General features: G+C 33.3%; 4 protein-coding genes and 1 pseudogene across 5 annotated transcripts; 2 read left to right on the top strand and 3 right to left on the bottom strand.

Annotated features, from left to right (window-relative positions):
• Positions 1-14,597: 14,597 nt before the first annotated feature.
• LOC110651572 (non-specific lipid-transfer protein) lies at positions 14,598-14,952 on the bottom strand. Its single transcript, XM_021806942.2, has one exon. The coding sequence runs from the start codon at positions 14,940-14,942 to the stop codon at positions 14,598-14,600; it is 345 nt and encodes a 114-aa protein (XP_021662634.1). The 5' UTR covers positions 14,943-14,952.
• A 5,606-nt stretch (positions 14,953-20,558) lies between these two features.
• Positions 20,559-21,391, top strand: LOC131181633 (uncharacterized). The gene is made up of 3 exons (XM_058150496.1): positions 20,559-20,799; positions 21,131-21,256; positions 21,318-21,391. The coding sequence occupies exons 1-3, from the start codon at positions 20,559-20,561 to the stop codon at positions 21,389-21,391; spliced, it is 441 nt and encodes a 146-aa protein (XP_058006479.1).
• A 20,154-nt stretch (positions 21,392-41,545) lies between these two features.
• LOC110653215 (non-specific lipid-transfer protein-like) lies at positions 41,546-42,033 on the bottom strand. Its single transcript, XM_058150495.1, has 2 exons — positions 41,675-42,033; positions 41,546-41,573 (listed from the first exon to the last, which is right to left on the bottom strand). Exons 1-2 carry the CDS (start codon positions 42,031-42,033, stop codon positions 41,546-41,548), a joined length of 387 nt encoding a protein of 128 aa, XP_058006478.1.
• Positions 42,034-55,050: 13,017 nt separating this feature from the next.
• Positions 55,051-59,159, top strand: LOC110651059 (uncharacterized). Of its 2 annotated transcripts, none has more exons than XM_058149929.1 (8): positions 55,051-55,241; positions 55,390-55,492; positions 56,293-56,378; positions 56,877-56,989; positions 57,292-57,357; positions 57,874-57,983; positions 58,124-58,189; positions 58,392-59,159. In XM_058149929.1, the coding sequence occupies exons 1-8, from the start codon at positions 55,147-55,149 to the stop codon at positions 58,806-58,808; spliced, it is 1,056 nt and encodes a 351-aa protein (XP_058005912.1). In that variant the 5' UTR covers positions 55,051-55,146; the 3' UTR covers positions 58,809-59,159. The 2 variants fall into 2 exon arrangements, with proteins under 2 accessions (XP_058005912.1, XP_058005911.1); XM_058149928.1 differs by having other exon boundaries at positions 55,053-55,241; positions 55,336-55,492.
• A 1,418-nt stretch (positions 59,160-60,577) lies between these two features.
• On the bottom strand, positions 60,578-61,569 carry LOC110651063 (ylmG homolog protein 1-2, chloroplastic-like; annotated as a pseudogene).
• Between the last annotated feature and the right edge of the window lie 10,520 nt (positions 61,570-72,089).

Genomic DNA, 72,089 nt, shown 5'->3' with positions numbered 1-72,089 from the left:
ATGACATTGGACAAGAAATCTATGCTTTCACTCACAACTGTTATCTCTTCATTCGCAGCAGTTTTCAAAGAAATTCTTCTCAATTTATAATTTACTATTTCTTGATGACGTGACAACCAGTTCATTCCCAAAATCATGTCAAACTCATGGAAGGATAGTTCAATTAGGTTTGCTGAGAACTCTTTCCCTTGAATCCTCAATGGGCAACCTTTATATATCTTATTCACTGCCACACTGTGGCCTAGTGGATTAGTGATCAGAATGTCTTGGTCACTCTCCTCTACTTGTATCCCCCTTTTTACTGGTAGCTTGATGCAAATATATGAATGGGTGGATCTTGGATCCACCAATGCATGTAAAAATGTGTTGTAGAGGAGGAACGTACCCCTGATGACGTCTAGAGCATCTTGCTACTCCTGAACCCTTATGGCATAGGCTTTAGCTGGTACTCTGGCCTCTGCTCTCTCCACTGACTCTGATATAGGCCTCTGTGAAGTACTGGCTACCTTAGCCTTACCGGCCTTCTACCCCTTAGAGCTGCAGGGGTAGGTCTGTCAACTGATACCGAAGCAGATGTGGTAGTTCTCCTTGGGCAATCTCTAATCTGGTGCTCTGTATACCCACACTGAAAGTAACCCCCAGTTACTCGCTAACATTCCCCCTTGTGCCACCTTTGGCAGTGTAGACAAGCAGCAGAGATTGCTGGGGCTGGTCCCCTGAACACCGTCCCTGGAGAGCTGCCCACTGAAGGTGTGGACTAGCCTCTCCTTGGTGTGAACTGAGATCTGGGCCTCGGGAACTGACCCTGACTTTGTTGCTGACTTGAGCTCTGAGCAGGTGGACCTCTGAACTTCTTACTGGGAGTAGAGGATACACTAGATTAACCTGGATCCCTCTTCTGCTGTCTATCTCTTCTTCTCTGCTCATTTATTCTGACTTTTTCAACTTTTAATGTAGCTTCAACCAACTTTGAAAAATCGGTAATCCCCAAAACTGTAATCATTATCTTGATGTTTTCATTCAGCCCTTCTTCAAATCTCCTACACCTCTCAGCCTCGTTAGGGACTATCTCCCTTCCATAACGGCTCAGTCTGACGAATTCCCTCTCATACTTCGCTACGGATAACTATCTCTGTCGCAGATTTATAAATTCTCTTGTTCTTTCTTCTAAGTATACACTGCCCACATACTTCTTTCTGAACTCTGTGAGGAAGAAGTCTCAGGTTATTTGCTCTGGCTGCACCTCACTGGATACGGTGTCCCACCACTGGTACGCATCATCTTGGAGCAGGGACACAACACCCTCCAGGTTCTGATCTAGGGCGCAGTGAAGTTGTTTTAGGACCCTTCCTGTTCTGTCCAACCAGTTTTCAACTGCTACTGAGTCATCTTCTCTCTTACCTAGGAAATCCACAGCTCTAAACTTTCTGAGCTTCTCTAGATGAGATTTCTGCTGTGAAGGTGGTGGTGGTGGCATAGTCCCTGCCATATGTTTGAAAAATTCGGCCATTTGCTGAAACATGGCATGTGGAGGTTGTCAAGGTGCCTCTGGTGCTGATGGAGTAGGTTCCCCCCAGCATCCAACCTCAGTCATAGATGGAGCATGACTCTTTACCTCTTTCTCAACTGCTCTCTAAGAAGCAGGATCCATATCCTAACCAAAATAAGAAAAACAAACAGAGCTGCATTAGTGTCATCTCAACTCTTATAAATGCAATGCATGATATGGACTCTATCTAGACCCAGAAATGCCTAAACCATGCTCTGATACCACTAAATGTAACACCCCTCACCCGTCTATAATGTAGCCGAGCAAGGCATGTCACATGGAGTGCCAAAGCACCTTATCCTATCTTATCATATTTTTATTATACTCATTTTATTTATTTAAATAGCTTTTATATAAAACTCATACCATTTATGTCCTTTATTTTAAATTTTGATAAATTTGAGTTTTCGCAAATTTTATAGAAAATCCGACAGAGTGCCGACTATAATTTGGAAAAACAATTCTTCTGAACCTGTTAAAAACAATTCCAATATAATACTCAATTTCTCAAACTCAATTTATCTCAACACATTCTCAAAATTTCTCATCATTCTCAACATTTTAATATAACCTCACAATTCCATTCATATTATAATCAATCTCAACTTCATGGAGAAATACTCAAATTTTAATAATTAACAAAGATTTGCAAAATATTTAAATTAATATAAAATTTCATAAGTTTACAATATACATGATAATAGTGAAAGTCTAAGTTCAAAATACAAAACAAAATCCTAATGTCCTACCAAGTGTACTGCAGATGAGAGGTAACTCTGGACTCTATGCAGATCTGACTAATCACCTGGTCTAAGGTCTGCTAGGCTCCCCAGCTATATCTCCAATACCTACGCATGGTAGAAGCGACGCGCTAAGCAATACTGCTTAGTGGTGTCAATATAAAATAAAAATAATTAAATATACAGAATTCATGTTATAATTATGAGCAGACTGAGATTTTAGGTAATTATTAATATTATTAACAATTTGGTGCTTTTTATTAAAACTCAATTTAGTTACCCGAGTAACCTATGCAACTGACTGGACTGGATAATCGGGTAAACTGGCACTGGGTATCAAGTACCTCGGACCATCAAACCATAGGTCACAAAGTGTCTCTAGGTGTGCAATAGAATAGCTAATAAGCCGTAGTAATCATCGGGCATAAGATCAAGTATATCAAGTGTAACACCCCTAAGTTCGGTAGTGCGTTCTACTGTTCCGGTGACCAGTGCTGTTCGGACAGCTAGAATGCCTAGAACTACACTTCGTTATGTGTGAGGAGACATAAAATAATGAAATACAAGAAAAGAAAATACAAGAAAAATAAAGGAAAAATAATAGCAAAGAAATGTAACCAAGTTAAGCAAGCCGAGAACCTTAGCGATGGGTGACCGCACCGGGAAGTCACGGCGTGGGCCGTTGACTAATACTGACATGAGGAACCCTGGAAAATATTTTTAGGACTTAAAGAGACATCAATTGAAGTATAAATATCATTAGAAATATCAAAGAAAAATTAAATAATTAATACAAAGAAAAGTGAGAAATCGAAAAACAGACAAAACCCGGTGTTACCAAAAAATCGGGAATGCAACCCGAATAGGGGCATTATGGTCATTTGACATCCCGAATTGTCTTTTGAACTAAATGTCCATTAAAAATAAATAATATTACACTTAGAAAATAAAATGAAAAATTAGTTTAGTGGTATCTAATGCAAATAACCAAAAGTGGAGTGAAAGTGTGTAATTAGCACATTTAACATATTATATGATTTAAATTTGGTGAGTGGACCACTAGGGATTTAATTAAGGACTAAAGGGGCAGGTGTACACCCATTATACAATCTACCATTTCATCTTCAAGCTTGGGAATTTACCATGGCCGAATGAATTTCTCCAAAAACCTCCATGGCCGCAAATTGAAAAAGCTCCATTAACCTCCTTCATTTTACTTCCAATCACCTAGATTTCTTCATTAAAGATTGTCTACACATCATAAGGAAGAGTTTGATACCAAAATCAAGAAGTTTAATCAAGGTTTAGCAAGTTCCAACCATAGGTAAGTTTACATTTTTTGAATATTGTTTTGTTAAACTTTGTGTACATGTTATGGGTGTTGGATTTGTGAAGAAAATTTTCAAGTTTGAGAAGTTATTGATATGTTCATTTTGGACAGCCATGGAGTTATGTATTTAAGGAAATATTTATACATCTATTTGATGAGAAATGATGTTGATTAGGGTGATTTAATATCCTAGTAAATTATTCCATATGTATATGGTGATTTTGCACTTGGAATGGAAATTGATGAATTGTAGGACACTTTGGTATTGAGGAACATTTTCGGCAGCCTTGGGACTCTTGGATAAATGTATGTGTTCATGAAGTTATTGGCAGAATATTGACATTAAGGATTGATGGATATGTATATAGATTGATTGTGTAAAATGTATGTAAGAATGAGTAATGTTTAGGTGTATATGTGATTGTACTTAGACTTTGTAAATTTGAGTTTTAATTGGTGTATTAAGGATAATTGTAATCTGCCCAAAGTGATATTAAAGTGAAGTGGAATATGGTTTTGGTAATGTACCAAAACAGAATTGGTAAGGAAAGTGAACATATAGTAAGGTAAGGGTGTAATTGATGTATGTTTAAGCAATGTGATTAAGACAGTATGCATTTTAGCCTATAACTTTAAATGTGTAACCTCAATTGGTATGAGACCAATTGGAGGTGAAACTAGGCACAAAATGTGCCAACTTTCATTGAGAAAGCATACCAAAATTCTGCTTGCAAGGTGGCATGAAAAATGACCAATTCGGATTAAGTGCAATTGAAACTTAAAAACTGACCAATTAGGCAGCAGTTAGTGTTTAGGCCATAACTCACTCAAAACAGGTCCAATTAACCTGAAATTTTACCATGAATAGTTAAGACCCATACCTACAAGTCTTATTAAGACACCAAAGCCCAGAAATGACCATAAGTATGTCAAACAGCTTGCACAAGTTCGGGTCCAAAAACTGGCCGAACCAAAGTTGACCAAAATTGACCAAAAATGACCAAATTTGATGCCATTTGACCAGCAATAGTAAAATGACCATAACTTGGTCTACATAACTCGGATTAACCTAAAATTTTGCCCCGCGTTCCATAAGACAAAGATCTACAAGTTTGTAGTTTTGACTGAAACCCGAAAACCGAGGAAACTAGGTCGTCCGACTAGGTCAAACTAGTATCCCGGAATCCAGCAAGTTGCATTAAAATGCACTAAACAAGGAAATGAGTTTGGCAAAACGTACTAACCCTAAAACCCTATCGAATGTGACATATTAATGACACTAAAACCTAATTTACCTAAAACGCATCGAGGGTCGGTATATTAGGTGATTGAGCAAATAATAGCCTTCAGTGAATTACTTATCGAACATTATCGTTAGAGACAATTTATTTTAGTATTGAAACACTTCAAATTGTGTTTCTCAGTTAGCAAGGACTCAGGAAAAGGGAAGGAAACACTGAGTCCAGACCAGGAGACAGTCATCAGAGGTTTGTGCACAACTTGTTTTTAACTGATTTTATTTTGAATATTTCATATGATTAAATTACATATTTTTTCTTATGTATTATGTTTAACAAGCATTGGATTTAATTCAATGATTATTAAAAATTGTTATAGTATGTATGAATTTAGCTTTGTGAAATGGTATTTCCACAAGTATTAAGCATTGTTATGGATTGAATAAATTATTTTTTGGAAAATTGTGATAGAACATGTTTTGAATTGTGATGGTAATTTTCATGGAAAATGCAAATTTATGATTTGAATTGTGATGAGCATAAAAATTATTGGATATTGGAATTGACTTTGAATCGAATTATATTGTGATTTATGCTCACTAAAAGGATTGTGATATTGTTTTATATCTCACTATAGATACTTGACTAGGTTATTACCCGTCTCTCTCATTTGTTGAGAAGACAATGGAGTTAGTTGTGTTTTGATTACCATGGTACGTGCACAGGCTTAGATTTTCCTCTGATTTGAGGTTAGATCTAAGTTTATTTTATCGTTATGGCCCTTGCGGAAGATTCATTATTGTGATGGTACTGTGCACGATGATTCGACCTCCCCGACCATAGGGAGTTAGAATCTGATTCGACCTCCCCGACCATAGGGAGTTAGAATCACATCGAAGATGGCCCTATCGGATTAGTCTTGTATAGTTAGTGAGATAAAGAATGATTTTTGAGATACAACATAGTTTTGAGATAAAGATTGATTTTTGAGATACATAATGATTTTTGAGATACAGAATGGCTTTTGAATGGTAAAGAATTGTGATTTCAATTATGGTTTATGTATAATTGATTTTTTTGGAATTACTTAAATGGTTAGTCATGATTTGATAAATTGAATTTTGTGATCAAAGTCATTTATACAAATGATTTACATTATTGGCAATGAATATTTTGAGTTTTGGAATTTGATGAGTATTCAGATTCCCAAATTATTTACTGTAAATTTTATCAATGTATATTGTACTATGTTTTAAATTATAGTTGTGCACCACTGAGTTCACCACTCAGCGATAGCTTTGTATGCTGTCGCAGGTAAGAAGAGCATAGAGCAGTGAGTAAGTTTCTTTGAAGACACTTTCAGATCAGCTCCAGGTATATTATGGGTATACCCATGTACATAGGTCTGAGGTATGCATGTAATAATATGTATGTAAATTATTTGAGCAGTTGTATAAAAACTCTTGTAAAACATTTTGGTATGTAATTAAATGTAAATTATTGTAAATATAAATTTAAGATTTCATTTACTTGAATAGTTTTGTAATATAAATTTTGAGTCTTATAATTGTACATTGAAGTTGTAAAGTGAATTATGAGTTATTTTGACTTGTAAAATTTGTATTATATTTCTTTTATCTCATCCTTTGAAAATACTGAAAAATTGTTGTGGATTGAGTTGAGAAAAATATTGTGTTGAATTTTGTTGGAGTTGAGATTTGGAAAAATATTGAAGTGCTTTTTACAGGTTTTCTGAAGAACTGTTTTATCCAAAATACAGATGGCACTCTGCCAAAATTTTTACAGAAATTCCAAATAAGTCAAATGTGTTAGTTCTATCACTTCAGTTCACAAAAGTTTTTAACACCTATAAATAGTGCTCACCACTGTGAAAGAAGTAAGAAAAGTTTTTAAAATCCCTTGTAGTGTATTTAATGGGTTATCAGTAGACGGAGTTGATAATTCATTAGGTATACTACGGGATCATGTCATGCCTTACAGAGGGGTAGGGTGTGACATCAAGTGTATCGAAATAGCCAAAAGCCATAATGTCACAAAATGGCCATAAAAGCCATAAATTACAGAATGGCATAATGTCATATGCAATACTGCTATCAAAACCCTATTGGCATGCCAACCTATCCAAACCAATCATACTAGGCATTCTATAGCATATTACAAAGTTAATTATGTGATTCTTTACATTTGATATTGTGTAGTTACTATTCATTTCACTAGTCAACCAAAATGTTGACTATTTCATAAACACTAGGTATGTTAGTTCTAATAACACCAATATACCACATTTTGAGTTCTACTACTTAGCTTTCTAGAACTATATGGCACATCTCAATTGAAGTTTTCTAGTGAGAGATATCATAAAAAGACTATGCTGGAGTCAATAATCACCTATGCAAATGCATTAACTTAACCTAGTCAATTGACCTATTTTTCTTAATTTTTGAGTTTTGGTCAAAATACCAATATTGTAGGTCTATGTCTTATTGAAATTTTGGCATTAATTTCATATCATTTGGAGTCCTGTGGACCAAGTTATGGTCTTTTTACCAAAGCTGGTCAGGTTACATATGTCCAGCAATTCTGGGCTGTTTTGATTCTGGACAGATTTGGTACCCCCACTTGGGAAAACAATTTCATTTGGTTAATGACATTTCTGGGCTTTGTGTTCTTCACAAAAGTTGTAGCCCTATGTCTAAGCTTTCCAATGGTATAAATTTTAAGTCATTTGGACTTGTTTAGAGTGAGATATAACCAAATGAAGGAATATTGTTCATTTGGTAAAATTTTCTGGGTTCTCATTTGGTAATCCGGATTAGAGCAACATATTGGTCACTTTTTGGACAAAATTTTAGCATGATTTCTATATGAAAATTTGTGCTTTTTAGGTCTAGTTTTATCTCTAATTAGCCTCATATCAATTGGGGTCACACAATTTCACTTATAGCTCAAAACATACACTGCCCTCAACAAATACTCAACCTGCACAAAAGAATACTTCCAATTTTCATTCCTCCATCTCCCAAACTATAAATTACATACATGGCACTTCTAATTATCATCAATCAAATCTCAATTTGATCAAATTCCAACAATTTATACATGTCTCCAATAATCAATTCAAAACCCTAATTCAAATGGTCAAGGTCAACATTACATATTCCATAAATTTTCTAATATGAAAATTCATTCCTCAACATATAACTACTTAATCAACCTCACTAGTCATCATTTATATGTAAAAATAAATCAAACTCTTATGCTTTTTATGGCTGCCAAATTCAAGGCTCACTATTCCTTCATCATTTTCTTCAATTTTCTTAGTATATCAACTAAATTTAACTTTAATTCAAGAATTAACAAAGAAAGGTGGGAAGATTAAGCACTAACCTTGATTCAAGAATTTTTCAACCTTGTAAAACTTCAAAATTTTCACTTCCTTTTGCTGCCTATATACTTTCCAAAGTGTGGAGACAAAGTTTAATGAAAGAATTAATGAAAATCATGGTGAAAATGAAGGTGATTGAAGCTTGCATGAGGAGCATCCATGGAGGATTTTGGGAGAATTGAATTCAGCCATTGTGATGAAGTGAGGAAGAGGACGACATGAAGTGGTAGGATTTGTCATCTTATGCCCATTTTATATCCCCACTAACTTGGTTAATTTGTTTTAATAATCAAGGTTTTGATATTTCGATTAATACCCCCCATATTTACTTTAATTACATTACAAATGTTATTTCTTTTTTTATAGGATTTTCAAAATTTTAATATCACTTATTTTAATGGACATTTAGGTCAAAAGTCAACTCTATGTGTCAAATGACCAAAATGCCCCTCTTCGAGTTATAGTCCCACTTTTTCGGTAATACCAATTAAATCCCTAATCCGTCGGTTCCTTAAATTTTTATTTTTCTCTTTGTTATTTTTAATGTCATTTGTATCTCAGTAGACCTTTAATAATGTCCCGAAAATTATTTCTCGGGGTTCCTCACAGGTCTGGGATTGTCAACTGTCTACGCAGTGACTTCCCAGTGTAGTAACCCCTCGCTAGAACTGCAACTCATTTAACCTTAATGTATTTTATTTCTAAAATTTTTCTTAATTTTTCTGGTTATTATTTGGGCTATTTATGACTCCTTACTCTAGTCTAAATATAGTTCTAGAAATTCTGGCTGTCCAGATAGACATTAATCATCGAAACAGTAGAATGTACGGACTAGCTAAAGCGAGGGTGTTACAAAGGTACTGGTGGAACGGCATGAAAAGAGATATAACTGACTTTGTGTCCAAGTGCTTAACATGTCAAAAGGTAAAGTTTGAACATCAGAGGCCATCAGCGAAGTTGTATGAGATTTCTATTCCAAAGTGAAAATGGGAAATAATTACTATGGACTTCATGACTGAGTTACCTCGTGCCACACGGGGATATGATTCTATTTGGGTGATAGTGGATTGTCTAACCAAGTTGGCTCACTTCCACTTATTCAGTAGCCCAATATGTAAGGGTGTACATTTGTGAAATAGCCAGATTGCATAGAGTTCCTGCTTCCATGATATCTGAGAAGGGTCCCTAGTTCAATTCTCAATTTTGGAGGAAACTCCAGGAGGCACTTGGCACACAATTAAACTTTAGTACAGCCTTCTACCCTCAGACAGATGGGCAATCTAAGAGAATAATTCAGACATTGGAGGATATGCTTCGTATGTGTATCCTGGATTTTGGAAGACAGTGAGATGATCAGCTACCATTAGTGGAGTTTACTTACAATAATAGCTACCATTCCAGCATTGGAATGGCACCTTACAAGACACTATATGATAAGAAGTGTAGGTCTTCTCTGTGTTGAATAGAAGTTGGAGAAGTAAGGGTACATGATGTAGACCTGGTGTGGTACACTTCAGAGATGGTCCCTTTGATCAAGAAACATTTAAAAATAGTCTTTAATAGGTAGAAGAGCTATGCCGATCCTAGGCAAAAGGCTATAGAGTTTATAGTGGGTGACTATGTATTCCTGAAGGTCTCCCCTATAAAGGGAGTCATAAGGTTTGGAAAGAAAGGTAAACTGGCACCCCGATACATAAGGCCTTTTGAGATCATGGACAGAGTAGGAGCAATTGCCTACCGGCTAGAGTTATCACTAAGCCTTTCTCATGTCCATCCAGTGTTCCACATCTCCATGCTTAGGAAGTACATTCTTGATCCTTCTCATGTGCTACAGCCAGATATGGTGGAGTTGAATGAGGACTTGACCTTCGAGGAGTAACTTGTTGCCATAATAGACTATCAAATAAGACAGTTTTGATCAAAGCAGATCCCTATAGTTAAGGTTCTGTGGAGGAGCCAGTCAGTAGAAGAATGCACATGGAAGTCAAAACAGGATATGCGCAGCAAGTACCGGTATTTATTTAATATGTAATCCTACACTTTTATTCTACTTTGTATAAAATTCAAGAATAAATTTTCTGCAATGGAGAAAAAACGTAACACCTCAAATTTTTAAATAATTATTTTATATGAAAATTATAATATTTTATTGTATTAAATATTATGAAAATTTATTTAAAATTTTCTAAATTTTTAAAATCGGGTTTGATTTTCCTAAGACAATAAATTTTATTTATTTTTAAAAATTAATTTAAAGACCACGTGGCAAATAAAAAATTATATTTGGACTCCATAGATTTTTTTTTTATTTTTCTATAATTTTTTCGAAATTTTTGAGCCTCATTTTAGGTTCCAGGACAGAGTAAAAATTTAATTTTTGATATCCTGAATCAAACTAGCTGAATCGAACCGGATTAAATCGAATCGATCGAATCAGATCAACATTCTTTTTCTTTCCTTCCCTCTCCCCTGTGCACGACCTCTCCTCTTTTCCTCTCTATTTTCTCTCTCCTCCCCACCACGGGCCACCACCTCCCCTCCCTCCCCCACTTGCGAACACACCACCAGGACACCTGCTTGCCGTCGACCGCTGCTTAGATAGCTAGAAAATTGAGCTTGAAACTCCCTCACACGCAGCGTGTGGTTCTTCGACTTTTCGGCCAAAATCCGGCCAATCCAGTTACTAATTGGATTGGGTCCAGTCTCAATTACCTTCTATACTTCAAGAGCTTTCCAAAGACATCAAGAACGCAAATTTTCGTCAAGCGATTTATCCGAATCGAGCTTGGGAAGTTTTAGCTCATTTCGACTTTTAGGCTAAATTTCTTTTAAATTGGGAACCCCACGAAGATTCCGAGAGTACCGGTATGCTCCACTCGGTGAGAGATTTGCGTTGATATAAATTTTAAAATTTTTCAACACCGAAAATTCGGAAGATTCTACGGACTTCGCAATATTTTTTCGAGCCTTAAATTAGCTTATTTGATGTCATAAAAATTATATTCTAACTCCTAATATTGTGGGCTTTACGTAGCTACCTTCGTTCATGAAAATTTCACTGGCGATCAGATCTGCAATTTTAGGCCGGACAGACGAGTTGCCAAAGCTGTTTTAGAAATGGGTTAAAATTATAGTCCCGCTCACTATTTTCAGATGTCCCAGACGCGTTTCAAGTATTAGAATCAACGTAGGCAAACCCGAACTCTAAGTTCCCTTATTTATATAGTGCTGATTTAGAATAAAAATTCATAAAATATTCGTGGGTAGTTAGAAAATTACAATTCTTTTTGCAATAGTTTTATAGCATTATTAAGGACTGCGGAGCAAAATTTTAAAATTTTTAGAGCTAGCATGAATGATTTTTGCAGAATGCAAGTTTTAGGGGCTATAACTAAATTTTTTAATTTTGTAGTTTGGAGGGCCCAGGAGAGGCCATATGATGTTGATGAGACATAGATATGGGACTTATGATTTTAGAAGTGTGATTTGAACCACTTTGCATGATGTGTAGGTCCTAAGTATAAGAAAATTCTGTCAAATTTTCAGCATAAATTAGGATATTTTTTTATTTTCTAAGTTCTTATTTTATATTAGAACTGACAAATTCATTAATATAATTATTAAGGTGAGCAGGGACAGCCTCCACTCAGCTACCCTAATAGTCTCCGGTGTACTATAAGTAGATATTGATTTTATTTATAATTTCAATATTATTATACATCAAGATATGCTCTTGCATTAACTTATAATTATATATATATATATATAGTTATTATAGGCACACTTTGTGTTGCATTATTACTTGATGAAATTGATGTGGGTGTCACCTTTGAGTAATTTAAAACTGTGTGCGTGTATCGACGTGTGTTAGGTGTGGTACTAAATATGAGCAGGACAGGCAAATCGGCTTGAGCTAGTCTCACTTGGGGCCCAGTCCTTTTTGTGATAAGTTGGGGTGAGTATGACTTTAAGTTGATCTTGTTGACCCTCGCATTTGGATTATTAAGAAAAAGTCTGGCTCGAGTTGATCTCGCTAGCAGAGGTTGAAATTAAGAGAGTTGTAGGGGATCAGCTCCCATATATATATATATATATATATATTTGATTGATGTGACAAACGGGTGTGTGAGTGATCCAAATTATTATTTGCGCGAATATTGCCTGAATTTGATTGACTTTGATGATGTGTATTGCATTTCATCCTTAGATATGCATTACCCCTATATAATTATAGAATTTGTATTTAAAATCAATAGCTTACTCTATAAGTCGAACGCTCACTTCTATTCACCTTATTTTTTCAGGCTACAGGAGGATCCCTTTTTTAGTATAACCTGTATTCTTTATCACAGGTTCAGTCAAAGAAGTTCTAGTGTATTCTTCTTTTTCTTTATCTTTATTCTAGAACTCTGCATATATTAATAGTGTAATATTTATTTGGGTTTGAAATAACTAAACCTTGGGGTTGTAATAATAATATATATGTGATTGTGTATGGGTATTTGAGATGGACTGTTTTATGAATGAGGGAACTAAGCTCCCGTTTGATTGATTAAGGATAGTAAGGGTGAGCTGAGCTCCCCAATTTGATATATTTTTTATTTATAGGTCGGGTGAGCTAAAAACTCCTAGTTGGATAGTTCAATTTATGGCCGAACTCTGTTTGGTTAGTTTCTTAAATTGGGGCTTAGCATATGGGCTTTATGGTTAGGCTATAATAGTTAGGCTTACTATAGGCTTTATGGGTCTTATGCTAACTCAAGTTCTAGCGCCGGTCGGGCTTATAATTTAGGTCGTGACAAAAGTCATAATTTTTTTTTTCATAAAACTTATTAAATTTCAATTTGATTTCATAAAATTCACTGTAACTAAATATTAAAAGTTTTTAGGTTAAATTGTTAACTATTTTACAAATAAAATTAGTTAACTAGTAGTTATTGATTGAGAGAAAATGAAGAAAAGAGAGGGATATGATGGCAATGGAGTAGATGGGTGCATTTTATGCATCTTATTTTTTTAAGAAACTAATAAAATAAGATAATTTTATTTATAAATAGTTAACACATCAGTAGGTTAAACTGAAAACTTTTAATTTTCTGATCATAGTGATTTTTATAAAATCAAATTGAATTTTAGTGAATTTTATGAAAAAAATTAAAATTTAATGACTTGTACGAAAATACTAATAAAGTTAAGTGACTGCATATAAAATTTACCTTACTATTACATACCCTTGAAGTGTGTTACAAATTAAAATTTAAGTATCTTATTATTGTATACTCTCCGTATAATTTACCCCCAAATACTTGGTACTACAGTAAAATAGTGTCCACACCCACAGTTTCAATAACCACATATCTAAAGATTCACATAATTATCATCTCTATTATTGTTTATGATTTTTTTTTTAATTTATTATAATATGCCATCATTTAAATATACACACTCTATACTTAATAAAAGTACTTAAATTTTTTCTTTTCATATCCAATTCCACTTGAAGTACAGCTTTGCCAATATATTATATTAAAAAAATATATTTATTATTAAAAAATTAGTCTTCATTAACCTTTAAAATTATAGAAAATGTAGAAATTTTAAAATTGAATCTTTTTAATTATCAATCGTGAGATATTTATGACAAAAATTGTTTAAGAAGAGAAATTTGCTTTCCATTGCATAATTTACTAATTTATTATTTGATTTATTAATCATCTTACGAATAAAAAAATAGACATGTTAACCAAATTAATGTAGCAACAGTTATATATCACTTCAAATTTACCTTAGCGTGCAAAGAATTTGAGCGATCATCTTTGGAATTATATTAACTGGACAAATAAGTCCATTAGTCATGTACTGTTGAAGTGCATTTTTTCTTTTTCCCTTTTTTTTTTAATTTGTTTATTGCAACAATTGGAGTATATATGATAGTGGAAAAATTACAGAAATTGCTTGATTGGAGTATCAAAAATTCTGGAAAGGAAACCCACAAATGATCTTATTGATATAACCATACATGCCTCATTTTTTTGTTACATATGTAGGAGGAGTTGAATTTGGATTTCCCAGATTCAACATATATGTAACTACCATTAGATTATACTCACCACTGTATACAATCATACATGCCTAGCATCATAGCTAATAATTTATTTAATTAATGCCTCTCTTTTATAATTTATTCTTCTGAGACATGCAACAGCATGGCCCTCTAGGCAGTTCCCAATATGGCTGGAATCCTGCACACCACAAAAGAATAGTTGAAATGGGAGAATTCAGCAAGAGAAAAAGGAAGAAATTAAATTCACGTAAAAAAAAGATATAAAATTTTTTACTTGCTACAGTCCACACTGGGGTCGATAGGCACTGGAAGATTGACATTGCACAAGCCAGGAAGTTGCTTAGCATTCCCAGGGTTAACACCAGCAGATGCAGCAGCTGTCTTGATACATTGGCAAAGCTGTCTGCGTATTTCTGTGGTGTTAGCCTCCTTGTTCAACGTCTGTACGCCCGAACAGCAAGAGGGATTGGGTGATGAAGCAGTTCCCAGCAAGAAGGGAAGGCATGGCTGCAATGTAGTTATGGCTTGGGCACATGTGATTCCTTGTCCTTGCACTGTGTTTCCACTGCTGATCACAAACAAAAGCACTGATCCAAATGCCCACAAGCCCACCATCACCTTGTTGCTCGCCATTAATTCTCCAGAAAAATTCTTAAGCTATCTCTTTCAACTCTGTTGCTTGGTGCATACAACATGGCTGATTACTCTATTTATAGGCTATTTTTTTGTTAAGCATTCTGAGTATAATGATATTGGATCAATAATTTCATAAATAAATCCTTATCTCTATATTTCTTTTTAGAAAAAAAAAATACTATTGCGATTTGAAATATAATTTACATCCATAAGCTTTGTTTCCTTTTTTACTTGTCTCCAATTATAATTCATTATTCTTTTTAAAATAATAACTTATTGAGGGTCTATTTCCATAACTATAATGGCTAACACCATAACTTTTTAAATATTGTTTTAATTACGCGTAATCAATAATTTTGGTCAAAACTTTACTTGAATTGTCAATTTAGATAAAAGAAATTCTTTTATAATAAATATTTTGTTTTCCCAATTATTTTCTAAATGAAAATTTTTTACTTTTATCTAATCAGAATTATATATAACTTTTTAATTTCTAAAATTGAATAATTATTAAGAAAAATATTTATTTACAACCATAAAAAATTGATCCATAATAATTTTGAAGAATGATATTGTATAGGGACGAACAAGTCAAAACAATTAAAGTTACGTTTAAAAAGTTGTGGCATCAGCTATTTTAGTTGTGGAAATAGACTCCTAACTTACTAACATACTCCAATTTAATATGCATTGAAAAAATAAAATTTATTAATTTTAAAAATAATTTAGTATGATAAGTTATTTAATTTTTAATGATGCAATATAAATAAAGGGTATATTAAGAAAAGATTTATGGGATGGAGGGAGTAATATATTATTATTTTTAATGTAAATATTATTAAGATCATATAGAATCATAGGTATTTAAAATTATAAAATTATGAATTTAAATGGAGAAAGGCATTCTAAAAGTAATAGAGCATTTAATTCTATATAATAATGTTTTGAAAGAATTCTATCCAAGAAATAATGACGTTTTAAAAGCTCTATTAACAACTTTCCATCTTCAAAATCCTTTTTTTTTTTGGCTGGTTTCAGTTTTAAATCCTAATTTATTTTCTACTTCAACATTTAATGCATCTTGGATTTGTTTGGTAATTTGCGTTGCCTTTGTTATTATTCTTCTATCGCTGGTTTGAATTATATAGGAATAAAATAGAAATGAAAGGAAAAAAAAAAATCCAATTTTCCTATTTTATGAGAATAAAAAGGAAAGAAAAGAATCCATGAGGATTTGAGCCATTTCATTTAAGTTTGAATCTTTTCAAGATTATTTAAGTTTGAATCTTTTCAAGATTAATTTATGGTATAATTAATAAAAAAAAAAAGCTGCTTTTATTTTAATATTAATTGTCATCCATTGTCATAATTGTAACTATGTAAAAGACTTATAACTATTTTATTGTGATTATTTCAAAGTAATTTAAATTTAATTTATTTTAATCAAATACGGTTTAATGTTTAAATTAAATTTAATTTATTCAATTAAAAATGGTTTAATGTTTAAATTAAATAAGATTTGATTTTTCTCTAACACCATGCTTGTAAATAGTCGATACTTTGAGTCATTTGGGATACTAAATAAGTTATTAGAAAAGTTTCTCTTCTCATATTTTATTTTCAAATTCCTTTCTAATTTGCTTTATTGTTTTATTGTTTCTACTCAATGTTATTGGTCTCGATTTTCAAAATTTATTTATAATTTTGTTAATTCCTGCTTTCTTATAATATTAGGAAGAGTTCATCAAATCCCAAATGATAGTGACGTATGCCAGAATTATCTGTAAGGATAGTGCCACCACACCTCGAACTAGTGCTTTATCTCACTTTATTACTATCATTTTCTAACAATTGTAACATTCCACTAAAAAAAGTCTTTTTTTTTTTTTTTATCAATTTTAATAACTGCACATATTTATTTGTGGGGCTGTATTAGATAATTATTTAGATGTTACAACAATATTAATAGAATATGATAATATCCCGCATTGTGTTCATAATTTATATATAATTAAAGACCTCTGGTTATTTTTGTTCAATATTTACAAGGTGCTGTACAAGATTAAAACGTAAATTATCAATTAAATAATATTTTTTAAATAAATTAAATAATTTTAACAGTTTCTATTTTAAAATTGATTAAATATTAATTATATTTAATATTATATTATAACTTACATTATATTTATTACTATAAATTATGTTATATTATGACACTTTCTCCCATAAAATAATTTCAATTATTAACAAAAAGATAACTTTTTTTAAATAATTTGTTAAAAAATTTTGTTTAAATTTTTTCCTAATTTGTTTAAAAAAAATTTCCTAAAGAAAATTTGAAGAAAAACGTTTCTGAAAAATATTTTAAAGAACAATATTTCTAAAACAGCATAAACAAATTATATTTTAAAAAATCTTCTAAAATTCACTTTAAATAGTAATTCTAAAACATCATAGTAAGATCGATTGGTAGGACCCAAATAATCTAACCAGTTGGATAATTAAAGTTTAAATTTTTTTTTACTAGACTTTAAAAAAAATAGGAATAGAAACTATCATTAATTCATATATAAAAAAGAATTAAATAAGTTATTTTTAATTAATGACACTAAAAATTAATAAAAAAATGTACTACTAAAATAAGTGAAAAATTATTTAAAATTAATAAAAAAATGTACTACTAAAATAAGTGAAAAATATTTAAATTAAATTAATTAAGAGAAAATTTTCAATGAAAATTAATTTAATAATAATAACAATGTGTCTTTATTTATAAGGACAAATTAATTAAAATATAAAATTTAGATAATAATTAACATATAAAATTAAAAAATAAAAAATATATATTACCACCGTACCTCTAGTGTATATATATAAAGCAAACATATTTTTCTATGGTGTTGTCATGTGGATAAATTTTTTTTTTTACCACGTGACACTTACCAAATAAAGATTGTTATACTTTATAATTATAGTAATTTTTTTCTTTTATACTAGATTTTTAACTCTCATTTTGATTTCATCATAAGTATCTTTATTATTGACATTGTTATCTCATTTTTCATCTTTATTTAATTAATTATTGTTTAATTACTAATTTTTTCATAAATTTGCTTTTTAATCCTTCTTCAATTGTTGTGCATTTCATTTTATTATAAATATTTTATACCTTAAGATCAATTAAAAATAAAAATTACATTAAAAAGTATAATTTTAAATATATTATGCAATGCACAAGCATTTAACTAGTTTTATATATGATAAGAGTAACTTCAATCGGTTATGAAAAATTTAAGGAGATATTGAATAGTAACATAACAAAGTCAATTAACATAACTAATACAATTAAATATGTATTAATTGGTTGAAAATTAACAATTGAATGAATATTAATTGATTAATTTAATAACAATTCACAAGGTAAAGAAGAGTAATGGTGAGACTTAAATAAAAAAAAAATCTTCTTTCTTTTTCAATTACCAACAAAAAGGAAGAAAATGATGGGACCTTTATAAATAGATTTCAGATTGCAAAAGTTTTAATTAACATTTTAAAATTTAAAATTATAATAACAAAGCTTTTTTAATGAGAATTAAAAAAGAACAAAATATATCTAAAAATTCTCAAATAAGCCAAAAGGACAACTGACAGAGAGAGGGAGATAAAAATGAAAACTTCATAAGAAAGGCTTTTTATTGTTTTTTAAACAAAGAGAAAGAAAAGAGGGATGAATCTTTTTTTTATTCATCTCAACTATGATCTGCGATCAGGAGAAAGAGGTTGAGACAGCCACATCCTATTGCCCAGGGGAAAAAGTGCCAACAAAAAAATAGTAAGAATCTGTTTAGTAATTATAATTTGTTTTTAATTATTCCTTATTTCAATTGATAGATTGTTATTACTATTTTCAACTATTCCTTATTTCAATCTGGTTAGTAATACCATAATAATTTTTAGCTATATTGATTGATAATAAAATAGTAGTAATTTGTTTGATTGTTACCTAACTATTTTGATTGATATGAAAATAGCAATAACTCATTTGACCTCAAATTTTTATATTGATATATTATGATAAATGCTTTATTTGAATTAGAAATTTACATATTTTTTGATATATTCAGTTAATCATTATTTAGAATTTCATATTCTTTTATTTATATTTTTACAATAGATTGAAATTAAATGTATTAATATAATAATTAATAACTATGAATTTTTTTTTATCATAGATATGGCTACATTGGATAAATATTTGAAGAAACAATGCATAAAAAAGAGTTATTTTGAGTATGATAAGGACAATCTTTCTACTGATCCTGCATTGCATAAGCCAATTATGGGATATCATCCTAATGTACGGGATGAAACACGGAGGTGGTACTTGCAAAAGGGTCCTTATCAACCTCGTGATCACAAATTCAAACAAATTATGCTAGGAAATATTTTATGGTGATTTAATCCCTCTTGGTATGATGAATTTTCCTGGTTAGAATACAACACAACAATAGACAAGGCATTTTGCTTGTATTGCTATCTTTTCAAATCTAGTAGCAAACAACATGCATGATGCATTTGTTGTCAAAGGGTTTCAAAATTGGAAGCAAAAGCAAAAGGAGAAACTAGGTGAACATGTTGGAGGCCCTAACAGTACTCATAATCGAGCTTGGAGGAATTGTCAAGCTTTAATGAATGAACAACAACATTTTAGAACATTTGTGAATAGACAAACTAATCAAGCTCGAAATGACTACTGGATGCATTTGAATGTTTCTATTGATTGTGTTGGATTTCTTCTCATGCAAGGTTTAGCTTTTCGAAGCCATGATGAATCAAATAATTCAACCAACAAAGGCAATTGTCTTGAAATTTAACAATTTCTTGCTGATCATAATGAAGGCATCAAATGAGTTATTTTAGATAAATGTCGTGACATCAACAGATATACAAAAAGACATTGTCAGTGCTTGTGCAACTAAAACAATCAAAATTATTATTCGAGATCTTAAAGATGCTTTGTTTTCTATTTTAGTTGATGAAGCTTAGGATGTATCAACTAGGGAATAGATGGCTATTGTTGTACACTATGTACATAAGAATGGACATGTGATGGAGCATATTTTGGGCATTGTACATGTTACTGACACCAGTGCTCTATCACTAAATGCAGCCATAGATGCATTGTTTTCCAAACATAGCTTAAGCATATCAAGATTGTGGGGCCAAGGCTATGATTGGGCAAGCAACATGCGAGGTGAGTTTAATGGTCTCAAAACTCTAGTCTTGAAGGAAAATGGAAGTGCTTTCTATGTTTACTATTTTGCACATCAACTTCAATTAGAACATGTAGCTATTACAAAAACTGATGTATCTATTGCATTACTCTTCACTTTAGTTTCAAATGTGGTGAATGTTATTGGTGGTTCTTATAAATGTCATGATATTATTCAAGAATCTCAAGCTATTAGAGTTTTAGATGCACTTGAAAATGGTGAATTGATTAGTGGAACTAGCCAAAATCAAGAATCTACTCTTAAGTGAGCAGGAGACACATGGTGGGGGTTACATTATAAAACTCTTATTAGCTTAATTAAGATGTTTTATGCTGTTATTGATGTGCTTGAGTTGATTATGGAAAATTCTAAGTCTGAACAGAAAGCTAAAGCATCCAATCTCCTTGATTCACTAAAATCTTTTGATGTTGCATTTAGCCTTCATTTGATGAGAAATATTCTAGGAATCACTTATGAACTGTCACAAGCTTTGCAAAGAAAAGATCAAGATATTGTGAATGCTATGACATTGGTCAAAATATCTAAACAATGGTTGCATCTATGTGAGATGAAGGATGGAATTCTTTATTTGATGATGTTACAGTGTTTTGCAATAAACACAATATTGAAGTGCCTTCCATGGATGATATGTATGTTCTTCATGGACGATCTCGACACATTTTTAAAAAAGTGGCTAACATACATCATTATCGGGTTCAAGTATTTTATGCTGTTATAGATTTGTAGCTTCAAGAGTTTAACAATCATTTCAATAAAGTAAATACAGAGTTGCTTTTATGTGTTGCTTGTTTGAGTCCGAATGATTCCTTTTTAGCTTTTGATAAGAAAAATTGTTGTGCTTTGCTCAATTTTACCCGATTAAACTTTCTATAGTACAGCTTGTTGCTCTTGATAATCAATTGGAGACATATATTCTTGATACGAAGTCCAATGCTGAGTTTTCAAATTTGACAGCAATTAGCAATCTTGCTGAGAAAAATGTTAAAGACAAAAAGGAATGTATTATATCCTTTGGTTTATAGGCTTATAACATTGGCCTTAATTCTACCTGTTGCAACAGCTTCTGTCGAGAGAGCATTTTCTGCTATGAAGATTGTGAAGAATCAATTGCGCAATCGAATGGGAGATCAATAGATGTCTCATTGTTTAATTACATATATCGAGAAAGAAATTTTTAACTCCATTAACAATGAGGTGATCATACAACGATATCAAAACATGAAAACTCACAAAGAGCAATTGTCACTTAGAAATCCATGTATTGATGTAATGTGTAGTTGGCATTTCTGAGTAATATTATGGCTTGATTATATCATTTTGGAATGTTAAAATATAGTTTTTTTCTATTAGTTTATTTTGAATAGAATATTATTTATTACTATTTCAATTTTATCTTTTAAAGTATCATCTTTGTAAATTTTGGTAGAATTTATTTTTTCACCTTTGCCTACTTTCAACAAAAAATTTGGCTTTGCCAATGCTTATAATATAATATAATTTTAAATTTTCTACTTTTAAGATATAATTATTAAATTTTTATAATGAAATGAAATGGTTAAAAATTAAAAAAAATAAAAAAAGAAATTTATAAAAATCTAAGAATTAAAATGAATATTAATTAAATATGTCAAGTAATATTCTCTCCAAACCAAAGTCATTTTAATGTTAATAAAATTTTTATGATTATAAAAATTAACCACGTTAATATTTTAATCGTCTCACCTTAATACAAATAAAATCTAGGTGAAACACATAAAGGAATTGTAAAAATGGAAAAAAGATACATGATTAAAAATATGTGAATAATTTAAGATGCATGAACATTGAAGAAAAACAATATTAAGTGTATGTTTAATAAACTAAAAAAATAATATAATAATTTAATTATTGAGGCTTTAAGTTTTGGCAATCAATTATCAAATAAAATAATTATTTAAATTATAAAAATTAATATAATAATAACAATAATAAAGATACTTAAAAATAAATAAATACTTGCTCCCAAAAAAAGAAATAAATACTTAGATTATAAATAAATTAATTTATAAATAGTAAGTGCCACATAGCAGCTTTAAGAAAATTTCTCTCTCTCTATATATTGTTTTACATGTGATTGATAGTAATTTTAATATATAAAATATCTTTAAAATTAAATTAAATAACAATTATATATTATAACTATTTAGGGAATAAAAAAAAATTAACATTTCTCTTTTAAAAAAAGTTTAAAAAGTAGTGGATAATTAACCATTCAAATTAAAAAAAATTAACTCTTTTAAATTGTCAATGTTTTGATTTTTAACATTTTGAGTTGGTGAATAATTAATTTCAAATTAAAAAAAATTAAAAAGGAAGTAGTCACAATTCCCAATTAACAGCAGTTACTATTGCTAGATGATTCGAGAAAGAGATTATATATTTATAATTTTAATTTACTAGTTATAATTGTTATCAATTTTTTAAATCAGTATAAAATCAATAAAATTAAAAGATTAATTAATTAAAAATGAAAATAAATGTAAACATTTAAATTTTTAGTCATTATAATTATAACATATTTTTTGTCCACAACATAATTTTTTAAGAGATTGACCAAATCTTGATAAAAGTTTATATTTTTTAATAATTAACTTTTAATTAATAAAATTATTGTTATTTTTAAGAAAGTTTGGATTAAAAATTGTAAGTATTGGAAGTTTGATAATTATGTTGGTAAGAAGACATTATATTTAGAAAGTAATTTTTTACTTTAGTTATAATATTTTATTTATTTAGTAAAATATTCAAAGTCGTTGTGATATTACATTACTTTTAATAATTAGACATCTTTAAAAAAATTCAATCATTAATTTTTTACAAAAATTTAAATATTTCATTTTCATAAATAAATGGTAAGATTATTTGAATTTGAAATGTTAAATTAATTAAAGAGTTATATATTATAACTGTTTATGAAATACAGAAAAAATTTATTGTTAACATTTCTCTATTTTCTTAAAAACATTTCTCTCTTTTCAATTACTGATTATAGAAAAGGTGGCGGGTTATAGGCATCCTTCAGAGGTTCCTCTTTTCCATGTTTATCTCTGGCTGCAGGTCCATGGTTTACGTATTGGATTTATGTTAGCAAGATGTGCTCAAAGGATTGGCAATGATGTTGGTGAATTTGTAAGTGCCGATCCCAATAATTTCACTGGGTTGTGGAGGTTTTATATGAGGGTTCGAATTTGTCATGATGTTCGAAGGCCTTTGCATAGAGGAACTCGGCTTAAACAAGAAGGTGATGAATGGTTTTCTGTGACTTTTTGCTATAAATGTTTGTCTACCTATTGCTTTATTTGTGGCCTTCTTGGACATGGAGAACGTTTTTATCTAAAACTTGTTGAATGGAGTGAGGTTCCTTTACAGCGGTTGTATGGTCCTGAGTTGCGTGCTATTTCTCGCCAATCACAGACGAATATTGGTGTGAAGTGGCTTAGGGAAGAACCACTGTCCGTGGAGGAGATGGAGGCTGTTTCTGGTCAAGTTGCTCAGTTTGGTAACCGTGAGTCTTTTGGGCCTAAAAATTCACTGATTTTGAATGGTATTGGAGGGATAAGGGGAGATAATAGTGGAGGTGATCACGTTTCTAACTTAGGAGGATGTTCAAATTTGAATTTGATGCCTTTTAAAGATAATGCTGATGGAGTTGTGCTAATAGACCCAAAAAGAAAACGTTTGGGCTTGGATCAGGCTTCTAACATGGCCCATACAACAAATTCATCTGAAAAGGGTGGAACTGATGCAAAAAACTTGACATCGGCGGGCACTGGACATCAGGCCCGCCGGAAGAAATGAGTTATTTAAGCTGGAACTATCATGGGCTGGGCAACCCTCGAGCAGTTCAGACTCTGAGAGAAATTGTCCAAGATAAAAAGCCTTCTCTTCTATTTCTTATTGAAACTCTCAGTACTAGTTCTAAAATTAATGAAATAAAAGTGTTATTGGGCTATGATTCTTTCTTTTGTGTTGATGCTATAAGCCATAGTGGAGGCCTAGCCCTTTTTTGGAAATCAACGAGTTTAGTCTCTCTTCTCAGCTCCTCTTCTTCTCATATTGATGTCACACTCGATGTTCAAGGTATTGGGCCATTGCGTCTTATTGGCTTCTATGGAAAGCCGGATAGGAGTCGAAGGGTTGAATCATGGCAATTGTTACGAAATTTAGCTTTAGAATGCTCTTTCCTTTGGGTTGTGATGGGGGACTTTAATGATCTTTTAGCTTCACACGAGAAGCGAAGTGGACTTCCTCACCTAAATTGGCTTCTTCAAGGGTTTCGGCAAGCAGTTGAGGATGCTAGATTATTTGATCTCCCAATGAGTGGCTACAAATTTACTTAGGAGAATGGTAGGGATTCGGATAGTTGGGTGGAGGAAAAGTTAGATTGGTTTCTCATTTCGAGTTCTTGGCATGGCAAATTTCTACATTTTATTGTTTATTCCCTCGAAGTTACGTCTTCTAATCATCTCCCAATCTATCTGGAGTTGAAGGTCTTTGTTCCTCGTGGCAGGCTCGTCTGTTCAGGTATGAGAATCTGTGGAATCGGGAGCCTGATTGTAGACGTCTAGTGAAGGAGTGCTGGTTGGATAATTTTTCATTGGATGTGTTGGCAAAGCTTCAGAAGTGTAGTTTTATGCTCGATAGATAGGGGTAATCACTTTGTAATCTATTTAAGGCTGATATTGATAATTGTAAGAGGGATATGAAACTTTATTGTGGAGCCAATGATCTAGTATATAAGAATCGATTTTTGGCTGCCAGGAATCATTTCTTTGAACTATTGACCCAGAAATATATGTACTGGCATCAAAGAGCCAAGGAGTTCTGGCTTGGTGAAGGGGACTAGAATACACGGTATTTTCATGCCATGGCAACAATTAGACAGAAAAAGAATCGTATTGAACGACTGAAAGATAATTCTGGTCATTGGCAGAATTGGGATTCCAATCTTGCATCTGTCATATCTAAGTATTTTACTGATCTTTTTCGATCTCAGGTGACTAGTAGTGCTTTTATTCTTTCTCATGTTCCTAGAAAGTTGATGATTTGCAGAACTCTATGCTATTGGACTCTTTTTTGGTGGAGGAAGTCAGAGCAGCAGTTTTCAGTATAAAGGCGGACAAATCACCAGGCCTAGATGGTTTCAATTCTGGGTTTTTCCAACATTATTGGGATGTTGATGGTCTTGAAATATCTCAGCTTTGTATATCTATCATCAACTCATGTTCGATTCCTCCAAGTCTTAATGAGACAGCAATAGATTTGATTCCAAAGAAATTTTGGCCTAAGTCTATGTCTGATTTGAGGCCAATTGCCCTGTGTAATGTGATCTTCAAGATTGTTTCAAAGATGTTAGCTAATCGCCTTAAGATGATGTTGCCTTCTTTGGTTTCTACTAATCAGAATGCTTTTGTTGCTGGTCATAACATCAATGATAATAGTGTTGTGGCTTATGAAGTTATGCATTTTTTTCGTTGGGCAGCTCTTAAGATGGACATTAGCAAGGCTTGTGATCACATTGAGTGGTCATTTTTATGAGACCCAGATAATGGTTTTATTACCACTCAGCCTATGGCTGACTCTAGTGTACAAGTCATTGTTGATTTGATTTACCATAGGTCTTGGAATGTCCCTCTCATTAACTCTTTTTTTAATCAGCGGAATAGGGCCTTAATCCTCTCTATTCCTTTGTCATCTTCCCGGCTTATAGATTGGATTTGTTGGAAGTTGGAGTCGAAAGGTATATTTACTGTTAGAAGTGCTTAAAGTCTTTTGTTTGGGATTCTAGATTAGGAGGTTCGAATGATTCTTGATTTTTGTGAAAAAAGCTTTGGAATATGCGTGTTCCTCCGAATGTGAAGAATTTCATATGGCGAGCTGCAAATAATGTGCTGCCATGTCTATCTTCGCTTTTTACCAAACATGTCCCGGTGACAAATATCTGCCCTTTGTGTCATGGCAATTATGAGACTATTTTGCATATTCTTGTTTCTTGCCCTTTCTCTATGTCAGTTTGGATGGCCTCGCCACTGGGGTGGTTTAATCCTTCTGCTAATAATTTTTTTGGTTGGCTATCAAGCTTTCTGAACAAAAAGGGGGTTGTGGATATAGCCTTGGGTTTGTTTATTTGCTGGTCACTCTGGAATTTCAGGAATGATAAAGTCTGGAATGGTAAGCTCCTTACAGCGTATCAGGTTTGGCAGAGGGCAAATTTCGCTTTTCATGAGTGGCAGGCGGTTCAACCAAATGTCCTCCTTGCTGCTTCTTAGTCTTTGATCAGGCGTTGGTCTAAGCCTTCTCGTGATTGGCTAAAGATTAATGTTGATGCTATCACGACAATTCTAGATTTTTGTTTTGGTGTGGGATTCGTAGCACGGGATTGGAATGGTAGCTTCTTAGCAGCAAAGAACGTGGTATTGCAAGGTAATTTAATGGCAAAGGAGGTTGAAGCTGTTGGTATCAAAGATGCACTCAGTTGGGTGCTTTCCAAGGGCTGGTCATGAGTTATTATTGAATCTGATGCTTTAAGAGTAATTCAGGCTCTCAAGGATCCCTTTTATCAGGATTCATCTTCTTTTGACTTACTTATTTCGGATTGTAAGTCTCAATTGTCTGAGATTGATTCAGTTATTTTTGCACATGTTTACAGGTTTGCGAATGGTGTGGCTCATAGGTTAGCTAGAGCGACCCATTCTGTGTCAGATGTGGGTGAATGGATTGACCATCCACCAGATTTTATTGTTCAAGCTTTATCTGAAGACTTTTATTAATATTATCCCTTTTATTTTCAAAAAAAAAATTAAAATTAGTTAGCGCAATTTAATATTGAAATTAGTAAATAGTTAACTATCTAAGTTAAAGACAATTGAATTGTCAAAGTTTTGATTTTCAACATAATTAACATTTTTTTATTGTCTAAATTGGAAAGGTTAAATTCATTAAGAATAAAATTTAGATTGTGTTTAGAAAATTAAATTAAATAACAATTATTTATTACAATAGTTTAGGAAATACAAAAATAATTTACTATTATTTGAAGTTGAAAATTCAAAATTAATTCAGAAGTGATATTTGGATTTTAATTGGGTAATTGAAGTAAATGATTATTATTGTTTTTTTAGAAAGTTAGATAAAAAAAATTGTATGTTTTGAAATTTTGATAATTATTTAAGTAAGGAAAAATTATATTTGGAAAGTAATTTTTACTTTATTTATAATATTTTGTTTATTTAATAAAATACTTAAAGTCATTTTGATGCTGCGTTACCAGGATTTTAGAGGTTAAACTAATTAAGGAGCAAAATTTGAATTGTATTTAGAAAATTAAATTAAATAATAATTATATATTATAATCTTTTAGAAAATACTGAAATAATTGCTATCAATAAATTTAATTAAAATTTGCCACTTGGTATAATTGTGCTTAATTTGAAATCCTATGTAGTAGTATCAAAGAAAATTTGCATGATATATATATATATATATATATATATATATATATATATATATATAACATTTAATCTCAAAGGCCTTAATTTTTTAAAATCAAATTTTAAAGTAAAAAAATAATTTATGTCACGACCCAACCTATGGGCCGGACCGGCACTAGGACCTAGGCCAGCCTAAAGCCCCCGAGGCCCGTAGTAAGCCTTAACTATTCATTTACCCAACTCTAAGGCCCATTTGGGCCCAATTTCAAGAAACCAACCGGACAGAGTCCGGCCATAAAATGGACCTACCAACGGAGACTTTTTGACTCACCCGACCTGTAAACACAATAAACAATCCATTGGGAAGCTCAGCTCACCCTCCACATACTCATATCATCATAATGATAAATGGGAGCTCAGCTCCCTCATCCAGTCCATCAAACATGCATATAATAATTTTACAGGTCCACAATAATAATTTAGTTTACAGACCCAAATCAAATAAACATTTCTAACACATGTGGAAATTCTAGGAGTAAATAAAATTACACAAATATTGATAAACAACCTGCGAGGAAAGGAAGCAGGTTAACCTCAAAAATATCCTCCTGTGGCCTGGAAAAATATTGAACAGGAGTGAGCGTTCGACTCAGAGAGTAAAATATCAATTTTAACCATAATCTCTATAACTATCTAAAACTAATGCACCATGTAGAGTGAAATGCAACATCAACAACATTTTCACATCATAACATTAAAAAGGTAAATTTAGAGCACTCACGCACACTGTAACATCAATCATAATATATGGGAGCTGATCCCCTATATAGCTCTCTTAAATCCAACCTGGTGCCAGCGAAGAACTCAGCTCGGACTTCCACTTAATAACCAAATCGAGGGTCCCAGCGAAGAACTCAAGCCGTGACTACCCCTCGAAGGATCGGGTCCCAGCGAAGAACTCAAGCCGTGACTACCCATCCTGTCCATAGTCCACACCACATCACACGCACACCAACGCACGCACACTGCTCCAAATTACCACAACAACATCCATGGCACGTTAACAGTTATAAATGCAACATAAATAGTGCCTAGAGTTTAACTACATAAATATATGCATATAAGTGATGCATGGGCATGCTGAACATATAATAATATCGAAATTACAATTAAAATTAATATTTTACTCACAGACTTTACGACAATCACTGTGGCGGCTGGGCGGAGGAAGAAGGCTGTCCCGGCTCACCTGACAATTTTATTACAATCATTTAATAAATCTGACTCAATTCAAACAAAGAAAAAGACCAATACGTCCTAAGTCGTGCCGAAAATCCGGCAGAGTCTCCCCTATACCTAGGACCTACCCAACCTGCAAAAGGGCTCAAAACACACTTCTATATTCACAATCCATATGTCCACAACTCAATCACATCACACAGCCCCTCCTGGGCCCATCAAATCAATCATCAATCACAATATGTAAAATTTCAATTTAGTCCTTATAATTGACTATTTTTGCAAAAACTGCCCAAATAAGCTCTAAAAATTCTAAAACTTTGCCCCGCAGTCCTTAGCAATATTACTAAGCTATTGCAAAAAGAATCATAATTTTCTAAGCTACCACGAATATTTTATGGATTTTTAATCCTATTTAAGCACTAGAAAATTACGTAAAAACAAGGTTCGGGTTTACCTTTGCCGATTCCGAATTCGGGGACGCGCTCGGGTCGTCTGACAATGGGGGGGTAGCCAAAACCTCGGTGCAATTCGGAGACTTTTCCAGAAGGTCCGTTCGCCGAATTTCGCATCTTGGCCAATCGTCGAATTTCCGCGAATCGAGGATACCTACACGAAGCCCATAACACGGGGGTTAGTACATAAATTTTTCAGAATTTTCTAAGCTCATTAAATGCTCGGAAAAACACTGCGAAGTTTCGTGGGACCCACCGAAAAACGGTGTTGGAAAAATTTGAAATTTATGTCGCCGTGAAGCTCTCGACGAGTGGAGCGTGCTGGTACCCTCAGTTTTCTCGTGGGATTCACGGTTTTCGAGAAATCTAGCCCAAAAGTCGAAATGGGCTAAAAACTTCCCGAGAAAAAATTGGACAAACCGCTTGATGGATTTCGGCGTTCTTGGTGTCTATGAAAAGCTCTTGCCTAGTAGATGATTTTAGACATAAGACCCGGTCCAATTGGTGGCCGGATCGGCCGGATTTTGGCTGGAGAAGCCGAAACGCCGCGCGCGCGAGGGAGGGAATTCGCGTGTTTCGCCTGCTTGGAGCGCGGCCACCGGCCGGGAGGTTGGGTGGCGCCACGGCCTACTGGGTGGCAGTGGGTAGGTGGTCGCTGGGAGGGAGGAGAGAGAAAAGAGAGAGAAAAGGAAGAGGGAACGACGCGCGCGGGAGGAAGAAAAAGGGAAGGGAGTCGGTCCGATTCGACTGGTCCGATCCGGTCCGGTTCGATTCGATTCGGTCGGTTCGATTTGAAATACAAAATTTTGAATTTTTACTCTGCCTCGGGACCGAAAACGAGGTCCAAAAATTTCGAAAAAATTCCAGAAAACTCAGAAAAATACGTAGACTCCAAATATATTTTTAGTTTTGCCACGTGGTCTTTAAATTAATTTTTAAAAATCATCAAAGTTTATATTTTCGGAAAATCGAACCCGATTTTTAAAATTCGAAAAATCTCAAAAAAATTCCTAAAATTTAAATAAAATTAAAATACCAAAAATGCTCATAAAATTTAAAATTTTGGGGTGTTACATTCTTCCCCCCTTACAGAAAATTCGTCCTCGAATTTTTACACAAGGCAGAATAAAGTACAGGATTACACATTGAACAGATAAGGGTACTTGCTACGCATGTCCCGTTCTGACTCCCAGGTGCACTCTTCCACTGACTGACTCCTCCACAAAACCTTAACCATAGGGATCTGTTTGGATCTCAGCTGCCTCACTTGGTAGTCCACTATGGCTACAGGCTGCTCCTCAAATGTCAAGTTCTCTTTTAGCTCTATCACATCCGGCTGTAGTACATGAGAAGGATCTGGAATGTATTTCCTGAGCATGGAGATGTGAAATACGGGATGAACATGAGAAAGGTTAGGTGGTAGCTCCAACCGGTAGGCAACTGCTCCAACTCTATCAGTAACCTCAAAAGGTCCAATATACCGAGGTGCCAACTTGCCCTTCTTTCCAAATCTCATGACTCCCTTCATTGGAGAAACCTTCAGGAATACATAGTCGCCCACTGCAAACTCCACATCTCTCCGTCTGGGGTTTGCATAACTCTTCTCTTCATCAAAGTCGCCTCGCCGTTCTCGATTAAAGGAACTACCTCTGAAGTGTACTGCACTAGGTCTACATTATGCACCTTCGCTTCCCCCATTTCTGTCCAACACAGAGGAGACCTACACTTCCTTCCATATAATGCCTCATAGGGTGCCATCCCTATGCTGGAGTGATAACTGTTGTTGTAGGCAAACTCCACCAAAGCTAGCTGCTCATCCCATTGACCTCCAAAATCCAAGACACTCATGCGAAGCATGTCTTCCAGTGTTTGGATTGTCCTTTCTGACCGCCCATCCATGCGAGGGTGGAAAGCCGCATCAAGTTCAACTGGTGCCAAGTGCCTCCTGCAACTTTCTCCAAAACCGAAGTGAATCAGCCCTCTGTCAGATATTATGGAAGCCGAAACTCCATGCAATCTGACTATTTCTCGAATGTAGAGCCGGGCATACTGTGCCACAGAATATGTAGTCTTCACAGGTAAGAAGTGAGCTGATTTGGTCAAGCGGTCCACGATTACCCATATCAAATCATATCCTCACGTGGTACGAGATAACCCAGTCACAAAATCCATAGTAATCATTTCCCACTTCCATTCTGGGATAGGGAGCTCTTGCAGCTTCCCTGACGGTCTCTGGTGTTCAAACTTCACCTTCTGACAAGTCAAGCACTTGGACACAAAGTCTGCTATGTCTCTTTTCATGCCATTCCACCAATAACTATCTTTCACATCATGGTACATCTTGGTGGAACCTGGGTGGACACTGTACAGTGTGTAGTGTGCCTCTCGCATGATTTCATTCCTGAGGTTGTCCACATCGGGCACACATATCCTAGAACCTTGCACTAGGGCACCATCATTGGCAAATCCAAACTCACCACCTTCACCTTGTCAGACTCTTTCTATAATCTTCATCAAGTGTTGGTCTCTGTGCTGGGAAACTCTAAATCTCAACCTAAAGTATGGCTTCACTGAAAAGTGAGCCAACAATACCCCCTCATCTGAAAGATCTAGGATTAAACCTTGATCCATCAACTCATGTACCTCCTGAATCAATGGTCTCTTCTCTACTGAAATGTGCGCCAAACTGCCAGAAGATTTTCTGCTCAAGGCATCTGCCAAAACATTGGCTTTTCCAGGGTGGTACTGGATGGTGCAATCATAGTCTTTCAGAAGCTCCATCCATCTCCTCTGTCTCAAGTTTAAATCCCTCTGTTGGAAGATGTACTTCAAGCTCTTGTGGTCGGTGTATATCTCGCACACTTCACCATACAGATAGTGTCTCCAGATCTTTAGTGCAAAGATTACAGCTGCCATTTCCAAATCATGGGTGGGGTAGTTCTGCTCATGCCTCTTCAGTTGCCTTGAAGCATAAGCCACTACCTTTCCATTCTGCATCAAAACACACCCTAGGCCAACTCTGGAGGCGTCACAATACATGGTGTATCCTTCACCACTCACAGGTAGTGTCAACACAGGCGTGGTTAGACACTCCTAAGCTTCGAAACTCACCTCACGATCATCTGTCCAAATGAATGGAACATTCTTCCTGGTCAACTTAGTTAGGGGAGCCGCTATCCTGGAGAAATCTTGTACAAAACGCCTATAGTAGCCAGCTAAACCCAGAAAACTTCGCACCTCAGTGACTGTTGTAGGCCTAAGCCAATCAGTTACAGCTTCAATTTTCTTGGGATCCACTTGAATGCCGTCACTAGAAACCACGTGTCCCAAGAATGAGATGCTTTCTAGCCAAAATTCACATTTTGAAAATTTGGCATATAGCTGGTGCTCCCTCAACGTCTGCAACACCATCCTCAAGTGCCACAGGTGTTCTTCCTCGGTCCGAGAGTACACCAAAATGTCATCTATGAATACGATGACAAAACGGTCCAAAAATGGCTTGAACACCCTGTTCATCAAGTCCATGAAGGCTGCTGGTGCATTAGTGAGTCCAAAAGACATCACCAAGAACTCATAATGACCATATCTTGTCCTGAAAGCCGTTTTGGACACGTCCTCATTCCTGATTCTCAATTGATGGTAGCCTGATCGCAGGTCTATCTTGGAAAAGAATCTAGCTCCTTGGAGCTGATCAAACAAATCATCGATCCGAGGAAGTGGATACTTGTTCTTCACAGTCACCTTGTTCAGCTGTCTGTAGTCGATACACAACCTCAATGACCCATCCTTCTTTCTCACAAATAGAACAGGAGCGCCCCAAGGTGAAGTGCTTGGACGTATAAAACCCTTATCCAAAAGCTCTTGTAGTTGCTCCTTTAGCTCTTTCAATTCTGCTGGTGCCATCCTGTAAGGTGGCATGGATATGGGATTTGTACCCGGCACAACATCAATGCAAAACTCTATTTCCCTTCCTGGTGGCAACCCTGGAAGCTCCTCTGGGAAGACATCCATATATTCTCTGATAACAGGAACATTTTCCATGCTGACACCTTCTATAGATGTATCTCTCACCAATGCCAAATACCCTTAGCATCCACGCCTCAACATTTTTCTAGCGCTAATTGCTGACACCAAATTATATGGAGCCATGCTCCTGTCACCATCAAAGCAAAACTCTTCCACACCAGGTATGTGGAAATACACTTTTTTGTTCCTGCAGTCTAAGGTGGCATAATGAGTTGCCAACCAATCCATCCCCAAAATTACATCAAAATCTATTACTGGTAGAGGAACCAAGTCTGCTGGGAGGATCTTTCCATCCACTACCACTGGACTACCCGGAAAAACCATATCTACCTCTATGTCGTCGCTAAGTGGGGTAGCTACCGACAAAGGACATCCTAAGGTTGTAGGGTTTCTACCCAACCTCATGGTAAACACAGGGGAGACAAATGAGTGCGTAGCACCCGGATCTATCAAAACACGAGCCTCATAAGAATGGACTGTAAGAATACCGCCACAACCGCATTGGAAGCTCGAGCATCCCGGTGGGTCGGGGTGAAAACTCGAGCTTGACCCTACCCGAGTGGCGTAACTCGACATCGACTTCTACCTCTGACCGCCTCCAAATCCACGCCCCCTTGTCCTCACTGGCCATCGAATCGATCGCCGCCATGTTGAAAGCACCGGATACAATCGGCGAGGAATATTTGCAATGTAACTCGTGACCCCATCTGGCTCATCAAAACGGCATTCTCTAGCAAAGTGACCTGGTTGGCCACACCTGAAGCATACTCCTGATCCCATCAAACAAGGTCCTGAATGTCCTCTTCCACACTGTGCATAAGGTGCCAAAGAGGATCCTGAACCAGAGCGAATCGCTGCATTCTCGAATCGTTACCACCGCTTGGATCCGCACTCGGTGCAACCCTCGGGATTTGTGTCTAAAACCACTCTCCTTATTCTTGCTTCTTCCTCTGTAAGTAGTTTGGCCACCACTATCCGTAGTACCCATGTGGGGAACACCTGAAGAACCCTCTGCTCTGTTTTTCTTTGCTCTTCTGCTATCATCCACAGCATAGCTAATCTCAATCTGTCTGGCTCGATCAACCACCACATTAAAAGACTGATCAGACATCATGGCCAGGTTCGCATATCTCCTGTCAAGCCCCTTTAGGAATCTTTTCACCTTCATAGTCTCTGTAGATACTGCTGTAGGGGCATATCTGCTCAATTCCAGAAATTCTGTAGTATATTCATCTACAGACCTGCCATTCTGTCTTAAGGCCTCAAAGGCCCACTGCTTCTGATCTCTGAAGCTTTCTGGCACAAACCGATTGATAAAAAGTTCCACAAACTGAGCCCATGTCAAACCCTCCATCCGGGGTAACACGTAGTCATTCATACATTGTCTAGGCATAGGCCCCATGACATGCTGCATACACTCTACCAGTCTTCTATCAGTCAACTGTAATTATGTTTCTGCCTGTCTGCAGGAATCCAAAAACCGATATGCATCGTCTGACACATCATAAGTACCAGGCACCAACTTCTTGAAATTAATTATCTGTTTATAAGGTTCCCCTCTTGGTGCGGTGGACTGCTGCTGCTGTGGAGGGTGGACCATATACTGCGCCATCATATCGATGGTCCTCTGCAATCCAGCTAGAGTAGCTGCCATTGGGTCCATGGGACCCTGTGCCATAAAGGACTGATCCTGTACTGGGGGTGGCTGCTCCTCTACTTGAGCAGCTCTAGGCCTTCTACCCCGCCTCCTCGGGGCAGGCGCCTCATCCTGTCCGACACCTCGTCAGCACATGCAGTTCTCGTGCGATGGCAGCTCTCCTGCTTCTACGCATTTTTCCTGAAATTCAGCAGCATTAGCCCACAAAATTCAAAACTGCACATTACACAGCTCTATAGACTCATATTTATACACAATATATGGAGCAGAAACTAGAAGCAAAGACGACAATGCAAGACGAATGTGGACCCTATTTTTCCACATGTGACTCCTAGTAGACTCTTCCCAACACTTTAGACAAACATTCCCTAAGAATCTGGAGCCTAAGCTCTGATACCACATTTGTCACGACCCAACCTATGGGCCGGACCGGCACTAGGACACAGGCCACCCTAAAGCCCCGAGGCCCGTAGTAAGCCTTAACTATTCATTTACCCAACTCTAAGGCCCATTTGGGCCCAATTTCAAGAAACCAACCGGACAGAGTCCGGCCATAAAATGGACCTACCAACGGGGAGTTTTTGACTCACCCGACCTGTAAACACAATAAACAATCCATTGGGGAGCTCAGCTCACCCTCCACATACTCATATCATCATAATGATAAATGGGAGCTCAGCTCCCTCATCCAGTCCATCAAACATGCATATAATAATTTTACAGGTCCACAATAATAATTTAGTTTACAGACCCAAATCAAATAAACATTTCTAACACATGCGGAAATTCTAGGAGTAAATAAAATTACACAAATATTGATAAACAATCTGCGAGGAAAGGAAGCAGGTTAACCTCAAAAATATCCTCCTGTGGCCTGGAAAAATATTGAACAGGAGTGAGCGTTCGACTCAGAGAGTAAAATATCAATTTTAACCATAATCTCTATAACTATCTAAAACTAATGCACCCTGTAGAGTGAAATGCAACATCAAAACATTTTCACATCATAACATCAAAAAGGTAAATTTGGAGCACTCACGCACCCTGTAACATCAATCATAATATATGGGAGCTGATCCCCTATACAGCTCTCTTAAATCCAACCTGGTGCCAGCGAAGAACTCAGCTCGGACTTCCACTTAATAACCAAATCGAGGGTCCCAGCGAAGAACTCAAGCCGTGACTACCCCTCGAAGGATCGGGTCCCAGCGAAGAACTCAAGCCGTGACTACCCGTCCTGTCCATAGTCCACACCACATCACACGCACACCAACGCACGCACACTGCTCCAAATTACTACAACAACATCCATGGCACGTTAACAGTTATAAATGCAACATAAATCGTGCCTAGAGTTTAACTACATAAATATATGCATATAAGTGATGCATGGGCATGCTGAACATATAATAATATCGAAATTACAATTAAAATTAATATTTTACTCACAGACTTTACGACAATCACTGTGGCGGCTGGGCGGAGGAAGAAGGCTATCCCGGCTCACCTGAAAATTTTATTACAATCATTTAATAAATCTGACTCAATTCAAACAAAGAAAAAGACCAATACGTCCTAAGTCGTGCCGAAAATCCGGCAGAGTCTCCCCTATACCTAGGACCTACCCAACCTGCAAAAGGGCTCAAAACACACTTCTATATCCACAATCCATATGTCCACAACTCAATCACATCACACAACCCCTCCTGGGCCCATCAAATCAATCATCCATCACAATATGTAAAATTTCAATTTAGTCCCTATAATTGACCATTTTTGCAAAAACTGCCCAAATAAGCTCTAAAAATTCTAAAACTTTGCCTCGCGGTCCTTAGCAATATTACTAAGCTATTGCAAAAAGAATCATAATTTTCTAAGCTGCCACGAATATTTTATGGATTTTTAATCCTATTTAAGCACTAGAAAATTACGTAAAAACAAGGTTCGGGTTTACCTTTGCCGATTCCGACTTCGGGGATGCGCTCGGGTCATCTGACAATGGGGGGTAGCCAAAACCTCGGTGCAATTCGGAGACTTTTCAGGTAACGGGTCTGTCTGGCCGGAATTTCGCAAACCTGGTCAACTGTCGAATTTCCGCTAATCGAGGATACCTACACGAAGCCCATAACACGGGGGTTAGCACATAAATTTTTCAGAATTTTCTAAGCTCATTAAATGCTCGGAAAAACACTGCGAAGTTCAGTGGGACCCACCGAAAAACGGTGTCGAAAAAATTTGAAATTTATGTCGCCGCGAAGCTCTCGACGAGTGGAGCGTGCTGGTACCCTCGATTTTCTCGTGGGATTCACGATTTTCGAGAAATCTAGCCCAAAAGTCGAAATGGGCTAAAAACTTCCCGAGCAAAAATTGGACAAACCGCTCGATGGATTTCGGCGTTCTTGGTGTCTATGGAAAGCTCTCGCCGAGTAGATGATTTTAGACACAAGACCCGGTCCAATTGGTGACCGGATCGGTCGGATTTTAGCCGGAGAAGCCAAAACGCCGTGCGCGCGAGGAAGGAAATTCGCGCGCGGTTTCCGGCCGTTAGCGCACTACCGGGCTGGGAGGCGGGTGGCCACGGCCTACCGGGGTGGCGGGGAGGTGGTGGCCAGGGGAGGGAGGAGACAGAAAAGAGAGAGAAAAGGAAGAGGGAACGACGCGCGCGGGAGGAAGAAAAAGGGAAGGGAGCCGGTCCGATCCGGTCTGGTTCGATTAGGCCGGTTCGATTCGAAATACAAAATTTTGAATTTTTACTCTGTCTCGGGACAGAAAATGAGGTCCAAAAATTCCGAAAAAATTCCAGAAAACTCAGAAAAATACGTAGACTCCAAATATATTTTTAGTTTTGCCACGTGGTCTTTAAATTAATTTTTAAAAATCATCAAAGTTTATATTTTCCGAAAATCAAACCCGATTTTTAAAATCCGAAAAATCTCAAAAAAATTCCTAAAATTTAAATAAAATTAAAATACCAAAAATGCTCATAAAATTTAAAATTTTGGGGTGTTACAATTTAAATCATAAAAATTAAGTTGATAGTGTAAATAATAATGATAATTAAAAGTGAAATAAAAAAGAATTAAATAATAATTAATATAAAAGAGAGTTATTTATGAATGGTGACATATGATAAATTTTTTTAAAAAAGTGTCACATAGCAGCATCATTATTTTAGCACAAATGAATTTATGAAAAAAAAAGCAATATAAATAATTTTTAAATATTACATTTAATTACAAAAGCTTTAATTTTTAAAAATTAAATTTTAAAGAAAATAATAATTTAAATAATAATAATAATAATAATAATAATAATAATAATTAAAAGAGAAATAAAAAAAATTAAATAATAATTAGTATAAAAGAGAGTTATTTATAAAGAGTGACATATAGCAAACTCTTTAAAAAAAAGTGTCATAGTAGTATCACATATAAAACAAAAAGGTGTTTTTAAAGGAATGCCAAATAGCACTCTTGTTGAAAACTTTACAACGTATTACTTTTCATTAATAACTTTCTTTTATATTAATTATTATTTAATTTTTTTTATTTCTCTTTTAATTATCATTATTATTTATAATACTATCTTAACATTTACGATTTAAATTATTATTTTTTTTAAATTTTGATTTTTTAAAAATTAAGACATTTTGTGATTAATTGTAATATTTAAAAATTATTTATATTATTTTTTATAAATTTATTTAAGCATAAATATTATTTACTACATGTCGTCCTCCATAATAATAATAATAATAATAATAATAATAATAAAAATTTAAAATAAAAAAATAATTTAAAATATGACAACCACAATAATAATAATAATAATAATAATAATAATAATAATAATAATAATAATAATAATAAAAGGACACTGATAGCCATTAATTTAAAAAAAAATTAGCCATTAATTTATGGTATTGTAATCAATTATCATATAATTTAATCAACCTTAAATTATTTCATATTTTTAATAAATATTTTATTATATTGTTATATTTTCTATTAATTTTATTATGAAATATTTGTTAAAAAATTTAAGAGACAAAAAGTGTAGTCAACATAAAAAGTTATAAAAATAAAACATAGAGCTTTTACTGATTTATCATTAGTATGTATTATTTTTTATGTTAATAATTTAATATTCTTCTTATTTCACTTTCTTAAGATTAATTAATACTTATTATTATTATTATTATTATTATTATCATTATGGTTAATTTATGGCAATTAAATTGAAACAGCTAAGTAAACGAGAAATATTTTATTATTATAAAATATAATTTTAAATGTTTTTGTTATATTTTTCAATGAAATAATATTTAATTATAAAATTAAATTTTTATTTAAATGATTTCCATTTGTTTGTCTACATATAGTATGTCATATGAAATATTTTATACATATTAATTATTTTCATCTCATAAAATACTTTTATTTCACCTCAGTATTCTTAAATCTTTTTTATTTACTCTAACTTTTTTATTATTTCTTTTAAAAGTTATTAGATATCATTTTGAAAATTTATTTATTTAAATATATTAATTAATTTTTATTTAATTACTATTTTATTTTATAAATTTCTTATTTAATATTTCTTAAACTTTTTAATATTTTATTTCATTATAGTTATATATCGAATGTAATTATAACTAATATTTTAATTATTTATATTTTATTATTAATTTTCAACTAAATTATTTTTTAATTTTAATTAAATATGTAAATTTTTATACATAATTTATCCCTCAATTATATTTTTATATAAAAGTAAAATTTCAAAAATAAATTGTAAATATGATTATATCAAAAATTTAGCTACAAGTAAAAAAAAAATAAATTTACAATATCAAAATTATGGGATATGTCTTTTAAAAATTAGTATGTATTTTTAACATTTGTTATATTAATAGAAAATGATGATAGTTTAAAATTTTAATTTTTATGAAATGTATTTATCTTTTTTTTTAAATGAAATATATTTATCTTATATCATAAAGTTACGTAAAACAATAATCATTTGTGTGAAAAAATTATTTTATAAAAAATATATCAAATTAATAAAAAAAATTACACTTTATAAAATTTAAAGATATAGTATTTTTAAAAAATAATATAATAAAATGTTATTTTTAATTAATAATAATGTTATATATATTTATTAGTATTAAATTAAATAATTTAATTCATTATTGGTAAGTTAATATATTTTTTATTATATTAATAACAAAAAATATTATATATATATATATATTAAATAACATTATTTTCTCATTAATATAATATATTTTCTATAATATAAAAAAAATAAATATCAATTTATATAAATCATGTGATAAAATATAAAAATTTCATAAAATTTAAATCAATTTTTAAATAAAGTAATTTTATTACATTTTATGTGACATAATCATAGAACTACTTTTAATATATGTATAAAAAGAATTAATTAGGTATTTCAATTAATTATATCATAAATTAATTAAAATTTTATTATTATAATAGATAAAAATTTATTCAAAATTAAATTAAATAAGAGAAAAATTTTAATTAAAAATTAATTTAATAGTAATAATTTATCTTATTTAAAATGTAATTAAACGTTAAATTAAAAAAATTATAAATTATCCATACATAGTATGGGCATTATATATATATATATCAAATTTTAAAAAAATAATAATTTAAATAATAAAATTTAAGACAATAATATAAAAAATAATGACAATAATAATTAAAAGATAAATAAAAAATAAAGTAATAATTAATATAAAAAAGAGTTATTTGTGAAGGGTGATATATAACAAATTCTCCAATGAAAGTGTCACATGGTAATATCACAAAAATACCTGGCTACTTTTAAGGTAAAACACAGGGATAATGAAAAACAAAAATTAAATTGAATCAAATCCATTAATAATTCAATTTTGCTTGATCAGTTGATCTATTCACTTTCTAGAACAGTATAATTAATTTAGCAACTGTTATACATCACTTCAAATTTACCTAAATGTGCAAAGAATTTGAGCGATCATCTTTGGAATTACATTGACTGGACAAATGAGTCCATTAGGCATGTACTGTTGAACTGCATTTTCTCTTCTTTTTTTTTTTTTTTTAATTTGTTTATTGCAACTATTGGAGTACATATGATAATGGAAAATTTACAGAAATTGCTTGATTGGAGTATGAAAAATTCTGAAAAAGAAACCCACACATGATTTCATTGATATAACCATATATGCCTTTTTTTTTTTTATTATTACATATGTAAGAGGGTTGAATTTGGATTTCTCAGCTTCAAAATATATACAACCGTCATTAGATTATGTCCACCACTGCATATAATCATACATGCGTAGCATCATAGCTAATTATTTAATTAATTAATGCCTCTCTTTTATGATTTATTTCTCAGAGACATACAACAGCATGAACCTCTAGGCAGTTCCCAATATGGCTGGAATCCTGCACACCACAAAAGAACAGTTGAAATGAGAGAATTCAGCAAGAGAAAAAGTAAGAAATTAGATTTTACATTAAAAAAAAAAAGATGTAAAAATTTTTACGTGCTACAGTCCACATTGGGGTCGGTAGGCACTGGAAAATTGACTTTGCACAAGCCAGGAAGTTTCTGAGCATTCCCAGGAATAACACCAGCAGATTCAGCAGCTGTCTTGATACATTGACAAAGCTGTCTGCGTATTGCCGTGGTGGTAGCCTCCCTAACCAACGTCTGTATGCCCGAACAGCAAAAGGGAACGGGCGATGGAGCAGTGCCTAGCAAGAAGGGAAGGCATGGCTGCAGTGTAGTTATGGCTTGAGTGCATGTGATTCCTTGTCCTTGCACAGTGTTTCCACTGCTGATCACAAACAAAAGCACTGATCCAAATGCCCACAAACCCGCCATCACCTTGTTGCCTGCCATTTCTTCTCTAGACAAATTTCTGAACTTAGCTCTTTCAACTCTTGCTTGGTGCATACAGCATGGCTGATGACTCTATTTATAGGCTATCTTTTGTCATGTTAATCATTCTCAGTGTATGATATTGGATTAGTAATTTAATAAATAAGTTCTTATCCTTATATTTCCTTTTAGAAAAAAAATATATTATTAAGATTTGAATTATATTCCTCATCCACATTTTTACTTTCCTCTTTTACCTGTCTCATCCATATTCTTACTTTCCTTTTTCACCTGTCTCAAATTATTAAACTAAATTTCCCCTTTTATTTTCATATAACTACTATAATTAATATTACCTTATCAAATACAAAAAATATAAGATATTTTTATCATTATTATAAATAATTTTTTATTAATAAATTAACAAAGAATCCACATGAATAAATTCTAAATGTGGTATCTGTTTAATTTTTCAATTTTATTTTTTTTTTCTATTTTTTGTTTACATTAAAATAAAATTTTCTAATTTTTATTGAAGTGAATGTGTATTATATATTTTCAATTAATTTTAGTACATATTTTTTAACTTTATTTATTTTTTATTTTTTCTAAAAATTATAAATTATGATTTTACAATTTTTTTTAATGGATGACTAACTTGTTATTTTAAGGTTAATAATCATGATTAATTGCAAACTCTATAAAAAAAATTTGCAGAGGATCCAATGTTCAAAAAATGGGTAACAAATATATTTATTAATCGTTAAAATAAGGAAAAAATGATAAAAGAATATAAAATACTAAATTAAAATTGTGATTTTTTTTATACAATATAACGGTTATATATATATAAAAACATCATGATTATGATGGAGTTTCTCTATTTGTGAAATATATAAATAATAGTGTTTAATTTATTATGGAAATAATTATTTTATAATAAAGATGGAAAGATACTAATTTTTTTAAATAGGAAAGATATTAATTTTTTTACACTTAATAAAATTATCTATAATAATTTTCATGAATGATATTTAATTAATTAATATTTTTGATAAATAAATTTTTATTGATCAAATTTAAGAAGTGAAAAAATTTTAAAACATAGTTATCAATAATTAATTAAATTATTAAATTTGCTTAAAAAAGGAAATATAGTTATCAATATTTCTGAAGAAATTCATCTAATTTCTTTTTTTTTATTAATAATTTAAAAAAAAATCAAATAACTAATGGGTAAAATTTATCTATTTATATATATAAAACATACAAATTTTTCTATAGTATTACCATGTGGACATATTATTCAAATAATTTATGATTTTGAATTCAACTTTTATTATTTAAAAATAAATTTTAAATGTACATAACAAGTATTTTTAAATTTATTTAAAATATAAATTAATCAAAATAAATATAAAATCAATTCGGACACATCTTATTAATTACTAATAAAAAAATTGTAAAATATATTTTCAAATAAAGTTTAAAAGCAGTTTGAGATAAAAAAAAAATAAATTTACTTTAAAATCAACCTCTAACAAATATATTTTCCAAGTTAAAAGTTTTAAGTGATATCCTCTAAAGTTTGAATAAATATAATTTATTACATTTGCATATTGTCAATCATTAAATTAATGTATAAAGGCTAATATTTATATTAATCTTCTACTTTAAGATTAGGTCGTTTCATAGTAAATTTTATTTTATTTTATTTTTATCTCATCATATACATCTACTTTCATCAACACCCTTGCACATTTTTTAGCCTTACTTTGACTATAGTAATTAATTAAAGGATAATATTGTAAAATATTTAATTTTTTATGATAAAATTAGATAATTATCTCTATTAATTCGCAATAAATACGGATCGACTTATCCATAAATCAGTTCCATAAAAAGAATTGAACTTATATGTTAAAATATTTTTTATATAATTTGTTTTTTAATAAATTATTTTTTATAAAAATATTTTTTATTTTTTGATTGTAATATTAAAATAATAATATATATTTATACCACGTATATAAGTGTTTTCATTTTACATATTTTAACTGAATATTTAAATTCATTAGCCATGTACTTATTTTGAGTCGTAATGTCACGACCCAACCTATGGGCCGGACCGGCACTAGGACCTGGGCCAGCCTAAAGCCCCCGAGGCCCGTAGTAAGCCTAACTGTTCATTTACCTAATGCTGAGGCCCATTTGGGCCCAATTTCAAGAAAACAAACGGACAGAGTCCGGCCGTAAAATGGACTTACCAACGGGGAGTTTTTGACTCACCCGACCTGTAAACACAATAAACAATCCATTGGGGAGCTCAGCTCACCCTCCACATACTCATCAACATAATAATAAATGGGAGCTCAGCTCCCTCATCCCATCCATCAAACATGCATGACATATTAAGTTTACAGGTCCCAAAATAATAATTTAGTTTACAGACCCAAATCAAATAACATTTCTAACACATGCGGAAATTCTAAGATTTAACAAGTTTATACAAACAGTAATAATTGACCTGCGAGGGAGAAAAGCAGGTTAACCAAAATAAAATCCTCCTGTAGTTTGAAAAATATTGAACAGAGTGAGCGTCGACTCAGAGAGTAAAATATCAATTTTAACCATAATCTCTATAACTATCTATAACTAATGCACCCTGTAGAGTGAAATGCAACATCAACAACATTTTCACATCATAACATCAAAAAGGTAATTTGGAGCACTCACACACCCTGTAGTATCAATCATAACATATGGGAGCTGATCCCCTATACAGCTCTCTTAAATCCAACCCGGTGCGGTAATTACTCAAGCTCGGACTTCCACTTAATAACCAAATCGAGGGTCCCAAATAATTACTCAAGCCGTGACTACCCCTCGAAGGATCGGGTCCCCAATTACTCAAGCCGTGACTACCCCGTCCTATCCATAGTCCACACCACATCACACGCACGCCAACGCACGCACACTGCTCCAAATTACCACAACAACATCCATGGCACATCAACAGTTATGAATGCAATATAAATCGTGCCTAGAGTTTAACTACATAAATATATGCATATAAGTGATGCATGGACATACTTGAACATATAATAATATCGAAATTACAATTAAAATTAATATTCTACTCACAGACTTGACGGTGGTCACTGAGGCGGCTGGGCGGAGGAAGAAGGCTGTCCCGGCGCACCTGACAATTTTTATTACAATCATTTAATAAATTTGACTCAATACAAACAAAGAAAAAGACCAATACGTCCTAAGTCGTGCCGAAAATCCGGCAGAGTCTCCCCTATACCTAGGACCTACCCAACCTGCAAAAGGGCTCAAAACACACTTCTATATCCACAATCCATATATCCACAACTCAATCACATCACACAGCCCCTCCTGGGCCCATCAAATCAATCATTCATCACAATATGTAAAATTTCAATTTAGTCCTTATAATTGATCATTTTTGCAAAAACTGCTCAAATAAGCTCTAAAAATTATAAAACTCTGCCCCGCGGTCCTTAGAAATATTACTAAGCTATTGCAAAAAGAATCATAATTTTCTAAGTTACTACGAATATTTTATGGATTTTCAATCCTATTTAAGCACTAGAAAATTACGAAAAAGAAAGGTTCCGGTTTACCTTTGCCGATTCGACTTGAACGCGCCGATGCCCGAGAGCCAAAACCTCGATCCAATTCGGAGACTTTTCCGGTAGAGTGGTCTGGCCGGAAATTCACAGATCCGGACAACTGTCGAATTTCCGCGAATTGAGGATACCTACACGAAGCCCAATAATAATATATAAAAAAATCAGGGGTGTTACATTCTTCCCCCCTTACAGAAAATTCGTCCTCGAATTTTACACAAGGCAGAATAAAGCACATGATTATACATTGAACAGATAAGGGTACTTGCTACGCATGTCCCGTTCTAACTCCAGTGCACTCTTCCACCGATCGACTCTCCACAAAACCTTAACCATAGGGATCTGCTTTGATCTCAGCTGTCTCACTTGGTAGTCCACTATGGCTACAGGCTGCTCCTCAAATGTCAAGTTCTCTTTTAGCTCTATCACATCCGGCTGCAGTACATGAGAAGGATCGGGAATGTATTTCCTGAGCATGGAGATGTGAAACACGGGATGAACGTGAGAGAGGTTGGGTGGTAGCTCCAACCGGTAGGCAACTGCTCCAACTCTATCAGTAACCTCAAAAGGTCCAATATACCGAGGTGCCAACTTGCCCTTCTTTCCAAATCTCATGACTCCCTTCATTGGAGAAACCTTCAGGAATACATAGTCGCCCACTGCAAACTCCACATCACTCCGTCTGGGTCCGCATAACTTTTTCGCCTTTGAAAAGTCAAGCTTGATCGTTCCCTGATTAAAGGAACTATCTCTGAAGTGTACTGCACTAGGTTTACATCATGCACCTTCGCTTCCCCCATTTCTGTCCAACACAGAGGAGACCTACACTTTCTTCCATATAGTGCCTCATAGGGCGCCATTCCTATGGTGGAGTGATAACTGTTGTTGTAGGCAAACTCCACCAAAGCTAGCTGATCATCCCATTGACCTCCAAAATCCAAAACACTCATGCGAAGCATGTCTTTCAGTGTTTGGATTGTCCTTTCGGACTGTCCGTCTGTCTGAGGGTGGAAAGCCGTACTAAAGTTCAACTGTGTGCCAAGTGCCTCCTGCAACTTTCTCCAAAACCGAGAAGTGAACTGGGGCCCTCTGTCAGATATTATGGAAGCCGGAACTCCATGCAATCTGACTATTTCTCGAATGTAGAGCCGGACATACTGTGCCACAGAGTATGTAGTCTTTACAGGTAAGAAGTGAGCTGATTTGGTCAAGCGGTCTACAATTACCCATATCGAATCATATCCTCGCGTGGTACGAGGTAACTTGACCACAAAATCCATAGTGATCATTTCCCACTTCCATTCTGGGATAGGGAGCTCTTGCAACTTCCCTGACGGTCTCTAGTGTTCAAACTTCACCTTCTGACAAGTCAAGCACTTGGACACAAAGTCTGCTATGTCTCTCTTCATGCCATTCCACCAATAGCTATCTTTCACATCATGGTACATCTTGGTGGAACCTGGGTGGACACTTTACAGTGTGTAGTGTGCCTCTCGCATGATTTCATTTCTGAGGTTGTCCACATCGGGCACACATATCCTAGAACCTTGCACTAGGGCGCCATCATTGGCAAATCCGAACTCACCACCTTCACCTTGCTGTACTCTTTCTATAATCTTCATCAATTGTTGGTCTCTGTGCTGGGAAACTCTAACTCTGTCCCTCAAGTCTGGCCTCACTGAAAAGTGAGCCAACAATACTCCCTCATCAGCGACAGATCTAGGATTAAACCTTGATCCATCAACTCATGTACTTCTGAATCAACGGTCTCTTCTCTCTTGAAATGTGAGCCAAATCGCTGTAAGATTTTCTCGCTCAGAGCATCCGCCACAACATTGGCCTTCCCAGGTGGTACCGGATGGTGCAATCATAGTCTTTGAAGCTCCATCCATCTCCTGTCTTAAGTTTAAATCCCTCTGTGGAAGATGTACTTCAAACTTTTGTGGTCGGTGTATATCTCGCATACTTCACCATACAGATAGTGTCTCCAGATCTTTAGTGCAAAGATTACAGCCGCCATTTCCAAATCATGGGTGGGATAGTTCTGCTCATGCCTCTTCAGCTGCCTTGAAGCATAATCCACTACTTTTCCATTCCGCATCAAAACACACCCTAGGCCAACTCTAGAGGCATCACAAGATACTGTGTATCCTTCACCGCTCATAGGTAGTGTTAACACGGGGCGTGGTTAGACACTCCTTATCCTCATCATTATAACTGACTCTATCGAGCTCTCTTCCTGTCCTTTGCATCTTATCCACTTCCCTTTTCCTATTTTTGGTATTGTTGGGATCATTTCAAACTGCTTTACTTATTCCTTAATTTTAGTCCTATCTCATCCTTACCCCTTTTCCTTCAAAGATGTCTATCCCATCATCAACTTTAACTTTCTTTTTATTTCTTAGTCTTATCTTGAATACTAGTTTCATTACTTCAAGAATTCTAACCCTATGATTTACTCCTACCAAAGACATTCTTCACCTTATGTAACACTTATAATTACCCATAGAAAATTTTTTTCTTGTATCCCCTTTTTCCAACTTAACTATCGAACATTATCATTCCCTATCACCTTAGTAGGAAATTGCTTATCCCGGATGAATATGAGCCCCATAAACTATAAGTTCCATCTGAACTAACACGATAGGAAATATGTGTCATGCCTTAATTCCAAACAAGATACTTCACGTGTTCATTCTCCTTAATATAATCATATATCGCCCATAGCTTTCTAAATTTCAACCTCAAATTACCCATCGGCAACAATTTCATCTATTGAATCTCAACCATAAATAGTACTTCCTCCACTCATAGTTTAAAGCAGTTGCAAGCCTTAGTAGCTAATTCAATTTAACTCTGTCATTACTCATCGTCCTTTCATACTTAATACTAGGTATGCACTTACTGTCATTCTCATATCAGGAAATTATGTATGAATTTGTGCCTACTAAACTCTCAATAACTAGGTCTCCTTGACTCAGTTTTTGTTCCTTATATAACCTTCTAGAACCAAAAGCACAAGCTAAACTTGAAAAGAAAGAAAATATCCTCTTATATTCAACTACACCCGATTGTCATATTATAACGTTTCACCTAAGTTTCTTGGTCTTTATCTCCAAATTTCATCATCTCCTAGAACAATTATGCTCTACCTATAAGTTATCATCTGCATAAACCCTTTACCGTACCATTTTCCTTCTTGACATAATATTTTATAATTTATTAACTTTACTTATACTCGACCTATGATTCATATCTATCATCGTTTTTATTGTGCCCTTAACTTTTGTTGATTCCTGAAAGATTTCTCTCACTAATAAATTCTTCCAACACTAATTCCACCCTTATCTAGGGTCATTAATTTGATCCCTTAGATGACTTTTATTCAACTTACTGCTTACTAACTTCTCTTTCTCTACCTATTTAGGTAGTCCGCAATACCATCGCACACCTTCTAACATTTACTCATTATTATTGTATTCCATACCTCCATCACTTTTCTCACTAATGTGATCCCATTTTGGGTTTTCCATCCTTGTCATTCTCCTTGCCAAGAATAACACTTAGCCTATCCTATATCTTAACTTTGTTCCTTTTATTATGCGCTCTTTAGGTTGTCCTTTCATTTATTTCATTTGTCTTACCCAAAATAGAACTTGACTATTCTATCCTGGTTCCATTCTTCTTCCTAACATAATAGTTGTACTTGCTAACTATATCTTTTAGAGTCTCTATCGCGTTATCATATGTCCGTGCTACTCGATTTGGTCCTTTGACCACTCTAGCTAGTACTTCCACTAGCATTTAGATTATATTGCATCTGCAATCAATTGCCCAAACTTTCATTACGCACTTTCTTTATCCATTGGCCTTACGTGATTTATCTTCACTAATTTATTACTCTTAACACTATTATAATTAGATTGTACTATTGTTTTGAATAATTTGAAATTAGAAAGGAACTCAAAGAAATTACGATCATACTTTTATTGTATGATCTCTATTCTTATCCTTTAACTTACATAATACCCTTACTACCTCGAGAACCGATTCTCGGTAATTTTATTTATTATTATTTTTATTATTATTATTATTATTATTTTCCATGTTTACTCAATTCCAAAACTTAAGATTTCGCACCCAAACCCGTCATCCAATTCAAAGGATTTACATCCATCGTGATCCGATTATATATGATTCCTATAATGGAACTTGTATCCTCTCCAGATACCCGAGCCAACTACTCTCTACCACACTCTACGGTCCCATCCGGGACACTATTCCATAAGTCATCATTATCGCAATAACCTTCGATCCATTACGAAAAGATAGGACTATATCCTAACTTGTCGCAACAAAGGTACTACATCTACCACCTTGCCGTAACCATGTCAAGTTAATGACTCTTTTATCATATCATAGCTCTATAAATCATCAATTCATAGTTTCGACCTTCTCTAGGTAGTAGAGTTGCACTTTATTCCATCTTGATACACACAAGGTATACTATTCTCACTCTATAAGTGTCACCTTTACTTTGCAACTAGTCCGAAACCTGCAGTCCGATGGCAACTCTTGATGAAACTCTAGCTCATGTCAGTAATCGAGTCACCGACTCTAGTTATCACCCAACCGTGACCTTTCAATATTCTAACTCTAAACTCTTAGCCGGGAGTTCCCAACTCCTCTGCAAATATAGAACTCGCTCGCATAACTGTACCAAAACAAGCCATCTCAAACACCCTCATTATGGAGCACCACGGGGATGCACGCACTCTACACAATAATCTCATGCAGATCAGTAATCTGCACTTACAGAGCGGACATCGAGAATATTGTATAGTTACTACGATACGTCCCGACAAACTAGGTCTCCTAATTTCTTATCTCTCCGAATCTTCTATTATCACAAACTTATTACATTGGGTCATCTACCGATGACCGCCAAGAGTGGTATCCTCATCCTTATCTAGGCAACTATACTTTTAAGACTCACTTTTATGTACTCGTGTCTTACACGAAATGGGCACACCATTTAAACCCATACTGACAAAAATATAACATTTCTTGGAGTACGTATCCTCATGATAGATCTCACATGTTTACTAACTCTATTTCACATTTCTGTGTACTCCACGAAAATCAAGACACTAACTGAGGTAATCTTATATTTCCCGAGGTATAACGTAGAATCTAGAAACAAAGAATTACAGGAAAAGACGAAACAGAATCCTATACTCCGCATGTGACTCCTAGTAGACTCTTCCCAACACTTAGATAATTTTACCCTATGAAACTGGAGCCTAAGCTCGATACCACATTTGTCACGACCCAACCTATGGCCGACCAAGACTAGGACCTGGGCCAGCCTAAAGCCCCCGAGGCCCGTAGTAAGCCTAACTGTTCATTTACCTAATGCTGAGGCCCATTTGGGCCCAATTTCAAGAAAACAAACGGACAGAGTCCGGCCATAAAATGGACTTACCAACGGGGAGTTTTTGACTCACCCGACCTGTAAACACAATAAACAATCCATTGGGGAACTCAGCTCACCCTCCACATACTCATCAACATAATAATAAATGGGAGCTCAGCTCCCTCATCCCATCCATCAAACATGCATGACATATTAAGTTTACAGGTCCCAAAATAATAATTTAGTTTACAGACCCAAATCAAATAACATTTCTAACACATGCGGAAATTCTAAGATTTAACAAGTTTATACAAACAGTAATAATTGACCTGCGAGGGAGAAAAGCAGGTTAACCAAAATAAAATCCTCATGTAGCCTGAAAAAAATATTGAACAGGAGTGAGCGTTCGACTCAGAGAGTAAAATATCAATTTTAACCATAATCTCTATAACTATCTAGAACTAATGCACCCTGTAGAGTGAAATGCAACATCAACAACATTTTCACATCATAACATCAAAAAGGTAATTTGGAGCACTCACACACCCTGTAGTATCAATCATAACATATGGGAGCTGATCCCCTATACAGCTCTCTTAAATCCAACCTGGTGCCAGCGAATTACTCAAGCTCGGACTTCCACTTAATAACCAAATCGAGGGTCCCAGCGAATTACTCAAGCCGTGACTACCCCTCGAAGGATCGGGTCCCAGCGAATTACTCAAGCCGTGACTACCCCGTCCTATCCATAGTCCACACCACATCACACGCACGCCAACGCACGCACACTGCTCCAAATTACCACAACAACATCCATGGCACATCAACAGTTATGAATGCAACATAAATCGTGCCTAGAGTTTAACTACATAAATATATGCATATAAGTGATGCATGGACATACTTGAACATATAATAATATCGAAATTACAATTAAAATTAATATTCTACTCACAGACTTGACGGTGGTCACTGAGGCGGCTGGGCGGAGGAAGAAGGCTGTCCCGGCGCACCTGACAATTTTTATTACAATCATTTAATAAATTTGACTCAATACAAATAAAGAAAAAGACCAATACGTCCTAAGTCGTTAGAAAATCCGTGAGTCTCCCTATACCTAGGACCTACCCAACCTGCAAAAGGGCTCAAAACACACTTCTATATCCACAATCCATATATCCACAACTCAATCACATCACACAGCCCCTCCTGGGCCCATCAAATCAATCATTCATCACAATATGTAAAATTTCAATTTAGTCCTTATAATTGATCATTTTTGCAAAACCGCTCAAATAAGCTCTAAAAATTATAAAACTCGCCTCATGGTCCTTAGAAATATTACTAAGCTATTGCAAAAGAATCGTAATTTTCTTATTTACCACGAATATTTTATGGATTTTCTATCATATTTAAGCACTAGAAAATTACGAAAAGAAAGGTTAGGTTTACCTTTGCCGATTCCGACTTTCGAACGCTCGATGCCCGAGAGCCAAAACCTCGATCCAATTGAGACTTTTCCAGTGGTCTGTTCGGCGGAAATTCACAGATCCGGACAACTGTCGAATTTCCGCGAATTGAGGATACCTACACGAAGCCCAATAATAATATATAAAAAAATCAGGGGTGTTACACGTAATTTCAAATATAACTATAAACACGATATGAGAAAAAAGAGTTTTCAGTTGGACTTATTTATGTTTGTGTTGAAATCATGTCAACTTATTTTCTATTATTTATTTTAATTTTTAAATCACTAAAGTGTTTATATACAAATTCAATTTTTTTGCTATTGTCATTTTAATTAATTTGAATTATTTGACTATTTAATTAATAGATTAATGTTAATTACTATTATATTTCTTAAACCAATTTTAAGTTGACTTTATTTTATAATAAAATAAAATTTATACAATATTATATTTTGATCTCATTACAAGAAAAAGTATAATAAAAATAAATTATTTGCTTATTTTGGCGATATTTTTTGCTCTTTTTTTTTATAAACTTTTCTTCAAAATAGTAAGATTTTAATTAACATTTTTTATAATATTATAATAATTATTATTATATTAAAAAATTTTAAAAACAGACTATAATTTTTTTTAGAGTTGCTGCTCAATTAAATGTCTAAATTTAGTTTATAAGTAACAAATAATTAAATTTGATTTGCTCTTAAATTTTGTTGTAATTTATAATATATTTAATTTATTTTTTAATAATTAAAAATAATTTAAAACAGTATGCATAAACATTATTTTTATATATTAAATCTATTACCATAATAATAACGTTAAATTTGTTTAGAGGGTAATTATTATTAAAAGTCACTTAATTTTATGAATTATTTCATAAAAATCATTCAAATTTATTATATTTTTTCTTAAAACTCATTCAACTTTAATTTAAACATTATTAAAATTACCGTAAAACTTGGCCTAAATTTTAACTTATAATTATTCAACTTTAGGTGTTTTTTTAGAATTACTGCTTAATTTCAATTTAAGTAAAATCCTTATTATCTGTAGCTTTAATCTTATAGGTAATCACAAATAAAAAATTATTTCTTTTTTTTTCTTTACATATCTCCTAATTTTGTATTTTTTTTCTAATCAAAATTTAATAAATTTTAAATATTTACACTAACAAAAATATATTCACACTAATCACATCATAAAACATCCCAAAATTTTAAGAAATATATAATTTACTAATTTAATTGTTTTAATATTTTTAATACATACTGAGATTTATTTAAAAATTTTAAATTTAAACTTTTATTATTGAATTCGAACATATTTAGCTCAATGCTATTTATTTGTAATCTAAAGGAATAAATTGAAATAATTATATTTTATATAGACCGCAACTAATTAATTCAATTTATTACTTTAAATTACAAATAAATAGTATTAAATTAAATACACTCAAATTTAATTGTAAAAAATTTTAATTTAAAACTTTTAAAATAAATATCAAAATGTATTAAAAGTGTTTAAATAATCAAATATGATTAGAAAATGTGAAATTAGGAATGAAGTGAGAAGATAGAAATAGTTTTTTATTTGCGGTAACCTAGAAACCTTAAATTATAGGTAACAAAAACTTTAAGTTACCCAATTAAAGAAAAAAATTGAAATTAAGGGGGCAATACTGAAGAAAAAAAAATAAAAATTAAATTATTGTAATTAAAAATTAGTTAAATTAATCTGGATATTTGCAATATACGATTATAATAACTTTAATAATACTAAATTGAATTTGAATAATTTTTTTTTAAATTAAGTGATATTTATGAAATAATTTATAAATTTAAATGACCTTGGTAATAATTATTATTTTTTAAATGAATTAATAAATTTTATTTTTTAACTGTTATTGTTGTTGTTGTTATTATTATTATTATTATTATTAAGTTTATAATTAATTTTTTTTATTTTATTGTATATTATTATTTAGTATAATAAATAAATAGTAAATAATATTAATTGGTCTTAAACAAAATTTATATACATAATTAACATGCAATATAATAAATAATTTCAATTTAATTTTAGTTAAATTAACTAAATGATTTTAATAGTTATTGGTATAATAATTTTATTTATAAGATATAAATATAATATTTTATAATATTATAAAACAAAATTAAATATATTTTTAATATAAATATTTTTCTATTTGTTAACCATATTAACATAATAAATATACGAAAAACAAATATCTGCAGCGATAGCAGATAAACATTTGAAAGAAAATTAATTTAACTTTGTAAATTAATTATTTTACAACAACAATAAATAAATAAACAAAGTTTCTTTAGAAAGCATTGTGCGTTAATAATTAAAATTGGGTATGATCAACCACAGTTAGTGCACAAGTGACGACAACACGTGCCGGGACGAGGACGCAATCTCTAGAAAAACTACAAATCGAACGGTCCTCAAATTGGTTTCAACGACACTCAGAAGGCAGTAGAAAAATGTACCCGCACTTTCTTCCCGCCCTTATACAGTTGACAAAGAAGAAAGCAACTGGGAGGGAAGTGAATCGACGACGATCATGTGTGGCAGAGCTCGTTGTACTCTCAGAGCTGATGACATCCCTAGGGCTTGTCAGCGCACTGGCGCTCCCGTCCGTTCGGTTAATATGGACCGGTATTTTCTCGGCGCTGTAACGCTTCTTTTGACTTTTTGTTCTACTCTGCTGTCAATTATTTGGGGATTTTTAATTCTCAGTGTAATTTTTTAGATACCGTCCATCTTACAATGTCTCACCGGGATCGAACTTGCCGGTTGTTTGTAGAGGAGATGGATCTGATGGCGGGGGTTATGTTCTTCAGTGTATGACGTGGGGATTGATTCCCAGTTTCACTAGGAAAACTGAGAAACCCGATTTCTACAAGATGGTAATTGCCTTTATAAGTTGATTTACTGATGTTAATCTCTTGCAAAATTTAGATTGAATGCTGAATTTGCTGGTTGATATGATGAGCTTTGAATATTGCTAGCTGATTGATTCTTATTGTAACAAGTTAGTATCAACTTTTATTAGCTTATATTATGTTTAAATGTTTCAGTGTGGCCTCACTGTTAACCTTCGCAGTCATTTTGATACTACAACATTTGTAATTATTTTCCCCCTTTTTGGTTGTCTAATGCATTATCATACAGTGACATCACTTATATGGGATCGTTACTTTGGACATGAGTCCCATGAATATTTTTTCTTTATTTTTCTTTCAGACCACTGATGTAGATTTATATGTTTACTGTCAAGTTTTTATTCTGCGGAAAGTGTGATCATCAACCTCTGCCTCATATAATCAATCTGAAAAATGATTCTGAAGATCTTGGTTTGAGGCTTTCTTCATCTTAATGCCAACTTGGAAATCATTTTACCAATCCTCGTTTCTTGTATTATATTCTAGCTAGCTATTTGTTATCTTGTGGTGTGCCTTTATAACAATAGGCTAAAGATCGAGATTGCTTTTGTAAAGGGATCCATTGAACTTTATTGCCTTTAAGTTGTCACCTTAGCTCAAACAATAACAGTTTATAATGCTAGTACTCATCAAAGTAACATAGATGGTATGCACTGCTAGCTTTTTTCAATATCAATGTTATTAACGTTGCTTTAACAATTAAAAAACTTTTGTACACAAATATTTGTTGGGAGCACTCCTTTATAACATTTTGCAAAATGCAGTTCAATGCTCGATCTGAGTCAGTAGGTGAAAAGGCTTCTTTTCGAAGGCTCCTTCCTAAAAGCCGGTGTCTTGTAGCAGTAGAAGGGTATGCCTGATACCATGGCTTATGTTGAATTACTGCTCTCTTTTTGTTGCTGACGCTATTCTCAATTAATTGACTATTACATTTTTAGTTTTGGAAAAATGTTATAGATGAATGTTTGTGAACCTCAAATATGTGTTAACCATTCTATGATGTCATATAATAATAGATTTGCAATGATATCTCCTTGAATGTTATTTTGGAATTGGATATTTGCAATAGATTTTATAAACAGGATGGCAGGCATTTGTGAATTCTTGTGGAAATTGTTGTGGTTCATTCTCAATTTATGTTTGCAAATATTCTAACTCTGGTCTGTCTGGATTAAAAATAATACTTTTACTAGTTAGAATGTTAGATGATACAAGCCTGATGCTGATAAATTTTTCATTTTTGTACTTTGATATTGAAATCATACTAAATAGTATTTTTTGTCTTCTCTTGTATCTTTACATAAAGTTTCAGCTTAGTTTAATTCTACGACTTCAAATTATTCTTCAGGTTCTTTGAGTGGAGAAAAGATGGGTCAAAAAAACAGCCTTACTACATTCATTTCAAGGATGGTAGGCCTCTGGTGTTTGCTGCTCTTTATGATTCCTGGCAGAATTCTGAAGGTATTTCTTTTTTTCTTTTTTTTTTTTCTTTGTACATCTTTGAGATGGCATGCATTATAAGGTGACATTATTGTTAATCGTGTTAGTAATTCTCATTTATTGCACCTTTTCAGCATATATTTCATCTTTCCTAAGTGTTTATTTTTGTATTTTAAGGAATCAATTTGATGCAGAATCTACTTGTGAACAATATATAACACTTCTGCTGGAAATCTCTATTGTCAGAGTTGCTTTTCATTATTGTGCCAGTTCCAATGGATAATTTGCTTCAGACAATCATGTTATTGTATGGTTTGTTACAGGTGAGATACTTTACACCTTCACTATACTGACAACTTCCTCATCTTCAGCTTTACAGTGGTTGCATGGTAAGTGGTACCTGTTTCCACGCATTCATGTTGTTCTAGTTTTAGATATGATGAGTCACTTATTGATAGAAAGGGAACATTCCTTACATGTCTAAATTCATTCCAAGGATCTACTTTTTCTTCATTTAATCTTGGGGAAAAGATCAAATATATCATGATAAAGGTGTGCCATATGATAGTGAAAATCCTCTTATAAGTTGGTTCTCTATAAAGAGAAAGAAAAGGAATCTGAGTCGTGCTGTAAGCTTTCATTTGGATTTTATGACACTTTGATGATGGATGATGAAATTATTTCCTTTCATTTAAATATTTGCATGAGAGCCTATTAGGTTGGACATTGGATATATGGAAAACAATTAGAAATCTTTAAACATATAGCTTCATATTTTATCTTGGAATAAGGGAAAATGCATGTTTCCTCTTGTACCTTGCGATATTGTAGGCATTTCAGCTTTTTAATCCTTGCTAAAGTCAAGCAGCTGCATACTGGTACTTTTTATACTTGTGTTAATGCAGACAGGATGCCTGTCATTTTGGGCAACAAGGAAGCAGTTGACACATGGCTAAATGGTTCTTCCTCTTCTAAGTTTGATATTGTACTTAAACCTTATGACAATTCAGATTTGGTAAGCGCTTTCCAGATGTATGAGTGTTTCATTTTTCCGGTTTAGTTGCCCTTTAGAGTTTCTTATGTCCAGAATTCCAAAAAGAATTATGTAAGAAATATGTAGCAGGATATATTTTAATACATATTTTAATCTTTAAGGTATGGTACCCAGTGACACCTGCAATGGGCAAGACATCTTTTGATGGACCAGAGTGCATTAAAGAGGTATGGTTGGTTGGCTTATTTATTCATGCAATCTCATATTCATAGTCTCCCTCAAATGTGACAACTAAAACGGATACTCGCAGTGATGAGAAACTTTTTGCGTGATCATGCATCTTAGTATTCATTAGATTTGCCATATATATATATATATATATATGCTCTAAACGATGTTGGTACTAATTGCTTAGAGCATCCTTGGCAGATAAATTTTAAGACCGAGGACCAAAGCACTATCTCGAAGTTTTTCTCAAGAAAGGAAATTAAAAGAGAACAAGAATCGAACCTGCAAGAAGGTACATGTGACAAAGCTGTTGATATCGATCTTCGAGAAAGTGTGAAAGAGGAACATGGAAGCATAGACAAGTTGGAAATTCCATCCTTGACAGAAAAGCTTGATGATAATATAAAATCCAATGTTTCTATAATTCCTTGTGAGGATAAGGATGAAACCAAGTGTAAAACAAAGCGGAACCATGAGGAGCCTTTAGCTGATTCCAACACAGTTAAAAGAGAGGAACTGCAGCGCAGTCCTGCAAGGAAGAAGGCCAACATTAAGAGTGGTGTTGGTGGTGATAGGGATAAACAGCCAACACTTCTTTCATACTTTAGCAAGAGGTAGTATTTGTGCGCATTAAATTTCGTACTCTTGGGCACCTTGTGTTTATGTATATAAACAAATAAATTTTGATGTTTAAATTTTCTAACTGAAGGACTTATGACACCAGATACCTAGAATATGTTTGATAGGGATGTTTGTGGCACGCATTTTGAGCTTCTTTCTTCTTCTTCTTCTTTTTTTTTTTTTTGGGGTGCCAATGTAATCTCTCTTATGCAAGTAAGGAATCACTTGGATCTGTAACTTAGTAGACTTTAAAACACGTCGTCTGTTTAGATGGCGAATTGGCAAATACTTTGTAATTGATTTCCATTTTATCCAATGCTGGTGTCATCCCGCAGACATTCTGTGCAAGTCTTCTGACATCTTTATCTTTTTGCTTCTCACAAGATTATGTTTCAGTTTCATTGTCAGGTGAGTTGCAATTCTTCTACAGATTCAGGCCACCCCTTCAAGGCAGGGAAAAATTGAATATTGCTGTGCTTGCATTTGAATGAAATAATACAAATGCAGCCAAAACTGGATACCCACTGCCAATGATAACTCAGAGGTCATTAATTTCTTTGAGTTGAGATGAAGACCAACAGCAATGAAAGTGGCATTCTGGATTCTCCACGTGACATTTTCTCGGTGGTTTCACTTAGCCAATTAGGTCTTAACCATCTTTACAATTTGGGTGGGGTGGGTGTACCAATTCTTATTTTCATTCTCTGCTATGATTCTACTGCTACCCCAGCCAGACACGTTGAACCATTACAACCACAATCTTCAGATTTTTATCCTAATTATGACTGCGATGTAAGTCCTACTTTAGATTTTTATCCTATCACCTGTCAACTGCAGTTACTGAAATGCAAATCCATAGCAACAACCATTTCCAAGGACGACCCTCCTATTCACTTGCTATCAGGCCGGACCAATATCACATTCCATTATCTATGTTTGCTTCAGAATTTGCCCTTCTAAAAAAAAAAAAATTTACAATGAAATATATATATATAAAATAATTTCAATCAAATTGTTAATTATGATAAGTCTCTTGTAAATATTATTATAATTAATGATTATAATTCAACTATTATATATTCACTAATTGCACCAAATAAAAATTCCAACCGATGGCTTGCCTCGTGGTCCAGTTAAGGTAAATACGTCACTGGACAAACACTTCCAGTGGACTTAAAGTTAAGATTAGAAATTAGAGTTTCTACAGCAACCAATCCTGCTAATCCAACGCACAACATAAATTCTAAGGTCAACCCACATAAAGACTTGTAACAAGTCATGCAAACAAGGTAACATTCTCTCGCCAACAAAAGACAAGCCATCAATGAAAAGAATTCATTTGGATAAATAAGTCATGCTCTTAGGTTGCATTTGGATAGATTAGCATTTGAAATGAAAAGAATTACACTTAATATGTTTAAATTGCTTGAAAAATGTTTAAAAACATTTCTGGGGAGGATTCAAGAATGTGTGCAAGTCATGATTTGAAACAGAGCACACACAATCTAATGAAAGTCGGGTCACTAGTAACATAAAATCACAGAACCTACTCCAGGTTTTTTCAGCAAAAATACTCAAATATAACATGCAAAGAAAGTTATAATGAAATGAGTTCTACTTGGTCATTCTGATGAATCCAAATACAAAATTGATGGCAAAACTTTAAAGAGAGAAACAAAGATTTATATTCCAAGCATCCAATTTTCTTTCAATAATGTCCATCCATCAAACTTCAACTGGGGAGAAGAGGCACATATGATATGAAATGTGCAGCAAACAACTAATACAATTGTCAATAACATGACATGTAATGTTTCCAAAATTTGTTTATCTGAACCAAATTGATATATTACAGTATTACAATTACTACAACCACTAAAACAAAAAGATCAGCAAAGAGTACCCACAAACGTCAAAATTATTGCTTACTTAATAAAAATGCCTCCTAATCACCCACCGTTCTTTCAATACACTCCCCTGCTCCTATGGAGAATGGACCCAAGCATGCCCAAAACTGCAAAAGCTAGAAGCGGGCTCACATCAAGAGTATCGAAAATGGGAGGAATTATGTTCCTAAACAAGTTCAAATACGGATCACAGAGGTCCCTTATAGCCGATAATGGCTGGCGGTCCCAAGGAATGTTAGGGAACCAACTGAGCAACACCCTAACCATCAAAACCCCACTGTATATATCAAGCCATTTAGCCAAACCGGCCGCCACCACCGTCAAAGGAGTGTTCAAATATCCGCTAGGACGGTCCTCGAGGGCGGCGGAGAATAACGGGCCCACCGAGTTAACCTGGTTGCTTTGTGCCCGAATTGCCGCCAATTCATTGAGATTAGGCAGAAACGAAATTCCTCCGACTGACAGAGCCTATTTCTGAATTGAATTTACAAATAGCCGTGATAGAGAAAACGATAAGGTTACGATAGTTGTCAGGGTCCGTGTTGGCCCAGTGAGAAGGTCTTGTGAATCGGTGGGATAAGAAATAGTGGGAATTTGCCAGTGCTGGGAGAGTAGGGAAACTTGTTTGGCAATGGATATGTGGTTTACAGGGGTTCTGGGGGCGTTAAAGGAAAAAGAGAAGGATTTTAGAGGTTCGTGAACCGGAGAAGAAAAGTTGGAGGCAGGTTTGAGAAGAGGACCGCCGGAAAGTTTAGGGTTACAGAGGGCAAGAGCTCCGTTCTGGCAGCAGAGCATCAGTGCCATTTTTGGCTGCGATAAGGTTTAAAGAGGTATTTTATTTTTTTAATTCTTTTTTTTTTTTTTTGCTAATGTGAAAAACAATAATAAAAAAAAATATTTAAGATCGATTAAGCATTTATTATTTGGATAACGGAAGAGTTTTAATTAAAAAAGATAAAATTATTATTTAATTTATTTATTTAATAAAATTAATTATTTTCTCATATCACTTTAAATTAAATTTTTTTATCAATCAATATATCTAAAGAATATATATTATTATTATTATAGAACTAAATCATCTAAAATTTAAAAAATAAATGAATCATATAATTATATTTTTTAAACTATTACTATTAAATGAAATTCGAATTGACTTCTAAAATAATTAGAGAAATTGAAAAAGTAATGTAATAAATATAAAAAATTAATATATTTTCAAAGTGAAAATATTAAATAATTAATTTTATTAAAATATAAAAATTAGATAAAAATTATTCATTAAAAAATATTGAATATAAAATTATAAATTTTATTTTTAATTATAAAGAAAAAGTATTTAGCTAGATGGAAAAAAGTAAACTGCTAAATAAGAAAGAAAAAAACCCTCCTTTATGGGTTAATTATTAAAATAATTTTGAAAAAGCAAATGATCAAAGTAATGCAAAATTATTATGAAAATAATGTGTTATTTTGGAGAAGAAATCAAGAAATTATGAAATTACCACTCAAATGTCGTTTTCTTAGTGTTTTTTTTTTTTTTTTTGTGTTCGGCGATCAAGAAAATGACACTTTATTCTTTAAGTTGTACTTTATTGTATAGTTTTACGACACTGAAATTATTGCTTTGAATAGGTTTTTTTTTTTTTTGGGGCAAGCACTTATAATTTATCGATTTATCTATGATTTCATTTAGAATAATTAAATTGTAAGAAAATAATTTAAATAAATTCTTTCAAGCTCAATCGTGAATGAGGCTTTGATGAGTTTTTGTGTTCACTCTGCTTCCATCAATCCAGTAGTTGATCTGTGGCTAATTTGGAGGAAGTCTTCATTCATGGGTCTCCATGCGCTAGCGGGTATCTTAAAGGAGGTGTTTCTTTAGGCTACATGACATTGAGAGGGCCTGAGCTCTTTACCTAGACTTTCTCGAGTTCTCCGGCACTTACTTGGTTCTTTGCTAAAAAAAGTTGCAGTTGTTTGCTCTGCCTAGCTGTGCTTCGTATGGAATTGAAGTTTTTGGCTTTTACATGTCTTTGACTTGGATGAGTTTCCCCTTTGTGCTTTTGTTATAATCTTCTTGTTGACTATTATTGACAGCCTTTCTTGTGGTGGAAGTGGCTTGCCATCTTCTTTACTGTTCGGTTAAAGACTCAACTCTCCCACCTGTTTTCATTTCTAGGGCTCCACTGAGTTTGGGTCTTATGTTTCTGGGTTGGGTATGGTGCAGCAGTTACGCTTTTATGTTTGAGTGCTTAACTTTTTTCATTGATGAAGGTTTTTTTTTTTCCCCCATTTTCTGATTTAAAAAAAAAAAAACTCTTCCTTTTTCCTCTCTCAATCAACTCAACACTTTTAAATTGAATATTATTTCTATAGGAAAGTGACTGATCCAACAATGGAGATTGATTGCTAGAGTTTGATCTTGGTTACATGGGTTAACATCTCCCAGATTGGCAAATAAGCAAAACTAAATTTTATAACCTTGTGTTTTGGTGGTAGAATTTGAAATATGTGATTTAAATTTAATAAAAATATATATTTTATTCAACTGATTAAAGTTATAAATATATGTTAGACTTATAAATGTGGATAACACTTTATTTAAGTATGAATTTAAAATAATTTACAAAACGGTGCAGCTTCAAATCCACTAAACTTTTTGAATAAATAAAATAATATTGTTTAAAATTTATAATTTATCAATAATTTTTATTAAAATTAAATCTAAATTCTTTATTTCAAATGTTGATATCTGAATATACCATAAAGTTTTATTAAATATTTCACTATATATCTTTAAAAACTGATCATTATTGACTAATTACATATCATTTAACAAAATTCATTTCTCTCTTAATATGTTCCTTTTATGATTATAATTCTTAAATTTCTGATTATTTTCAAAATTTATTAAAAAATAAAACCAATAAAAAAATCTGGACAAATGTACTAATAAAAAATGAATTGGCAATAATATTAAATTAACCGACTTAATTTTGTAAGCATTTTTTTTTAGTTTATATATATATATATATATATATATATATATAAGTACTTGGGAGTAATTTGGATTAACTTAGGCAAGCACTCCCAAGTGCTTATATATATATATATATATATATATATATATATATATATATATAAGCACTTGGGAGTAATATATATATATATATATATTACTCCCAAGTGCTTGCCTAAGTTAATCCAAAATCTTAAGGATTTTGCAACCATGCTCAGGCTTCTTGTGTAACTATACCGTGGAATCCTTAGAGCACCTCTTGTTCTTTTGCAACCATGCTCAGGCTTCTTGTTCTAGATTGGGTTTCTACCCAAGCTACTTTTGTCTCATTTAGGGAGTGATTGCAAAATTTATATCTTTCAGTCTCCCATCTATTGCCATAGATAGCAAGCATTTACTTTGTACAGTCTATATATTTTACATTCATATTATCCTTCCATAATTAGTTTGCGCAGTTGTAAATAGAGAGAGATATCAGCCTTAGATCATTATAAATCACATAAATTTAGCCATTGACTATTGTATATTCATCATCTATTTTATTAATGAAATGAGAGCAAAAAATCATGGAGCCATTCAATCAAAAGTCTTTCAAATTAAAGTTATCATGATATCAAAACACTGATCTTAGAATTTTAGAATTTTTGGTTATTCTTGGTTTCATTGAAGTTTTGGGCCACTGCAGAATATAAGCTTTCTTCTGCGTGATTTTTCCCATTAACATCAAAGCAATTTTTTTTGCTCATGCTTGCAGATCAAGTGTGGGTGGAGAGGAAGCTCACATATTTTGGTAATTTTTTTCAGTTATATTGCGTTGTTTATCTCTCTATATTTGGGTTGACCATGAATTTTTTTTGAACTGAAAATGGTTGGTAATAAATTTGAATTTTGTGTTAAATTTACGGGAAAGAATTATTCAACATGAGAATTTCAATTTTGGCTGTATGTTACTGGAAAAGAGTTATTGGGACATATTGATGGCACTATTCCAGAGCCAACAGATGCTACAAAATTGGCAGAATGGAAGATCAAGGATGCTAGGGTGATGTCTTGGATCATTGGGTCATGTGAATCTCAAATTGTTCTTAATTTACGTCCCTATAAAACTACTCAAACAATGTGGGAGTACTTGAAGAAGCTTTACAATCAAACAAATTCAGCTAGGAGATTTCAATTGGAGTGTGAGATTGCAAACTACGCTCAAGGGAGTCTATCTATTCAAGAATACTTTTCTGGTTTTCAAAATTTATGGGCTGAATTTTCTGATATAGTTTGTGTTGCAGTGTCTCAAGATTCTCTTGTTGATGTATTGGTTGTCCATAAGATTAGCAAGCGTGATCAGTTTTTAATGAAGTTACGTTCAGATTTTGAAAATGCTCGTTCTAATCTAATGAATCGTCATCCTTCTCCTACTTTGGATGTCTATTTCGGTGAATTAATTCGTGAGGAACAACGTCTTCTTACACAAACCACTTTTGAACAGGAGAAAATGACTACAACACACATGGCATTTTCAACTCAGGGAAAAGGCAAGGGTAGAGATCTAAGTAAAGTTCAGTGTTTTAGTTGCAAAAATTATGGGCATATTGCCGCCAATTGTAATAAGAAATTTTGCAACTATTGTAAAAAGCAAGGGCACATCATCAAAGAATGTTTTATTCGCCCTCAGAATCGCCAAACAACTGCTTATCAAGCAACTGTTGGTAGTTCCTCAACTGATCAAACTCAAACTGGATCCTCGGATACATCAGCAGTCAATCAAAATGTTGTTCTTACTCCTGAAATGGTGCAACAAATGATAGTTTTAGCATTATCAGCCCTGGGGATTCAAGGTATTGGTAATTCTTTATCTAAATCTTGGCTTGTTGATTCTACTGCATCAAATCACATGACTGGTTCAGCAAATTTGCTACAAAATGTTCGTCCTTATCAAGGATCAGAACATATTCAAGTTGCTAATGGAAACAATCTTTCTATTACTATAGTCAGTGATGTTACTCCGATTTTCAACAATGCTTATTTATCACCTGGCCTTTCTGATAATCTTATTTCAGTTGGTCAATTAGTGGATAATAACTATGATGTACATTTCTCTCGTGATGGTTGTTGTGTGCAGGATCAGGTATCAGGGACGATGATCGCAAAGGGGCCTAAAGTTGGACGTTTGTTTCCTCTGCATATTTCCATTCCTAGTAGCATTTCCTTAGCTTGTTCTGCTATTGTTAATAAAAGTGAGGTGTGGCATAAATGTTTGGGACACCCCAATTCTGCTATAATGTCTTGTTTACTCAATTCTGGTTTATTAATTCTCAAGTCTTCCTTTTGATTGTGGAACTTGTAAATTGGGAAAAAGTAAAATTCTTCCTTTTCCTTTTGTCGATAATCGTGCAGATAAATGCTTTGAAATTATTCATAGTGATGTATGGGGAATCACACCTGTTACTTCTCATGCCAATTATAAGTATTTTGTAACATTTATCGATGACTATAGTCAGTTTACTTGGATTTATTTTCTCCATTCCAAATATGAGGTTTTTTCAATCTTTAAGTCTTTTATTGCATTTGTTGAAACTCAATTTTTTGCTGTTATTAAAGTTCTTCAATCTGATTCTAGCGGAGAATACATGTCTAATGCACTTCATGAATTTTTGAATGAAAAAGGTATTCTCTCACAACGCTATTGTCCATACACACCTCAACAAAATGGTGTAGCAGAGCGAAAAAATTGTCATCTCTTAGAAGTTACTCGTACTTTGTTACTTGAATCTTCTGTTCCACCTTAGTTTTGGGTAGAAGCTTTATCTACAACAGTTTATCTTATTAATAGACTGCCTTCTCAAACTCTAAACTTTGAATCTCCTTATTTTCGTCTTTTTCAACATCATCCTCACTATGGGCATTTGCATATTTTTGGTTGTGTATGTTTTGTTCATTTGCGTTCTCATAAACGTCATAAACTTTGTGCTCAATCTGTCACATGTGCTTTTATGGGATATAGTAGAAATCACAAAGGATTTGTTTGCTATGATCCTTCTTCCAAAAAGCTTTGTGTTTCTCGTAATGTTGTTTTCTTTGAAAATCTATTTTTTTTTTCCATCTTGCAATCAATCCTTTTCTGATGTTGCTATTCTTCCTAGTTTTGATGATTTATCTTCCTCTCATAATCAATTCAAGCCTGGGTATGTGTATGAACGACGTCCTTCCACACCCCTTCCTACTCCAGATCCGCCATCTGATCCTGCTTTACTGACCTTAAGATGCTCTACCAGAGTCTCCCGTCCTCCTAATTGGTATGGCTCTTATCATACATCATTTAGTGCTGCTTTATTCTCTATTTCGGTTCCATCTTCTTACTCACAAGCCATTAAGCATGAGTGTTGGCAGCAAGTAATGCAAGAGGAACTTCGGGCCCTTCTAGATAATCATACTTGGGACATTGTTCCATGTCCACCAACAGTCAAACCTATTGGGTGTAAGTGGGTCTACTCACTGAAACTTCACTCTGATGGGACTCTCAAGTGCTATAAGGCTCGGTTGGTTGCTCTTGGTAATCAATAAGAGTATGGGGTGGACTATGAAGAGACATATGCTTCTGTGGCTAAAATGAATACTATGTAAAAAATTATTGCCATCGCTGCTTCACAGGGTTGGATACTTAAACAAATAGATGTAAAAAAAGCCTTTTTGCATGGGGATCTCAAAGAGGATATTTACATGACACCTCCTCCTGGTTTGTTTTCTTCTTCTACTTCTGAAGTTTGCAAGTTGAATCGCTGATTGTATGGTTTAAAATAAGCTCCCCGTGCATGGTTTGAGAAGTTTTGATCTACCTTGCTTAAATTCAAGTGTTGTGTAAAGTCAATATGATTCTTCTTTATTTCTTCATAAAACTTCTACTGGAATTGTTCTTCTTTTGGTCTATGTTGATGATATTATTATAACGGGGACAGATTTGTTATTGATTGCTCAACTTCAGTAGCAACTTTGTGATTCATTTCATATGAAGGATCTTGGCCAACTTACATACTTCTTGGGGTTAGAGGTTCACTCTAACTCTTATGGAATCTTGTCACACCTTACCCCTTTGTAAGGTATAACATGATCCCGTAGAATACCTAATGAACTACTGAACTTCACCTACTGATAACTCATTAAGTACCCTATAAGGGATTTTAAAACAATTTTCTTACTTTTTATAAGTGGTGAGCATTTTCTAATAGGTATCAAAATATTTAATTAGAGTTTGGAAACTAGTTAAGATTTTTGTCTCATTTTATTTTTTCGCAAATTTTATAAAAATTTTGACAAGTGCCGTTTGTATTTTGAGAAAACAGTTCTTCAAATACCTGCAAAAAGCACTTCCAAAGATTTATCTCAACAACTTCATCAATTCAACATCCATCCCAACCAATTTCAACATCATTTCTCAATTTCCAAAATTCAATATCATCAAAATACTATAATTCAATTTCATCAATTTAAACAAAACACTTCCATTCATATTTTATTAAAGATAAAACAATTTATATACATCATTACAAAAATTTACATTCAGAAAAATTCAAACTAAAATTTATTACAAGTTTTATACAACTTTATACAACTGCTCATGACCATTTTTTACATTTACATACTTTACATACATCAAAATAATTTTTACAATCAGGGTATAAAATATACCCGATAAACTTCAGAGTAGGTAGCTCCTCAATCCTCAGCAGCTCACTCTGTTGCTCCTCTAGTGTCACACCCTACCCCTCTGTAAGGCATAACATGATCCCTTAGTATACCTAATGAATTACCAACTCTATCTACTGATAACCCATTAAATACACTACAAGGGATTTTAAAAACTTTTCTTACTTCTTTTACAGTGGTGAGCACTATTTACAGGTGTTAAAAACCTTTTTGAACTAAAGTGATAGAACTAACACATTTGAATTATTTGGAATTTCTGTAAAAATTTTGGCAGAGTGCCATCTGTATTTTGGATAAAACGTTCTTCAGAAAACCTGTAAAAAGCACTTCAATATTTTTCCAAATCTCAACTCCAACATATTTCTCAACACAACATGTTTTTCAACTCAAATCCACAGTGATTTTTCAAAGACTGCGATACAAGAAATATAATACAATTTTTACAAGCCAAAATAACTCATAATTACTTTACAACTTCAAGGTACAATTTGAATTTACAACTGCTCAAAATCAAAAACAATATGTACATACACTGGTCATACATTATAGTACAAAATGCAAAATGTGGTATACTCATTATACCCGGAAATCTCTCGCTGGAGGTACTAGCAGCCTAGTCTGCTGCCCTGTCTGTCTGTCTACCTGCGATAAAGAATAAAGCTATCATTGAGACAATGTCTCGGCAGTACAACAATAACCAAATACAACTTTAAATCTCAATTCATAAGTTAAATAAATAGTGGATACTTAAAACAATAGTTAAATTCAAGACAATAATGTCATAAGGAATTTAACATAATATCATAATAAATCTCAGTAATCAAAACATAGTTAAATTCAAAAGACGGTGAATGTCAATAAGAATTTAAACTCCATTTCACAATCTCATAATACATATCAATAAATCACACATAGCTTAATCATGTTCCAAAGTTTAATTCGTCCCAAAAGTCGATGACTAATGAGGAATAACATAGCTAGCTAGCAAAATATGAGTAGTCATTCTATTCTTCCTCAACAGGCACACACCTCAACACTTCAGCCAGAGAGGGAATTCAATTCGTCCCACTAGACAAGCTAGCGAGGAATACAATCAATATACAAGATAGCTGTGGTTTCAAACCATTTCTAATACTTTTCAATCAATAAGTATCCATCAATATCATTCAAACAATTTCTCACAGTTTCAAACCATTTATAATGCTTTTCAAGCAATAAATATCCATTCAAACACATTTCCACAATTTAAAATAATAATGTACAAATAGTCATAATTCATTTCAATTGAAAAATTCAAAAGAAATAGTTGTTGTGCACAAACTTCTGATAATTGTCTCCTGGTCTGGACTCAGTGTTTTCTTCTCTTTCCCTGAGTCTTTAATAACTGAGAAACACAATTTAAAGTGTTTCAGTACTAAATTAAACTGTCTCTATTGATAATGCTTGATAAGTAATTCACTGAAAGCTATTATTTGCTTAATCACCTAATATATCGACCCTCGATGCATTCTAGGTAAATTAGGTTTTAGTGTTACTAATATGTCACATTCGATAGTCTTTAGGGTTGGTACATGTTACCAATTTCATTTCCTTGTTTAGTGCATTTTATTGCAACTTGCTGGATTCCGGGATACTAGTTTGACCTAGCCGGACGACCTAGTTCCCTCAGTTTTCGGGTTTTGATCAAAACTACAAACTTGTAGATCTATGTCTTATGGAACGCGGGGCAAAATTTCAGGTCATTCTGAGTTATGTAGACCAAGTTATGGTCATTTTACTATTGCTGGTCAAATGGCATCAAATTTGGTCATTTTAGGTCAATTTTGGTCAACTTTGGTTCGGCCAGTTTTTGGACCCGAACTTGTGCAAGCTGTTTGACTTGCTTATGGTCATTTCTTGGCTTTGGTGTCTTCATAAGACTTGTATATATGGGTCTTAACTATTCATGGTTAAAATTTCAGGTCAATTGGACCTGTTTTGAGTGATTTATGGCCTAAACACTAACTGCTGCCCAAATGGTCAGTTTTCAGGCCTCACTTGCACTTAATCCGGATTTGGCCATTTTTCAAGCTACCTTGCAAGCAGAATTTTGGTATGCTTCCTTCATGAAAGTTGGCACATTTTGTGCCTAGTTTCACCTCCAATTGGTCTCATACCAATTGGAGTTACACATTTAGAGTTATAGGCTAAAATGCATACTGTCCTTAAATACATTGCTTAACATCTATCAACTGCACATTTACTTGCTATAAATCCAATTCTCTTACCAATTCTGATTTGGTACATTACCAAAACCATTTATCACTTCATATTAAAGTCACTTTGGGCAGAATACAAATATCCTCAATACACCAAATGAAACTCTAATTCACAAAGTCCAAATAAAATAATATATATACACATAACCACTCCTAATTATTACATACAATTTCCACAACCAATTTACATACATATTCATCAATCCTCAATATCACAATTCATCCAATATCTTCATGAATTCAAACATTCATCAAGGAGTCTCATGGCTGCCGAAATGCTCCCCATTGCCAAAGTTTCCCATAATTTGTCAACTTCAATTTCAAATGCACAATCACCACATATACATGGAAATAACTTACTAGGACATTAAATCACCCTACTCAACATAAATTCCCATCAAATATATGTGTGAATATTTCATTAAATATACAACTCCATGGCTGTCCAAACTGGATATATCAATAACTCCTCAAAACTTTAGATTTTTCTTCACAAATCAAACACCCATACATGCTTACAAACTTTAACAAAGCAATATTCAAAAACATAAACTTACCTATTGTTGGGACTTATTAAATCTTCACTAAACTTCCTTGATTTTGCTATCAAACTCTTCCTTATGATGTGGGGATAATCTTTAATGAAGAAACCTAGATGTTTAGAGGTGAAATGGAGGAGAGGATGAAGCTTGAAGCAAAACGGCTATGGTGGTTCTCAAGTTTTCCATTTCGGCATGGATGAAGGAATTGGAGAAGATGAAGTTGCAGATTGTGTAATGGGTTTACACCTGCCCATTTAGTGTTTAGTTTATTCCATAGTGGTCCACTTACACAAATTAAATCATATTATATGTTTAACTTTCATTTATCCCACATTAAACCCATAATTTTTGCTATTTACTTTATGTACCACCAATTTAATTTTTCATTATATTTTCCAAGTGTAATATTATTTATTTTTAATGGACATTTAGGTCAAAAGACAATTCGGGATGTCAAATGACCACAATGCCCCTGTTTGGGTTACATTCCCGATTTTTTGGTAACACCGGGTTTTGTCCGTTTTTCGATTTCTCACTTTTCTTTGTACTAATTAATTAATTTTTCTTTGATATTTCTAATGATATTTATACTTCAATAGGGGTCTTTTTAAGTCCTAAAATATTTTTCAGTTCCCCATCCGAGGCTAGTCAACGGTCCACGCTGTGACTTCCCGGTGCGGTCACCCATCGCTAGGGTTCTCGGCTCGCTTAACTTGGTTACTTTTCTTTGCTATTATTTTTTCTTTGTTTTTCTTGTATTTTCTTTTCTTGTATTTTATTATTTTATGTCTCCTCCCTCATATCAAAGTGTAGTTCTAGGCATCCTAGCTATCCGGACAACACTGGTCACC

This window comes from Hevea brasiliensis, chromosome 7, assembly GCF_030052815.1.
Source record: "Hevea brasiliensis isolate MT/VB/25A 57/8 chromosome 7, ASM3005281v1, whole genome shotgun sequence".
NCBI lineage: Eukaryota > Viridiplantae > Streptophyta > Magnoliopsida > Malpighiales > Euphorbiaceae > Hevea > Hevea brasiliensis.
Note: the sequence above shows the minus strand (reverse complement) of the source record. Positions and strands in the feature narration are given on the sequence as shown.

What these genes read in the sequence shown, in the direction of transcription:
- LOC110651572 (XM_021806942.2), bottom strand. Translation starts at nt 14,942, where the DNA reads ATGGTGGGCTTGTGGGCATTTGGATCAGTGCTTTTGTTTGTGATCAGC.
- LOC131181633 (XM_058150496.1), top strand. Translation starts at nt 20,559, where the DNA reads ATGTTTTATGCTGTTATTGATGTGCTTGAGTTGATTATGGAAAATTCT. An exon ending in TAAACAATGGTTGCATCTAT is followed by an intron (nt 20,800 to 21,130) that starts GTGAGATGAAGG and finishes AACTTTCTATAG; the next exon opens with TACAGCTTGTTGCTCTTGAT. An exon ending in TGTTAAAGACAAAAAGGAAT is followed by an intron (nt 21,257 to 21,317) that starts GTATTATATCCT and finishes CTGTTGCAACAG; the next exon opens with CTTCTGTCGAGAGAGCATTT.
- LOC110653215 (XM_058150495.1), bottom strand. Translation starts at nt 42,033, where the DNA reads ATGGCAGGCAACAAGGTGATGGCGGGTTTGTGGGCATTTGGATCAGTG. An exon ending in CCCAATGTGGACTGTAGCAC is followed by an intron (nt 41,574 to 41,674) that starts GTAAAAATTTTT and finishes TGTGGTGTGCAG; the next exon opens with GATTCCAGCCATATTGGGAA.
- LOC110651059 (XM_058149928.1), top strand. Translation starts at nt 55,147, where the DNA reads ATGTGTGGCAGAGCTCGTTGTACTCTCAGAGCTGATGACATCCCTAGG. An exon ending in TTCCTGGCAGAATTCTGAAG is followed by an intron (nt 56,990 to 57,291) that starts GTATTTCTTTTT and finishes GGTTTGTTACAG; the next exon opens with GTGAGATACTTTACACCTTC. An exon ending in AGCTTTACAGTGGTTGCATG is followed by an intron (nt 57,358 to 57,873) that starts GTAAGTGGTACC and finishes GTGTTAATGCAG; the next exon opens with ACAGGATGCCTGTCATTTTG.